The 72089-nt window shown below is 36.5% G+C and overlaps 4 protein-coding genes across 4 annotated transcripts; 1 reads left to right on the top strand and 3 right to left on the bottom strand.

Moving 5' to 3' along the window:
* Positions 1-35477: 35477 nt before the first annotated feature.
* On the bottom strand, positions 35478-36878 carry LOC145822261 (uncharacterized). Its single transcript, XM_082918881.1, has 3 exons — positions 36641-36878; positions 35949-36183; positions 35478-35796 (listed from the first exon to the last, which is right to left on the bottom strand). The coding sequence occupies exons 1-3, from the start codon at positions 36876-36878 to the stop codon at positions 35478-35480; spliced, it is 792 nt and encodes a 263-aa protein (XP_082775007.1).
* Positions 36879-40737: 3859 nt separating this feature from the next.
* Positions 40738-43565, top strand: LOC114317547 (uncharacterized). The gene is made up of 2 exons (XM_028264292.2): positions 40738-41013; positions 41162-43565. The coding sequence occupies exons 1-2, from the start codon at positions 40998-41000 to the stop codon at positions 43243-43245; spliced, it is 2100 nt and encodes a 699-aa protein (XP_028120093.2). The 5' UTR covers positions 40738-40997; the 3' UTR covers positions 43246-43565.
* A 1009-nt stretch (positions 43566-44574) lies between these two features.
* On the bottom strand, positions 44575-48268 carry LOC114317548 (putative inactive disease susceptibility protein LOV1). The gene is made up of 2 exons (XM_028264293.2): positions 45162-48268; positions 44575-45018 (listed from the first exon to the last, which is right to left on the bottom strand). Exons 1-2 carry the CDS (start codon positions 48060-48062, stop codon positions 44914-44916), a joined length of 3006 nt encoding a protein of 1001 aa, XP_028120094.2. The 5' UTR covers positions 48063-48268; the 3' UTR covers positions 44575-44913.
* Positions 48269-50722: 2454 nt separating this feature from the next.
* On the bottom strand, positions 50723-53347 carry LOC114284322 (disease resistance protein RPP13). Its single transcript, XM_028227224.2, has one exon. The coding sequence runs from the start codon at positions 53345-53347 to the stop codon at positions 50723-50725; it is 2625 nt and encodes an 874-aa protein (XP_028083025.2).
* Between the last annotated feature and the right edge of the window lie 18742 nt (positions 53348-72089).

The following is a 72089-nucleotide window of genomic DNA, read 5'->3' as shown; positions in this document are numbered from 1 at the left end:
TGGACTTCTCTTGTCGAGACCTATCTCATGTATGCTCAAAACTTGATTTTGAGCAACTTAAAAGTTGACAGTGTCAAAAACCCTTTCACTTTTCTTTCCTTATACCTGTCATCCACTCTTGCCAATTAATCTTTTCCTTTTTTTTTTTCTTTTTTTGAAACCCATGTAATGGGTTTGTTTGTTTGTTTGTTTTTTTTGTTTTTTTTTTTTCCTTGCCTGTTCTTCCTCCTTCTCTATCTAGGTACGGACCAAACACACAAAGTGCACAATACTTATTCTTTCTTACTTGAAAAATTTAGAAATTCCCTAGATGTTGATTTGTGATTATGTATCAATTTTAAGCAGTAAACAACAATCCCAATCAAACAAACAAGACAAATCGACACAACAATTTTACGTGGAAAAACCACAATTGAATACCTCCAATTGTGATAAAAAATCACGGGCAAAAGTCACAAAACAATCCACTAAAAAGACATAAAGGAATTACACAGGTATACTCTCAATTACCTAGCGAATCCACACCCAAATTGAACCAACCCCTATGTGCCTCTTCCAGCCCCGTCTTCACCTCGAAATTGTCTTGACGATAAGCCACTCCAGAATCCACCAAAGCGTCAGGCTCAAATTCTTTAGAATCCACCGAAGAACAACTCTCTCTTTTGTATAGAATGAACAAATAATCCTTTGATGTATACTCTTTAAACCATGAGTTGAATACTCAATCAAAACATCAAAGAAAAACTAGCAAAATATCCCCAGATATAAACCTTAATATCCAAGAAGAAGATCTAGAAGAGTAATCCTAGATTTGGAGCAACTTGCAAATTTATAGAATCTGAAATCGCGAGGTCCGCTCGAGCGTGGAAATGGATGCTCGAGCGAGGACACTATATGACGTGTTCCAAATCAGGATGTACGCTTGAGCGGGGAAATGTACGCTCGAGCGTGAAAACACGGATCACAGTATATTTGCAGACTCACCAAATTTCTGGAACTCAGCATTCTCCACTTGAGCGGTGAAATGTCCGCTTGAGCGGACATGCAACTTTGAATGAATTTTTGCATTTTGCTTCGAGGGCGCTGCCCCTCGACCCCGCCTGGGCGCTACCTCGGACCCGCCAAGGAGCGCAGTCCCCTCGACCCCCGCAAGCTGACCAGGCAGCTCGATCCCCGTCATAATCAACGAAGTGGCAATCTTGAAAGAATTAATCACAAAACTTCTCTACAAGGCACAATTCGAGTTGGATTCGCATCTAAAAATTCATAGCCTCACTGAAATAAAAAGTGCGAAAACAAGTACAACTGAAAAGAGTTTTGTCAAACGGAATTGCCAAGAATAAAAACCTAGCAATCTTCCCCTTTGGCAATGCCGTGACAAAACACATCTAACAAACAAAATCCTAATCACCCCAACCCATTACAGCCAACAAAAGCCAACTTCTTTCTCAAGTTCATGATCTGCAAAACAGTTATTAGTGCCATAATCTCCGAAACAACTATTAGTGCCACAAGAGTATATAAAAAATCAATAAACATATGACTAGATTATCTTAAAGCGTGAGATAAAAAAAATGAATAAATGGAAATTGGAGATTTTAAGAACATGTAGCAAGAACACATGAAAACTAAGACACATGCACCCGACATATGAATGAATGAAATCACACTACAACACATGTGCATGAAAACATGAACAAACATGAACACTCAATCAACTAAAGCAAGATCATAAACCACACAAGCAATGATATAATGATGTAAATATCAAGAGCATGCAAGAAAGAAATAATAAGCAAACAGTGCATAGCAACATGCAAAACAACTATACCCAATCTCCCTTACCAAACAAATCAAAGTGTTCATGCTAACCAACTCTTGTAATGATAAACCAAACTCCTCCTCACTAAAAACAATAAACAAGAAGAAAACGACAAAAAATAATATGGTGAAGCAAGCAAGGAATTTCAGATTTGTACCTTAAAAGCATATAAGATTATCCAAGAAACGCAATTACTTGAAAACACAAAGTGCACAGTGTATAGAAGATTTCTCATGAAAGAAAGTGTCGCCACATGTGAGAAGCATAGTGTAGACACCCCATTTTTGACCGACCTCAAGACTTGGACGTCATCGTTTGAACACTCGGTGATCATCCTTGTTCGTGTTCATCTTGAGTTCCCGGAGGTCTTGGCTACGCGCCCTGCCTCAGGATCTCTCGACTCGACTGTTTTGTGTCTGGTTTTGCACCAAACACTTGTTGTTTTGCTTCTGAGGGTGGGAAGTAGCTTGTAGGCCATCCCTACACCTCACCGGCCATGGCTTGAGGCCACTGGCCTTGTTTCCTTGCCACTGGCCATTGGTGATGGCCGGTTGGCACTGTTGATGGTCGGTCGGCATTGTGTTTGGTCGGCCGGCCACTATTTCTAATCAATCGGCCACTTTTCCTGGCCGAGACCTTTTCTTGAGGGAGCTTGACCCTTTTGAACCCTTTTTTAGCTTCTTGAGGAAGCTTGAACCTTTTTAGCTTCTCCAAGAAGCTTGACCCTTTTTTTAGCTTCTTGAGGAAGCTTGAACCTTTTTAGCTTCTCCAAGAAGCTTGACCCTTTTGAACCTTTTTTTAGCTTCTTGAGGAAGCTTGAACCTTTTTAGCTTCTCCAAGAAGCTTGACCCTTTTTTTTAGCTTCTCCAAGAAGCTTGAACCTTTTAACTCTTTTTTAGCTTCTCCAAGAAGCTTGACCCTTTTTAGCTTCTCCAAGAAGCTTGACCCTTTTTTTTAGCTTCTTGAAGAAGCTTGAACCTCTTGACCCCTTTGCCTAGCTTCTCCAAGAAGCTTGGCCCTTTTGCTCCAAGCTTCTAAGAGAAGCTTGGCCTTTTTGGTCAAAGCTTCTAAGAGAAGCTTTGCCCCCTTGGTTTCTCTATAAAAAGAGAGCCTCTCCTCCCCTTTAGAGGGTTAGAAAAATCTGATATATATCACATATATATCACTCCCTCTCTAGATCTCCCTCTCTCTCTACATTTGGGTGGGTTAGAGGGTCCAAAAGGGTCTAGTTTTTTGCCATTAGAACTACAACTCTTGGCCTAACACCTCCATCATCAACCTAAGGAGCTTGGAGGCCATTTTCAGAGGCTAATGGATTATTTTTTGGGACCAAGAGGCTGCTGTCCCCTTTGGCTACAAAGGTAACCCATTTTCCCTCTTTATTCCCCGTTTTTGCACACACTTTTAGCCTATCTTGCTTGCTGTTTTGAGCTTCGTGTATAACATAAAAAAAGTTCTATTTTTTTGTGTTTAAGATACTTCATTAAGGTCACTTTTGTGTTTGGGGTCGTTTACCCCCTCTTAGGCCTTGTTTGGCCCTATTTTGTGCTATTTTTGGTGAGCTTCGGGACCACCTTGTTTGGGCATCCTCACCACTGAAATCTTGAGGGATTTCAGTGGTGAGGATGGTGGTTTAAGGTCCTAAGAAGGAGAGGGCCATCCCCTCTCCTTGTTGTCTTCAAAAAGTGCCATTTTAGCCTCATGTGTGAGCACCATTTTTAAGTTCATGTTGGCCATGTCTTAAGTGTTATTTGTGATTATTTTGCCATGATATAGCATTTTTTTTACTTGGTTTAGACACACCATGCTTTCTTTGCATACTTGTCTTGTAATGCCATGAAATTGCCTTAACATGTGCCTAGCATTTAGACCACCATGCTTGCATATTTTGGCTTAGCTTTGTGAAGCTTTTATGCATGTTTTAGTGTGCTTAAGGTTTGTTTTTGGTCATTTGGGTCATCCATGCTTTGCTTTGTATAGCTACCATGCAATCTCCCTTGTAGGCCTTGAGTGTTGACCCCCCTAGCATGTTTTACTTGCTTTGTTTCAGTGGTTTGGAACCACTTATCATGCCATTTCAGTCCTTATAGCATGCTTGCATGCTTGCACTTGATGCTCCTTTAATGCTCTAAGAGGTTGGTATCTTATGCTCCATGTTTGGCCCCATTTAGATGCCATCCAGGTGTGTCTTTGACCTTAATTTGGCATGATTTGGGACTGTTTTGATTCACTTTGATCATTTGCTTCATGTGTCATATGATCATAGTTTAAGTCCTTGGGCTTGGATGCATGCTTTGCTTGCATTGGTAGGTTGATTTGGCATCATCTTCTACATGTTTTTCAAAGCTTATCATGTATGCTATGTGCCAATGTTTGCCCCTTTTAAGTGTGCTTGAAAGTTGCTTCTATATACTTAGGTATTCAACCATGTTTGCATGCATGTTTGTATCCTTAGGTACTTGGCTCATGACATTTTGTTGCATGTTTAAATGGTGTTGCATTTGGCATGCATTTCTTGCTAAGTTTCCTAACAGGTTACATGCCTTGCATGTGTGCATGGTTAAGATTACACTTTGCATGTTTGCTAACTTGCATACTTGTCCTCACATTCATGTTGCATACTTAGCCTCCATGCCTAGGTTGCATTGCATAGAGCATGCATGCTTTGCCTCTTGAATTGAGTATGATAGAGGTTGGGCTTTATGTGTTTAATTGGTTTGCATGTCATTTGAAATCAAAATGCACAACTTGGTTTCTTGGGCCATCACGCATTGAAATGCGCGATTGGTGGTCCGAGGGTCAAGCACCATCCTCCTTTGAGTCATAAACATGATAAGGAGTGTGGTTGGTGCATAAATTTGCTTGAAATACATTGCCATGCCTTGTCTGCCCTCTGCTGCTGTCAAACAGGTTTCAGCAGGAAGAATTGGCCGGCCGGCAGTGTTTGGTGCCGACCGGCAAAACAGGTTTGGCCGAGATCAAAATGTTTAGCCGATGACCATTCTAAATGGCCGGTGATGATCTCACTCAGCCGGTAGTGTCCCACAACACTCAGAGAAGCAACCTTGGAAGTTGTGCAATTTTCAGAGAAGCAGAACAGTCAAAGCAGAGGCAAACTTGTGCATGGCAGTGACTTTCCGAGTGGAGCCGAGCGCGCATTGCATCGGGCCCTCTTCCCGAGGCCGTTTACTGCTTTCATTAGATTAGTTAATTTGTTAATTAATTAATTGGTCTGTAATAATTAATTAGCTTGTAGGTTAATTAATTTGTATTATTCTTTTGGTCCCTCCGAGCGAGGGCGAATTTGTAATAAGTGTGGGTGCGTGTGTGCATGTCTCCCAACCCCCACTTCTTTCTCCCTTTTACTTACCTGCTTTTGATGGTTAGTATTAGGTCATATTTAAATTAGCATACCTTATGCTATGCATGCGTGCATCCATACATTTGTCTTGCATGCACTGGGCTCGGCGCATCACTCTAACTGCATTTGTATTTTAATTTCAAATTGAATACGTGCTACTTGTCCATTTTCATATGTCATTTATAGACTAGCCGAGCCTACTCTAGTGACATTCCGCATGTGTTGCATTAGACATTAAAACATGGACTTGGATCATGCATTGATTACTAACGAGTTCTTTGTTTTGGCATGGAGTACGATGTAAGTATTTATGCTTTAGCATCCTTGCATGCGTGTGAGTGTTGCCATGATAGCATGATTACCATGTGGCTAAATGCTTATGTGATAAACTGTTTGAATGCCTGTGGGTGAAGGTTGGATTGTCTGAGTTGGAAAAACTCGTTGAAATCCGTATTTTAGCCTACTTGCGAGTAGCAAATTTCAAAGTGTTTTTCAAGACAAACGGATATGCAATGCTTATTTCCAAATTAGGCAATCTAGTTTATACTTGTTTGCTGTGCGCATAACGTAGTAATTCTAGGCTAATAATCGAGATAAGAACACACAACGTTTTCAAAATCGGATATCACGGTTAGTAGAGGCCGATCTTCGGATCGGGCGAGAGGGGGTGCTCATAGCTGACCTTCCCCAATCGTACCCAAGTTCCCGAGCCGAGGCAACTTTGGTGATGACGGACATGTGGCCTTTGGCACCGAGTCAGGGTTTCCTAAACTCTCCCATTTTAAAATATTTAGGTGGCGACTCTGTATCTGGCAAAGCAGTCCATGTTTGGCACTTCTTTCAAAAAATCTGTTTCTCAAAACGATTTGCCGGATTTGGACTCTTTGGTTCAGATTAAGAACCGTGACACAAATCGAGTCCGAACTGTAGTGAGGCGCACAGGCGCGTCTACACATAGATCCCATGATAAAAGTGTGTGTGTGGCTCTTGGAGTTCGACAAACACAAGATTCAAATCCTAGTAGTGATTTGATAGCTGGACCTCTGGCAAGAGAATCTAAGCACAACTAAGGAAAATCAAACCACTAGGAATCAAAGGGTATTTGGTGAGTAAAAGTGGAGGTTCCCCCTCAATTAATGAATCTTTTTTTTCTTTTTTTTTTCACATTTTTTTCTTTTCTTTCTTTTGCACATTTTTCTTTCTTTTTCACATTTTTTTTCTTTCTTTTGCACACTCATTGGCGGCTCATACGCTCAAGAGTATGGAAATCGAACCAGAGAAGCATAGATATAATAAGGATAGCCTGGTTGGTGACTCTGAGGTAGCATTTTCCTCATGGCTAGACTACAAAGAATAGAGGGGGAAAGCCGTGGAGATACAAAAGGTGGAAGGTGGTTAAGAGACTCAACATCACCCAAGATATACTAGTATCGGTCAATTCCTCTAGAAAAACAAAAGATACCATGCCAGAAGTCCATAGAGAAAAAAGATCACTAAGACGGAAGACTCCAAAATTTGCTAATCCAAGAGTGTGTACAGAATGAGACATACTAATCAAAGCACACACACTCCAAAATGAGTAATGACCACAAAAAGCACACACATATTAACATGTAATGGATATTTTCATCAATTCCAGTATGCACCAAAGACTATTCCAAAAAATTTCAAGCTTGCAAAACCATACTAAGAAAATCTTTTTATTATTATTATTATTTTTTTTTTCTTACAAAAAGAAAACAAGACAAAAAATGAACAAGCACGCACTTAAAGATACCACACATTAAATGACCCAAAAAAAAAAACACAAACACACACACAAACAAACCAAAAACTAAAATGAATAAACAAATTAACACAAGTCTAGTTTTCTCACCCAAACCGCTTTAGTATGAACAAAGTTGTGAGAATTGCGGTTCTTGAGTGGTGTCTTGACGTTGTGGTTCCCTTCCCTTTCAATGGGAACCCGCATCGACGTGGTTTTCCACTTCCTATTCCTAGGTCTAGGCAAATGCAAACTCGTTTCATATTTGGTCTCAAGCACATCAAAATAGCAAAGTATATTATGACCCTTAACCTCATTACGACTAATGAAGTGTCTCCTATCCCACGAGATGTTGGAATTTCTTCCATCTCTGTGAGACACTCTCCCATGCAACTCATAACAATAAGGGCGAATATGACCATGCATACCACAATGATGACAAATAAAAACAAAGTGTACCTTCTTTTCTTTGGCTTTACCAACTATAAGAAGTTTGAGAAGTCTATCCTCGTGTTAAATTTTTTGTTCTCCCTTTCCTTGAGTTCTTGTATCATGAGATGTGGAAGCACTCTGTTTTTGCTCTTTCTTACCACCAAAGCCAATGCCACTCTTGTCAGAACAAATTTGTTGAGACCCAATGATATTATCTAAAGTCTTTGATCCTTTGTTCCAAAGACCAATGGTAGCTGTAACACCCTCAAAATAATACATAAAACCCATCACTTTAGACATACATTGATATAAAAGAAACCAACCATTTCTATTCATCAGAGTAGTTTTTACAACAGTATTACATGTTAACAACAAAAGCAAATGCCCTATGGGCTTACAACTTTCCAAGGCAACACCTGGTTACACAAAAGAAGAGTACTAACTCTATACAAAATAAGCCCTTGGCTTGATATACATGTAATACAAACAAAATAAACAAAAAGAGTCTTCAACTCTCATCATCATCCAAGCTATGTCCTTGGACGTGGCATACTACCTGTACCTGAAAATAATGTCCCATATAGGGTGAGCCAACGCCCAGTAGAAATATGCTAAACACAGTATGAGCAATAACTAAGATATTAGCAATTGATAAATGTTCAATTTCCATAAACCAATTCATAACCCATTTCCATGTCATGACCACTGTGTTCATGTTTCATTTCATTTTCCATTTCTTATCAATTTCACAATTTGCATCAACGACTCAGAACCTGGCCAACCACTTATATGAGACAGTGACTCATATTAAACATTTCCCATTTTACAATAGATAAACATACTAGTTGTATCAACATCTCAACAGATAAGCATACAAGCTGTATCCATATTTCAATAGATATGCATATTAGCTATATCAACACTTCCAAAGATGAGCATATGAGCTGTATCAACATTTCCATAGATAAGCATATAAGCTATATCAACACGTTAACTGACAAGCATATGAGCTGTATCAGTGGAGTCCATCCCCTATCTCCTCCCAAATAACATCCGGTTTAGAGGTCCATCCCCTATCATCCCCTAAACCGTGGAGTACATCCCCTATCTCTTCCTACACACACAACGTATATATACATAGGTCATATACACAATCAATCAATACATAACGTTAATGTATTCTATCAACCGTCATACTCTATGACATAACCAATTAATTAGTTTTAATTTGCCTAATCATCATGCATTGTCTACAACAATCAAAACTACCCTTCACTGGTAGCCCAAGCAATTATTTCTAAACAGATAATAAAAGCTCCAACAGATAAAATATCAATGTTTTCAAAAGTGAGCGATTAATAAATCCAACTCCACTATTCTACTATATAATGAACCAATTTCATTATTTCCAACTCAATTCCATATAACCACAATTTTTCCAAATTAATCATACCAATTAATTTATACTACCAATTAGGGTTTTCTACCCCATTTCCCAATATTAACCCAATGGTCTATATATCAACAACCAACAACGATATCATTGTTTTGAAACCCACAATACACATTTTAGAATCAAAATAACAAAACCCTCTTTTAACATTTTGAAACCCTAAGTCCCAAAATTACCCAACTTCAACACTTTATCAAAACAACCAAAAATCTATGCTAAAGACCATAAGAGTGAGTAGGAATCCCTACCTCAAATTCGAAGCTCAAGAGAAGAGGATGAAGAAAACCAAAATGCTCCAAACTCCAAGATCCACGGATCAAAACGAAGCCCTCGACGATCAACACAACTTTTACGAAAGCCAAAGGTGATGAAACAACTCTTACTAGATCAAAACCTAGAGAGAGGGCAAGGTTCTAGAGAGAGAGGCTCTCAAATGGCATTTTGGAAAAGTAAGAGAAAGAGTGGGAGTGTAGAAAATGATTCAAAAATGCCCAGCTGCCCTCTGTTATACGACATTCCCACTCGAGCAGAAAACACAACGCTCGAGCGTCAAGAACAAAAAACTAGGTCCGCTCGAGCCCAATAAAACCCGCTCGAGCGCCAAGACACAAGAATAAAGTACATCCGCTCGAGTGCGAAAACCAGTCCACTCGAGCGTAGATTTTCATCTCCCTGAACTTTTCAGAAAAAGAACTACCTGCTCGAGCTCTAACAAGCCCGCTCAAGCGCGACCCGCTCGAGCGCAGTAAACCTGCTCGAGCGTAGAAAACACACCTGCAGGAGTTTTTACAGGGACACGAAATACTGGAAGGGTGTAAACCACGCTCGAGCGCAGAATGACCCGCTCGAGCGGACCATACAAAAACTGGACAATAACAATGGGAGCCAAAGCTCTACCAACCTGTAACAACCAAGCCCAACACAACCCATAACTCAAACAAATGGAATCAAAGGACGACAACAAGGTAGATATAACTACCAGCTCCATGGAACCAAAGTCCGGAATACAACAGATACAGAAAGGGAAAATCAGGATCGTTATAACCTTCCCCCCTTAAAGAATTTCGTCCCCGAAATTAAATACAGGTTTTGCAAAAATAAAATTTTCTCAATTCCCAACATTATTACAATGCGAAATTTAACAACTCGACCCATTACCGGTCTTTCCATCTCTATTCAAGAGGTAATTCACCACATATCTTAATATGTATCAACAACATGCTTTTCCCGAAATTCAATAATTTCTACAATACATTGAATGCATGCAATGTTATAACAAATTTCCATTAACCAAAACATTCACAATGTTTTACAACTTAAGACATATATAATGCTCTTAAAGTTCAACGATATTACAAAATTACCAATGCATGGTTACACATCAACAAACAAGTCCGGATATTTCTCGCGGACTTCCAACTTACGTTCCCAAGTGGCTTCCTCCACTCCACGATGTTTCCACAAAACCTTTACCAAAGGAATGGTCTTGCCACGCAGGACTCGATCCCGCCTATCCAAGACCCGAACCGGTTTCTCTTCATACGAGGCATCCTCATCTACCTCTAAGTCGGTCCAATCTAACACATGGGACAGATCCGGCTCATACTTCCGAAGCATACTCACATGAAACAAGTCATGCACTCCAGACAACTGCGGTGACAAAGCTAAACGATAAGCAACCTCCCCAATCCTCTCAAGGATCTCAAAGGGACCGATAAACCGAGGGGATAACTTCCCACTCTTTCCGAACCTCATCAAACCTCGCCTAGGTGATATTTTCAAGAAGACATGATCACCTACCTCAAACGCCAAAGGCCTCCTTCTACGGTCGGCATAACTCTTTTGGCGACTCTGGGCTGTAACAAGCCTCCTACAGATAAGCTCAACTTTCTCCGTCGTCTCCCTAACCAACTCCGAACCCAACAAAGGTGCATCACCCACCTCGGCCCAACACACTGGAGACCTACACGGTCGGCCATACAAGGCCTCAAACGGTGCCATATCGATGCTAGACTGAAAACTGTTGTTGTAGGCAAACTCCACCAAGGGCAAATGTCTCTCCCATGTCCCACTAAAGTCAAAGACACAACCTCAAAGTATATCCTCAAGGATTTGAATAGTATGCTCAAACTGCCCGTCAGTCTGAGGATGATAAACCGTACTAAAGGTCAACTTAGTGCCCAAGGCACTCTGCAAACTCTGCCACAACCTAACAGTAAAACGAGGATCTCTATCTGAGACGATCGTCACTGGGACCCCGTGCAATCTCACTATGTCCCGAATATACAAGTCGGCGAGATGATCTACCGAATCTCTCACGCGCATAGGAATGAAGTGCGCTGACTTAGTCAACCGGTCTACAACCACCCAAATAGCATCATTACCCCGCTGAGTCCTCGGAAGACCTACAACGAAGTCCATGGCGACATGCTCCCACTTCCACTCGGCAATAGGCAAGGGTTGTAACAAACCCGGTGGCCTCTGATGCTCGGCCTTCACTTGCTGACAAGTAAGGCACTTCGATACGAAAACAGCCATATCTCTCTTCATACCCCGCCACCAAAACTGGCAACCCAAATCCCGATACATCTTAGTACCTCCCAGATGCACCGCAAGGCGTGAATGATGGAACTCTCGGAGTACTTCCTCTCGACAAGACTCCGGCACAAACAAACAGTCTCGGTATCTCACACTCTGGTCGGGATACACTGTCAAACCCTTCTCAACCTTCCCACTGGGGATCTTCTCTCGGAAGGATTCTACCTCAAGGTCACCTCTCTGTGCCTCTAACACTCAGGTCACAAGTGTAGGCTGCGCAACAACAGAAAACAAGGCCGTAGCCTCAATAGATTCGCCCAGAAGCAAATCAAACTCGCCAAGTGCACCCAACATCTCCCATTCCCGGATGGCTATACAAGCTACATCACTAATGGGTTTCCTACTAAGGGCATCGGCCACAACATTGGCCTTTTCCGGGTGATAGTGTAACTCAAAATCATAGTCCTCAATGAACTGAATCCATCTCCTCTGCCTCAAATTCAAGTCTCTCTGTGTAAACAGATACCTCAAACTCTTGTGGTCCGAGAACACCTCGAACCTCTCACGATAAAGGTAGTGCCTCAAAATCTTCAAGGCGAAGATCACTGCTGCTAACTCTAGGTCGTGTGTAGGGTAATTCTTCTCGTGTATTTTCAACTGACGTGAGCCATAAGCTACCACTTTCCCCTCTTGCATCAACACACAACCCAAACCCTCTCGTGAGGCATCACAATAAACCGCATAACCCAACCCTCTCTCCGGAATAATCAAAACCGGAGCGGTAGTCAATCTAACTTTCAACTCCTGAAACGACTTTTCGCAAGTCTCACTCCACACAAACTTGACCCCTTTCCGCGTCAATCTAGTCAATGGTGAAGCTAGCCTGGAGAAATCTTTCACAAACCGACGGTAATACCCAGCTAATCCCAGAAAATTGCAGATCTCAAACACACTCTTAGGCTGTGCCCAATCTTGCACTACCTCTACCTTGGATGTATCAACAGACACCCCTTCCCCGGATACCACATGGCCTAAGAATTTGACCTCTCCTAACCAGAACTCACACGTCCCAAACTTGGCATACAGCCTATGAGCTCTAAGCAATTCAAGCACCACTCTCAAGTGTTCCTCGTGCTCCTCCTCAGAAGGCGAATAGATAAGAATGTCGTCCACGAAAATGACCACAAATCGATCTAAGAATTCCCGGAAGATCCGGTTCATCAAGTCCATAAAGATTGCTAGTGCATTGGTAAGCCCGAATGGCATCACCAGAAACTCATAATGGCCATACTGCGTACGGAATGCCGTCTTAGGAATATCCTCCTCCCTAACCCTCAACTGGTGGTAACCCGATCTCAAGTCTATCTTAGAGAAACAACGGGAACCCTTCAACTGGTCAAACATTAGCCGTAGCCCGATTCAACTTTCGGTAGTCGATACACAATCTCAAGGCACCATCTTTCTTTTTAACAAAGAGGGCCAGTGCTCCCCACGGCGAAACACTAGGGTGAACAAAACCCTTATCTAGCAATTCCTGGAGCTGAATTTTTAACTCACTCAACTCGGCTGGGGCAAAACGATAAGGTGCTATAGAAATCGGCGCTGTGCCGGGCACTAAATCAATAGAGAACTCTATCTCTCGGTGAGGTGGCAAACTGACGAGACCCTCGGGAAAAACATCCGAATACTCGCAAACCACCCTTGGTAATACAATCTGGGTCTCATCACACTCACCACTCATAAAGCTAGCAAGTATACCACTAAGCTTACTCCGCCCTCGCGGATCATACATCGGTGGCAACACACTACCAACCCGATCCCCCAAGAAATGGAAGCACTCCCCGCTCAAGGTACATACTGTGACCATCTGGCGGTAACAATCGATAATAGCCCTGTATGATGATAGCCAGTTCATACCCAAAATAACATCAAAACCCTTCATGGGCATGACAACAAAAGGAAAATGAAGCCTATGGTCGACGACCTCTGTATCATAACCTCTACATCCGTGTTTCAAAATCAATTCACCCCCAACAGGTGATACAACACAAATAAGAGATGCTAACAGTGCCAACTCCAACTCCAACACAGATGCGAATGTAGCAGATACAAAAGAATGAGATGCACCCGTATCAATCAATACACTAGCAACCGAGTTGCAAAACAGAAAGGTACCTCTCACTATTGATAGAGTCGGTACTAGGTCCTGCGCGGTAACAGCATACACGCGCCCTGTGGGCCCCTGATCCACCTGCTCACCTCTAGAAGCAAAAGACTGCTACACTAACTGGGATGACGAAGCTCCTGGATTGGCCCTCGAGGCCTGCACAGACTGAGTTGGCTGATAACTCTGCGTCTGCCTAGAACCAGATGCTCCTGAAGTAGCACTCAACTGTGGGCAATACCTCTTCAGGTGCCCAAGCTGACCACACTGATAGCAAGACAAAGGCTGGCCCCTACCCTGACTCTAGCCCTGAGGTCTAACTGAAGAAGAAGCAGCTCGCTGACCCCCTCCCTTCTGCGGGCAAATCGAAGACTTGTGACCCAGCTAGCCACACGCAAAACAAGTCAAGCCTCCCTGACTACCTCTCCCAGAGCCCGCACTCGGCACTAGAAAGGTCGATCTAGCCAAACCACCCTGAGACTGCTGAGGGTTAGAACCCTTCTGTCTCCTGCCGTCACCCTGACCATCTTGGCTCCTTTTGGAGCCTCTCTGCCCTTCATCCTCCTCCTGTATCATAATCTCCATATGAGCTGCAGCATCAACTAAACGTCTGTACTCTCGGATAAAGGACCCCCCAACTTTCAGCTTGAGTCCACGCCTCAACTTCCGCTCAAACTCAAAGCAACAGCATTCCTCGGACGCCACAAGTTCAGGTGCAAACCTGAACAGACTAGTAAAAGTAGCCTCAAACTCGGCCACTGACAAGCCTTGCTGTTTAAGCTGGCAAACCTGCTCCCTCAGCTTCTCCCTGGCAGCTGAAGATAAAAACTTCTCCTGGAAGGTATTCACAAAAGCCTCTCATGCACCCCCAACGCTGCCCTTCTCGTATTTCCATCATTGACCCGCATCTCCCTTCAGTTAGAAGGATGCCAAGGTCACCTTTAGAGCCCCGTCCTCGATGCCAAGCATCTCGAACGTCTTCTCCATCTGTTCCAACCACTCGTCAGCCTTAAGTGGCTCCTTCGGATCCCCAACAAACTCGTTCGGATTGGACCGGAAGAATTTCCTCTTCAAGAAGGAAGGCCCTGTCTTAGCTGTGTGGGCCTGTTCCTGATTCCCAGCTCTGAGAATACCCAAAGCTCCTGCTATCTCTCGGCCCAAGGCACTCATAGCCTGCTGACCCGCTAGTTCGGCCGCATTGGCCTGACCAACTCCCTCCTGCTGTGCCGGAATGTCATCCGGTAAAGGCATCTCCTGCCTACCACGCCTGCCACGCCTACCACGTCCTCGTCCTGACATCCTAATAAAGGTAACCAAGACCATTAGCACATTCACAAATGTGCCGCAGCTATAACACTCACGTCCTAATGCATGGACAACTGTAATTCACTCCACGTAAGCACATAATCACATAAGCAATTATGAATTTCATTTCCGGATAATGATAGTCCCGAGGCGTTACTAGAGTTCCGATTAGAAACAGCATTGATCAAGTGCTTTTCCAACAAGACTCCAGAAACCCAAGGATCCAATCAACATCCTAGAAACTACATTCCATACCCACATAGTCACATAAACATGTTATCATATAAGCACATAACACTACATCTAAGTCTCTATCAAGCGAGACAAACCCATTGTGATCCTAATCACTTCTCACGTACCCAAAGTATTCGAACCCGGTAGCTCTGATACCAAGTTGTAACGCCCTCAAAATAATACATAAAACCCATTACTTTAGACATGCATTGATATAAAAGAAACCAACCATTTCTATTCATCAGAGTAGTTCTTACAACAGTATTACATGTTAACAACAAAAGTAAATGCCTTATGGGCTTACAGCTTTCCAAGTCAACACCTGGTTACACAAAAGAAGAGTACTAACTCTATACAAAATAAGCCCTTGGCTTAATATACATGTAATACAAACAAACTAAACAAAAAGAGTCTTCAACTCTCATCATCATCCAAGCTATGTCCTTGGAGGTGGCATGCTACCTGTACCTGAAAATAATGTCCCATATATGGTGAGCCAACGCCCAATAGAAATATGCTATACACAGTATGAGCAATAACTAAGACATTAGCAATTGATAAATGTTCAATTTCCATAAACCAATTCATAACCCATTTCCATTTCATGACCAATGTGTTCATGTTTCATTTTATTTTCCATTTCTTATCAATTTCACAATTTGCATCAACGGCTTACAACCTGGCCAACCACTTATATGAGACAATGACTCATATTAAACGTTTCCCATTTTACAATAGATAAACATACTAGTTGTATCAACATCTCAACAGATAAGCATACAAGTTGTATCCACACTTCAACAAATATGCATATTAGCTAAATCAACACTTCCAAAGATGAGCATATGAGCTGTATCAACACTTCCATAGATAAGCATATAAGCTATATCAACACGTTAACTGACAAGCATATGAGCTGTATCAGTGGAGTCCATCCCCTATCTCCTCCCAAACAACATCTGGTTTAGAGGTCCATCCCCTATCTTCCCCTAAACCGTGGAGTACATCCCCTATCTCCTCCAACACACACAATGTATATACACATAGGTCATATACACAATCAATCAATACATAACGTTAATGTATTCTATCAACCGTCATACTCTATGACATAACCAATTGATTAGTTTTAATTTGCCTAATCATCATGCATTGTCTACAACAATCAAAACTACTCTTCACCGGTAGCCCAAGCAATTATTTCTAAACAGATAATAAAAGCTCCAACAGATAAAATATCAATGTTTTCAAAAGTGACGATTAATAAATCCAACTCCACTATTCTACTATATAATGAACCAATTTCATTATTTCCAACTCAATTCCATATAACCACAATTTTCTCAAATTAATCATACCAATTAATTTATACTACCAATTAGGGTTTTCTACCCCATTTCTCAATATTGACCCAATGGTCTATATATCAACAACCAACAACGATATCATTATTTTGAAACCCACAATACACATTTTAGAATCAAAATAACAAAACCCTCTTTTAACATTTTGAAACCCTAAGTCCCAAAATTACCCAACTTCAACACTTTATCAAAACAACCAAAAATCTATGTCAAAGACCATAAGAGTGAGTAGGAATCCCTACCTCAAATTCAGAACCCAAGAGAAGAGGATGAAGAAAACCAAAATGCTCCAAACTCCAAGATCCACGGATCAAAACGAAGCCCTCGACGATCAACACAACTTTTACGAAGGTCAAAGGTGATGAAACAACTCTTACTAGATCAAAACCTAGAGAGAGGGCAAGGTTCTAGAGAGAGAGGCTCTCAAATGGCGTTTTGGAAAAGTAAGAGAGAGAATGGGAGTGTAGAAAATGATTCAAAAATGCCCAGCTGCCCTCTGTTATACAACATTCCCGCTCGAGCAGAAAACACAATGCTCGAGCGTCAAGAACAAAAAACTAGGTCCGCTCGAGCGCAAGAAAGCCCGCTCGAGCGCCAAAACACAAGAATAAAGTACATCCGCTCGAGCGCGAAAACCAGTCCGCTCGAGCGTAGATTTTTATCTCCCAGAACTTTTCAGAAAAAGAACTACCCGCTCGAGCTCCAACAAGCCCGCTCGAGCGCGACCCGCTCGAGCGCAGTAAACCCGCTCGAGCTTAGAAAACACACCTGCAGGAGTTTTTACAGGGACGCGAAATACTGAAAGGGTGTAAACCACGCTCGAGCGCAAAATGACCCACTCGAGCGGACCATACAAAAACTGGGCAACAACAATGGGAGCCAAAGCTCTACCAACATGTAACAACCAAGCCCAACACAACCCATAACTCAAACAAATGGAATCAAAGGACGACAACAAGGTAGATACAACTACCAGCTCGATGGAACCAAAGTCCGGAATACAACAGATACAGAAAGGAAAAATCGGGATCGCTATAGTAGCCATAGCACACTTGAGTTCTTCCTCTTTCTTGATGATTAGCTCCTCCAAGGCAACTTGAGACATCTCGAGACTTTCAATCTTTTCTTCATATGTTGCAAAGATTTGTTGTAGCTCATCCCTCTCTGTCTCACAAGTCAAGAGTTTCGCACAAAGGACTTGTCGATCATTAGATATCTTTATGGCATCAATCCTAGCCTTGGAAATCTCCTTCTTTAGTTTGACATTCTCACTCTCACATGCTTTGAGTTTCATAGTGAGTTTGTCATTCAATTAGGATAAGTTAAGAGATTCCTTATACAACTTTTCATAAGCTTGCTCAAGCTCTTCATCATCATTCCCCGAGGATTCATCATCAGTGACATTCTCAATCAGCCTCTTCGGATACTCTGTTCATCCTTCAAATTCAAAAGCCGCCATGAAAGTAAGGAACTGTTTATGTCCCTCTTCACCTTGATCTTCATTGTCACTTTCATCTTTATCAGATTTTGATTCATCATCCCAAGTGATAACGAGGGCTTTCTTCTTCCTCAAACGAGTGGGGCATTCTTGAGCAAAGTGACCAAATCCTTGGCATTCATAACATTGGACTCTTTCAGAGTTGCTTTGTATCTTTCATTTCTTCTTCTTAGCTATAGAATTAATTTTGAGTTTATCTTTGCCTTTGGATTTATGAGTATGAGTAGATTCCAAAAGATTAGGATTCTTTTTCAGAAAAGATTTTTTAAATTGTTTTACAAAAGCATTTATAATCTTGGAATCTATTTCACAATCCTCATCAAAATCCTGTCCAGCTCTATGAGCACTACTAAAAGCATCATCTTTTTGTTTCTTTTTGAAATTCCTATGTGCCTCATAAGTTTGGAGATTTCCAACCAAATGATTTAACTTGAGGTTGTCAACATCTTGAGCCTCCTCAATAGCCGTAACTTTTGGTTGGAACCGATCGGGCAAGGACCTCAAAATTTTCTTACAATCTTGGATTCCAGTATTTTTTTCACCTAAATTGAAGCTGGAATTTACAATGTCACTAAACTTCGCATAAAATTCAGCAAAGGTCTCACTATCTTTCAATGAAAGGCTTTCGAAACTAAACGTGAGCTTTTGAAGTTTTGAGCGTTTAACCGAAGGAGTGCCCTCATGACTAGTTTGTAAATTCCAAGCTTCTTTTGCAACTTCACAATTGCAAATTCGACTAAACTCTTCAAGTGTGACAGCGCAAAAGAGTGAATTGATAGCTTTACTATTCCAGCTACTATTTTGATAATCAATTGTGTCCCACTTATCGATTGGTTTGGGAAAAGTTACTCCATCAACGGTAATCGTCAGCTCAGTCCACCCATACATGACAGATTGCCAAACTTTTTCATTAATAGATTTTAAAAACGATCTCATCCGAGCTTTCCAAAACGAATAATTGGATCCGTCAAGCAGGGGTGGTCGAACCATAGAATTTACCTCGCGAATTGAATCTATTATCACAAATCAAATAAGATCTCGCTCAAAAGTTTTAAAAAACAAAAGAGCGACCCGCTCTAATACCAATTGAAAAATCTAGAAATCCCTTAGATGTTGATTTGTGATTATGTATCAATTTTAAGCAGTATATAACAATCCCAATCAAACAAACAAGAAAAATCGACACAACGATTTTACGTGGAAAAACCACAATTGGACACCTCCAATTGTGATAAAAAATCACGGGCAAAAGCCATAAAACAATCCACTAAAAAGACATAAAGGAATTACACAGGTATATTCTCAATTACCTAATGAATCTACGCCCAAATTGAACCAACCCCTATGTGCCTCTTCCAGCCCCTTCTTCACCTCAGAATTGTCTTGATGATGAGCCACTCCAGAATCCACCAAAGCGTCAGGCTCGAATTCTTCAGAATCCACCGAAGAACAACTCTCTCTTTTGTATAGAATGAACAAATAATCCTTTGATGTATACTCTTTAAACCATGAGTTGAATACTCAATCAAAACATCAAAGAAAAATTAGCAAAATATCCCCAGATATAAACCTTAATATCCAAGAAGAAGATCTGGAGGAGTAATCCTAGATTTGGAGCAACTTGCAAATTTATAGAATCTGAAATCGCAAGGTCCGCTCGAGCGTGGGAATGGACGCTCGAGCAGGGACACTATATGACGTGTTCCAAGCCAGGATGTACGCTCAAGCGGGGGAATGTTCGCTTGAGCGGAAATGCAACTTTGAATGCATTTTTACATTTTGTTTCGGGGGCGCTCCCCTTGACCCTGCCCGGGCACTGCCCCAAACCCGCCAAGGGGCGCTGTCCCCTCGACCCCCGCAAGCTGACCGAGCAGCTCGATCCCCCTCATAATCAGCGAAGTGGCAATCTTGAAAGAATTAACATCACAAAACTTCTCTACAAGGCACAATTCGGGTTGGATTCGCATCTAAAAACTCATAGTCTCACCGAAATAAAAAGTGCGAAAACAAGTACAACTGAAAGGAGTTTTGTCAAACGGGATTGCCAAGAATAAAAACTTGACATTACTCATCACTGGCAGCACCCGACGCCATTCATTTTCGTTTTCCTGTTATGTTTATGTTAAATTTGGTACAAAATCACACAAACTTATCATGCATACCCTTATCCAATTACATAATCAAGCGAATGTCCTATAGTCCAATATTTTTTTTTGAAAAACCATTGCTCTGATACCATTTTATCACGATCCAAACCCGGTACCCGAAGGTTTGGCGTCGCGACAAGATAATAACTGAAGTCATAACAAATTAATAGTGCAACAGAGTAAAATAAAATGGTACCCAAAACTTTATTTAATAATAACAGAACATATACATTGGAGCTTTTATTTTGTTTCATTGCCCAAGCCTAGATTATGATTATAAAGTGTCTTGTGCCTACCCCACGCGTTGGTCGTATCATGTCACCTGAATGTGGTAAACAACTATAAGTACGTGACAGAGTTGGAAATATTATACCGAGAGCATGAGGGTATAAAAATCACCATGGATAATTATTGGGCTAAACAAAGTTTGATATTAAAATACAGAATATAAAATACAAACCATTTTGAATAGCAAACATATAATACATAGATCATATAAACAAAATAATCATAATCATGGTACAGAACAGAATAGAACAGAACAGAGGTCACTAGAGTGACAATCAGAACAGATGTCAATGGATCCATGACAAACAGAGGACCATAAAATGGCCAAACAAAGGCCAATGGTTATGTAAGTCCCCCAAGACATGAGACTCCCATGATGATACTTACAAAACATAATTGTTTATAAAATCATTGTCAAATAATTTCTAAAAGCTAAACAAACATATCCATGAGTTTCAATTTAAGCAAATGAAGTCCAGAAATAAGTTACATAAAATAATTTATGGTAATACAAAACATACCTAAAATATATTATAATGACCAAGGTATAATATAACTCACCTTAATATTAACCCTTACCCTTTTCTTACTAATTTTTTTCTTTATGCTGCCTTCCGAGTCTCCTTTTTCTTCTTCTCTTTTATTTTTTTGTTCTCGCTGCCTACCCGTAACTCCCTTTTATACCCGAGCTTAGTAGGGGACTCACCTTGTCATTAATTTCCTATGTGATGATTCACTACCTCTAGGACTTAGACTTAACAGGTGGTTTGGCCACCGTTCACCATATTTCTCTTTTGCCCATTTTTTGGTCACAATTTCGTAATAGTATGGTTTTAGCCCTTAGATAATATATTATTTGCATGTTGATAAATTAATGCCAAATTAAATTACACCTTAGCATGTATAATTACGTACTTAAATATATTTTCTTCTTATGATTATTTATTTATTTAACTTGTGATGTCATTTTACTTTGACCCAATTTTTAAAATAATTATATATCATTATTATCACATCCAACTATAATTATATATATAGTTATGCGGTATTTAATTACACATTTAGGGTTTAAAATAATTCAATCGTCAATTTCACCTTATTGAGAATTTCACAATTAAATTAGAATAGAATTAATTAAATATAAAATATTATACATGGCAGGGTCGTCACAATTCTTCTTCTTTTTTCGGAAATATTCTAGACATTCCAGTGAGTCTTCGACGATATTCTTGATATCCAACGAATATTCTAGACATTCCAACGACTTCCAGTGACGTTCAGAATATTCCAGCAATACTCCAGCGAATTTTCAATGATATTCCAACGACTTCCCGATGATGTTAAACATTTTGATGAGTTTTCGATAACCGTCTGACAGAAGTTTGACGATGGTAGGATGTTAGAGTGTCTTTAATTTTTTTTTTATTTAAAATAGGATTTGTTTGGTAATAATTAAAAATATATAGGACTAATTGGTGCAAGCATTTTATTTTGGGACTAAATGAATTTTGAAATTTGTGTATGAGACTTATCAGTAAGTTCTCTTTTAACAATTTGGACTATTTATTTTATCAGGCCCTATATGTATATCATCCATAAAAAAAATAAGGGCAATCCGATATTTATAACTCCTTTATTTTATAGAATTTGTACATAAAAAAATTAAAGGTCAATGTGTTTTAAAAATAAACCATCTATTTTATTTTATTTTTGGTTACAAATTTCATGAAATGAAGAGATTATGAATATCGGATCAACTTGATTTTTTTTTTTTTTAGAATGATATACATACAGAGTCCAATGCCGGCCCTGGGCATGGGCCAACAAGGCCATGGCCTAAGACCCCTTAAAATAGACCTAAAAAAGAGACCCCTTTTATTATGGTTTAATGTAATATATTAGGTATATTTTAAGTTAAAAAAAATTAAAGAAGGCCTAAACTAATTTAAAATAAACTGACCCATTAAAAAATTGAAGGACCCATTCAAAAAATTAACATTGTTATCCAAGGGTCCTCTCCTATTATAGTTTATTGTAATATATTAGGTATGTTTTAAAACCAAAAAAAAAAAAAATTAAGAAAGGCCCATACTAACTTAAAATAAATTGACCCATTAAAAAATTAAAAGGCCCATTTAAAATAATTAGCATTGTTATCTATTGAAAATGATTTTACAAAAAAACTAGATTATGCAAATATGATTGAGTTATTTACTTCTAAAAATACAGGAAGAGCGAGGAACAAGCAATACTTATTAATTGTTGTAATGTAATACTAAGTATTTTTTTTTTATGATTTTGACACAAATCTTTTGTCTTTTATCTTCATTTTTTTTTTCATTTTTTTTATTCAATGAAAAAAAAAATGTGAAGGGCCCCAAAAATTTATTAGTTAATTATTGACTTTGAGCTTCAGAAATCTCAAGACCAAACCTAACAGAGTCCGATAAAATAAACGATTCAAATTGTCAAAACAAAACCTGCAATAAGCCCCCACAAGCCTCGACAGCTTTCTCAAGTCCAGATTAGGACTGAAGACAGGCTTTAGCCAAGACAAAACTCATTATATGCTAAAAGATTGAGAAATGCTTAAGTAGCATTTGGTAACATTCACTTCTTTAGTTTATGTTTATAAAAATTTTATAAATTAATTTTTATTTATTTTTAGAAAAATATAAATTACAAACGCGTTTGGTTTGAATAAAATATTTGAAACTTTTTAAAAATAAAAACTAAAAAATATGTTTGTTTAAGTCTAAAATATTTATATTTATTATTTATTATTTATGACAATAGGATCATACACATTATAATTGAAAAAGAATAATTTAAAAAAAATTAATTGAAAAAAAATTTGTTAGTCAAATTTTTAAATTTCTCTTTAAAAACCAACGAAAACTCATTTTTTTGAGTTTATGTTTTTTCCTCAAATTTACAAACTGAGACAACCATTTACAAACTAAAAAAATTATCAAATAAATTTTTATAATAATATTTTAAATTTTTATAAATATAAATTGAAAACTGAAAATGAAATAATTACCAAATAGAATTAACATATTTTAATTTTTCACTTTGAATTTTTGAATTTCTATTAGTTAGACACGTGATTCAAACCTCACTAAAAAATTGTCAAGCTTATATCTAACCTCGCGTATTTGTTATTGGACTTTGCTGCGAAACCCCAGTGGGGAGACCTCCAGTGACCCCTCAGTGCCACATGGGGCTTTGTCATTGGTTGAAAGCCAAAAAAAAAAAAAGTTTTTGGACCAATCACAAGAGACCCCAGCACCCCACTGGGGGTCTCATGCATTTTCCTTTGCTATTTCATACTCTAATTCAAAGGGTGGCTTCACAATGAAAGTGTCCTACATTTTTTTTGGGTTTTTTTAGTTATTTTTTAGGGCAAATTACATATATCCCCTCGAGGTTTAGCAAAATTACAGATACCCTCTTGAGGTTTGAGAAATTACAGATACCCCCTGGAGGTACTATTTGCCTAACAAATTAGGGGGCAAATTGTTATAAAAATATAAACCTCATGGAGCAATTTGTTATGAAAATCTAAACCTCAAGGGGATATCTGTAATTTCTGAAACCTCAGGAGAGTATCTATAATTTAATTAAATCTCGAGGGAGGTATATGTAATTTGCCCTATTTTTTAATATTGAAGAAAAGTTTGGATTAGTATTAGGTTTTATATGGATTTTTTTTTATTCTAAATAAAATATAATAAAGAAAATAGAATATATGGGTCCGGTTGGTTGGATGAATTTAATCACATGCCAACAGGCCCATCCCAAAGCCCAACTATTCATGATTTGAATTTACATCAACCTCTTTAAATTTTTAGTCAAATTAAAATTTAAAAAGTTATTTTACTATTTTAGTGCCCACGGCATCAAACTCTCTATTCTAACTCAATCATCTCTATTCTAACTCAATTCTATTAAAATATTATTTTCTTATTGTATTTGTTATTCTTTTTTATTATTATTAAATTGATAAGTTGTCAGCCAACAATTCTTTAAGGGAAAAAAAAAAGAGAGAGATTTTTGGTGAAAAGCCCCTCTCATTGAGATTATTTTGTGTGAAGCTCACGGAATAAAACAATGGCCCCAAAAGCCCCTCAATTAAAAAAATATCATGAATTGACTGAAATGCCCTTCCATATAAGTGGGGAAATATGAAACAATTCCACCATTTCTCTCCCCTCACTCTGTTTCATCAATTGAAAACCCTCTAAATATTATCATTCGAAAACCCTGGCATCGATTGAAAACCCTTCTCTGAGTCTCATTACTCTCGCTCTCTAGAGCTACTTTATCTTTCTACCCCTGCAACGTTACAGGTTTGTCGCTTGCGCTTGAATCGAACTCCGTATTACGCTTTACTCTCTCTCTCTTGGGCACACATTTTGCAGGTAATTTTTTTCCCTTTTTGCTAGTTTTTCGATATTATGAAGTCTGTCTGGGTTTGTTTTCATTTTGGGAGTGGTGAATGAGATTATGTTGGCATGGTATGGGGTGGGTATGGGGTCGGATTGTAAGGTTGCTAAGGATTTTTGTTAAAGATGGCCGCCACTTATCGTCGTTTCGTCTTTACCCTTTGGTAATGTGTGTGTTTTTTTTTTTTTTTGATAATGTGTGTGTTGAATCACTGTTGCTGACAAATTGTTTATTCGAAATTATTGACATATAAGATTTTGTTTGATTTATAACAAAATGTTATTCTAACAAAATACAGAGGTCAGTGATTTTAATACACTTGTTTTTTCTTTTTCTTTTTTCATTGTTGCATTAGGGTGAGTAGATTTTGGAATTTTGGGTTACACTAAGGATCATCTGTTCTAAAAATTTTATCACTATCTTAAAATACTTTAAATTACTAAATCATGTGAGAATGTTAAGATTTAAAAATTTTGAAAACTAATTTAGGTATTTCAGAATGGTGTATGCAGTTTTGCTTCAATTTCGTTGCTTTGATTTCTGTAGTGTTTTGGTCCTATAATTTCAATGCTTTCAATTTGACTTGTTTCATGAATTTTTCAGGGTAAAATTTTACTTCCAACCAAAGTAAAATTTTACTTTAACTCTAGCCTTTGCTCATTACATAAATGTGCATATCAATTTGTATATATATATATATATATATATGTGAATGTGATTGTAGTTTCGTCATTTCTCTGATTTCGATTTGAATGTGAATTTTACATGTTAATTTCAAAACTATGTTGTGTATAGTCAAAATTGAGACAAGATTTTCTTGATTCTTCGTTCTATAAATTTTGTATGTGTTTTTTGTTTATTTCCTAGGATATATTGTTCAGAGTAAAATTTTACTTCCAATCAGAGTAAAATTTTACTTTCAATAAAAGTAAAGTTTTACTACCAAATAGAGTAAAATTTTACTGTCTTATTACAATGCTTGTGCATTTTCTTTAGTGCTTATTTGTTTTGTCACTTTGTGGTTTAAAGTAAAATGTTACACTATTGATATAGAGAAACTTTTTAGTGTTTTAAAATGGTTGTTACAAGAAGCAAATGTGGTGATGATGATGATGATTTTGAAGTTCCACCAACGGCTATACAAAAGAAGAAAGTCCAAAAAAAAGAAAAAACAAAAGTAGTAAAGAAGTTCAATCCAATGAAGGTTGTAATGAAAGCAATCCAATGCCTTCAACAACAAAACCTTCAAAGTTGAATATTGCACATGGAGTATGAGAGAGGGAGAACTATGTGAAATAATATAGGTCAAATGTTGTTTCATTGATAAACCTAATGCGAGACACAAGGTTCACTGAAAGACACATTACTGCCCTCAAGAGAACACCTTTTGGGATGTTGTTTAAGTCTTTTTGGAAGAAAGAAAATGTGGTGTTAAAGAAGTTCAAGAAAGTTGACTATAATGTCATGGATGTGATCAAATCTTATGACTTTCATGCAAAGGGATTTAAGCTTGGAAGAGGGGAACGTGTGACATACGGGAGAGTGACGTAACTTTGATTTTTGGGATAAAATTAGGAATAAAAAAAGTAGACGTCTCATATGGAAAGAAACAAGAATCATCTTTTGTGCAGAGAAGGTTTCGTAATATGTCAAGAATATCTGTAAAGAGTTTGCGAGAGGCATTAGGAGATGCATTGGAAGGCACAACGACAGTTGATATTGAGGATGTTGCATGAATAATGTGTTTATTTGTTGTGGCAACTTTGTTATTACAAACAACTGGTCTAACAGTTGGATGGGCTTTTGTCGCCCTTGTAGAAGATTTGGAAATGATGAACTCATATGCATGGCCGACTGCAGTTGCATCCACGTTGACTACTTCAATCCATTCTTCATTAGGAAGTCCTGAAAATGTAACTGGATGTGTGCTTCTTCTTTTGGTAAGTAAATTGAACTACTTAAAATATTACGCAATATATCTTTAGAGAATTAACTAATTTCGATTTTTTATTTTATAGTACTGGTTATGCGAGCATACTACCCTCATTCAATCTCAAGAATAAAATATGTGTCCAAGGCTCCTTCGATGGGACTTATCAACGTTGAGGAAAAAGCTAATGAAGAGGTCATCGCAAACACTAAAGCCCGAAGAGGTATCATCTTTCCAAACTCAGCCTTACTGGTTCACTTTGCTTAAAATTATACTTACATAATAAAATCTTGCTCTTGAACAAAGTAAAAGTTTATTTACAATCAGCGTAAACTTTTACTTTGAAACAGAATAAAATTTTACTTACTCTTGAACAGAGTAAAAGTTTACTTAAAATCAGAGTAAAATTTTACTTACTCTTGAACAAAGTAAAAGTTTACATACAATCAGAGTAAACTTTTATTTACAATCAAAGTAAAATTTTACTTTGAAACAGAGTAAAATTTTACTTACTCTTGAACAGAGTAAAAGTTTATTTAAAATCAGAGTAAAAGTTTACTTACAATCAGAGTAAAATTTTACTTACTCTTGAATAGAGTAAAAGTTTACTTTAAATTAGAGTAAAAGTTTACTTACAATCAGAGTAAACTTTTACTTACAATTAGAGTAAAATTTTACTTACTCTTAAACAGAGTAAAAGTTTACTTAAAATTAGAGTAAAAATTTACTTACAATCAGAGTAAACTTTTACTTTAAAACAGAGTAAAATTTTACTCTGGTGGTTAAAGTTTGCTTCATTACTGACTTCTTTTCTTTTTCTATTTTTCAAATGCAGGTAAATCACGATGAACTGAAGCCCATTTCCAGAGAAGAAATGGAACTTATTCACAATGATAAGGAAGAAGATGCATTGGACATAGAGGAAAATTTGGAGACTACAGAAGATGAAGATCACGTAACTGAAGCTTTAGGAGGTGATCAACCTTTGAAGGACTTCATTGATCTTGGGAAATTAGAACGAGTTCAAAAAGAAAACAAGAGGCTGAAAAGTGAGAATATGGCATTGGTTGAAGAACTGAAGAAAATGAGGGAAACAATACAAAAAATACAAGAAGAACAAAAGGCAAAAACAAAAGAAATGATGGAAAATATGAGCAACACAGAGAAAGAAATGGAGAAACTGAGAAAGGAGTTTGAAGTACTCGAATTTGAAAATAAACAATTGGTTGAACAGATTGAAGAAAATGTAATTTATGCCGCTACCCAAGCTTTTGCTTCTAAAGAAATGCCACATGCTAAAGGAGTAGAACAAGAACAAAACTTTAGGATTCAAACTACATTGAAAGAAACACCTATAGTCATAGAGCCATTGCAAACATCCATGGTCAAGAAAATCAAAATCAAGGCGAGGAAGAAAAAAGAGACGTCTGATTTTGAATGTGAGCCAAGAGAGGCAAAAAAAAAAAGACCACAAAACAAACAATTGAAGTGATATCAAATAAAGTGATTTGTGTTGACAACTTGCCTCTAAGCCAACCAAAGCCAGTTGAAAGGGTTTTATTTCCAGATAAGGCTACAATATACAAATTGCTTGATGAGAATGATAAGTGTTTACTGAGCAAGATTTACAATTTGGAAACCACAGAGTAAGACCATTTTAATTTTATCAAACAACAAATTTTTACTGTTATCAAACTGCAACATGTTAATCAACATTTTTTTTTACCTTATGACTAGTGCAATCATATGGCCCGACACAGGAAATGGAGTTTATGTTACATTGCATGATGTGGATGCAATTCTAAGAGATAGTGATACTGTAAATAATGTAAGTGGCCATACAATTTTCAATGACTAGTGTTCACTTCAATAACTAAAAATAGTTCATTTTATTAACATATATTTAATTGATTTTTGTTTTTGTAGGTCATTGACAGCTTTATAGAAATACTTCAGATTGAGCAACAAGCAAAGAAGCCAGAAAAGAATAAGTCATTCTTTTTCTCAAGCCTTTGTTGGGTAAGCCATCAATTTGTGTTTAGTTTGAATTGATAAAATTTTACTGTTGTAACATTGTACTATATTTTAGAGTTAATTTTTACTATTTGGTTTGCCAAAGATTGACAACTCATACAGTGTGTCACCAACACAACTTGAGACATGACACTCTTATATGATTAAATGCAGTCACTAATGAAATGGGGTTATGGAGATTTGAGAAATCATTTAATTGACGAAATGCTTGAGCAAGATTTGAGTGGATACAGATACCTTCACTTTTGCATGAACTCCAATGGAAACAAGAAGGAAGAAAAACCCTACCACTAGACACTTCTTGTATTTAACACTGAATTTGATGAGTGGAGACATTACAATTCTTTAAGGCCAAGAAACAACAGAGAAGATCCTTACCTTAAAGATGCAAAAAAGATTGTAAGTGTTTTGCATCATATTAACAGTAATTTTTTACTGTGTTTTATTCTTGTATTTAATCGTGACCAAACAATTATGCAATGATGTTAGATAACATATATGGAGAACAAGTTGGCCAACAAAACGAAGAGAGGTAGAAGAAGGTTTGCAAACTTGGTTTCAGTGAAAGATAATCCATAACAACGCCCAACATTGTAAGTATTTCATGCTACTACTACATGCTTGAATTAGTAGTTTTTAAATTTGATTAAATTTAACAAGATCTTGATTTTTATTAACAGTGTTGATTGCGGAATTATTGTATGTTATATCATGCACCAAATCATAAGAGATGAGCCTATTGCAAATTCTATGGAAGATGATGAAATTAACAATTTTTGAGCGTCAATAGTGTATCAATTTTTGAATGATTATTGAAAAGCATGAACTGAGGAACAATTCAACCTCAAAAAAAAAAAAAATGGGCAAGAGCTAAGACCTCAAGGATGACAATGTGGACAACTTTTGGGGAACAAATGTGAATGATGTATGTAATTTCGGTTTTTGTAAATGACAGAATGGTGAAAAAGTAATTGTAAGTGAAAGAATACTAAAAGAGTATTAGATAGTACATGCTATGTCAATTGTTCTAGTAAATTTTACTGTGGTTTGGTGATTAATACATTATTATAGTAGGATATTGTTTTGACTAGTGTAGACGCACCCCGAGGGCCTTATGCTACAATTCGGACTCAAATTGTCACGGTTCTGAATCTAATCCCGCAAAGTGCAATGCGAGACCGATAAATCACCAAAGAGTCCAAATCCGGCAAATCGTTTTGAAAAACTGATTTTTAAGAAAGAAGTGCCAAACATGGACTGCTTTGCCAGATACAGAATCGCCACCTAAATATTTTATTTTTGGAAAAATTTAGGAAACCCTGACTCGCGCCTAAGGCCACGTGTCCGTCATCACCAAAGTTGTCTCGACTCGGGAACTTGGGTACGGTTGGGGAAGGTCATCTATGAGCACCCCCGCTCGCCCGATCAAAGATCGGCCACTACTAAACATGATATCTAGTTTTTGAAAACACATGTGTTCTTATTCCGGTTAATTAACTAGAATTACTATGTGACGCGCACAGCAAAACAAGTATAGACTAGATCGCCTAATTTGGAACAAAGCATCGCATATCCGTTTGTTTGGAAAATGGTTTGAAGTTTGCTACTCGTAAGTAGGCTAAAATGCGGATTTCAATGAATTGTTTCAATTCAAGTAATCCAACCTTCACCCACAGGCATTCAGGCAGTTAAACACATAAGCAGTTAGCCTCATGGTAAGCATGCTATCATGGCAATAAATGACACACATGTAGTATGTTAAAGCATAACAGCTTACCTAGTACTCCGAGCCAAAACAAGAGCTAGTTAGTAATTAATGCATGATCCTAGTTCATGTTAAGATGGCTAATGTAACGCATACAAAATGCAACTAGAATAGGCCCGGCTATCCTAAAATGGCATATAAGATGCAGCAATTGATACATGTATTCAACTTGGAATTGAAATATGATGCAATTAGTATGATGCGCCGAGCCCGGTGCATGCAAGATAGATGAATGGATGCAAACATGCAGGCATAAGTATGCTAATTGAAACATGCCCTAAAACTAACCATCGTAAGCGGTTAAGTAAAAGGGAGAAAGACGTGGGGTTGGAAGACATTCACGCACGCACGCACACTTATTACAAAATTCGCCCTCTCGACGGAGGGTCCGAATGAATAATACATGCCAACTAATTAACTAACTAACAAGCTAATTAATTATTACATAATCGAATGAATAACTAGTTACAACTAATTATTACAAAACTTAATTAATTAACAACTTAACTAATTAAATTACAAAACCAAATGCTAACTAACAAGTAAAGCATTAAAATAAGCTGCTCCAGCAAGTTGAAGAAGGTGATCATGCATGCTCGGTTCCCGTCCCGGTAAGCTCTCCGGTTGCTCTTTAGAGGCTCTGTCTGCAGGGTGTCCTTGAGACCTTTCTGCTGGAACTTACCAAAATTAGTCTGGGGAATGCATCAGTGGCCTGCCGGCCATGGAGAGATGCTGCCGACCACCTACCGGCCAAAGATGGCACACTGCCGGCCATCAACAATGCACTGTCGGCCACTGATGTGCTGTGACACCAAGCTGCAGCAGAGCACAAAATAGAGAAAAATAAAGGGTCTCCCAAGGGTATGTATGCACTATGCCACTCCACATCACCTCGAAACATCAAGGGAGAGGCATAGTCGGATCCAAGACCATCAATCACACATCTCGATGCATGATGGCCAAAGATCCAACTTGTGCAAATTAATGCAAAATGAATGCACAAATAAAACACATAAGTGCCTAGAACTCTATCATGGATAATCAAGAGCGTCAGCGACCGAGAATTGAGACACGTCTCATCACTTAAAGTATGAAACGTCTCTCGTTTCTCGTGCTCAGATTAACACTTAATCCAAACAACAATGCAATGCAAGGATGGCATACACAATGCTAACTCGAACATGCAATCATGCAATATGACTTAAGCATGCCAAATGCAATGTAATAAGCATGCAACAACATGTAATGGAACTAGCATGCGACAACATGCAAAGGTAGAGCAAGCATACAACAATATGCAAGACGAGCATGCAACAACATGCAGGGATGGTCTTAAACCAATATGGGCAGACCTCAACTATGCCCAAATTAGTGGCCATAAGGTGCTGAATTGATGGTACAAAATGCTAGACAAGCATGCATGCCAATGGGCCCAAGAATTAAAGCATAAAGATGCAACTCTTAAGCACACTTGAGGAGTGAAAAGCATGCAAGTATGACAATACTACATGCTCTGAAATGATGTTAGGAATGATGCCAAATCACACACATAACACAAGCATGGCATGCATGAAGCTCAAAAGCTAAGAACTAGCAAAGGGACTTAAGCCATGGCCATACAAAGCAAGCCCCAAAGGGCTAAGGGAACCTAAAACAGTCCCAAGGCAGGTCCAAACAAGACTAAAAATAAGCTCGAAGCTAGCCAACACAAGCTAGAACACAAGGCCAAAACATGGAGCATGCAAGGCTACAAAAGAGGCAATGCACTACACCTATTGAAACCAAACATGGCATGACTTGGACAGCATGAAAAAGAGTTACATCATGGTATAACAAGACAAAAAATGCACTGATATGATGAGCCAAAGGCTTAGGCTTAATGGCATGCACAAAAGTCCATCCTTGAGGCATAAAGAGCTAAGCCTCCAAGGCATTATAGGCATGTCAAATGCAAGTGTATGACTACATTTTATGGACTAAAATAACATTTAGAATGATGGCAAAGCATGCAAACATCACATGTATGGCATGGTGGGGGCCTCAAAACCCAAGGCTAGCCTAAGCATTTGTACTATAGCTATATAAAGCATGAGTGATATGGCCATAGAAGCTCAAAACAGTCTAAGAACAACCCAAAATAAGAACAAAATCATGCTGGAGCAAAGCCAAAATATGCTAGGATGATGAGTCAAGACATCATGTATATAAAGCTAGTAAGCAAGATTTGTTCTACAAGTATATGGAGCATGCAAAATACGACCAAACCAGCAAAAGATAGAGTTATGACATGTCAAATGATGACCAAATACATGCTGAAATGGACTGAACATAAGCTAGGATGACATGCTAAAACAAGCATATAAAGCTAGTTTATGAGATTTACACTACAAGTGTATTGCACATGCATGGAGTGACAAAACCAATCCAAAACAGATCTAAGGCATGGTAAAACATCACCAAAAACCTACTGAAATGGACTCAACACAAGCTAGGCAAACATGCTACTTTGATGAGCTACAAATGGGATTACACTACACTTACAAGATGCACGCAAAAGGTGACCAAACCATCCATGGATAGAGCCAGGGAAGGTCCTAAAAGTCACAAAAAAGGGCCTGAACCAAGCCTCAAAAGTACAGAGAGGCATGCTCCTTTGGAAGGCCAAAAATGCAAGCAAACAAAAATCAAAATAGAAGGGGCCACCCCCTCTGATTTGAGGCCTCAAAACCACATGCCTACCACTGAAAATCCACTAGATTTAGTGGTTAGAAGGCCAAACCAAGGCTAGCTCAGAGGCCTTAAGGCATGGCTCAAAACAAGGCCAAACAAGGCCAACAAGAGGGTTGAAGACAATCAACAGCCAAAAGACCTTAAACAAACTTCAAAAGAACTTAAATACAAGACTTTTTTCAGTTGAAAGAAAGGCCTAAAACAATATGCAAGGATGGCCAAAATGAGGTACAAAAAAGTGCTAAAAATGGGAGAAACTCACCCTTGAAGATCAACTTTGAAATCAGCAACTTCAGGGGGTAAAACCTCACTTTCAGAGCTCAATAAGTCCTCCCAAGAACCTCAACCCAAAGATGGTGGTGTATCTCTACGTGTTGTAATGTAAAAGTGTAAGGAAAATGGACTTCAAGGCACAAATGAACAACAATATATATATATATATAGAGAGAGAGAGAGAGAGAGATATTTCTTCTCAAAATGTTGAACCTCTGCTAAGGAGAGAGGCTCTCTCCCTATATAGAAAAAAAGCAATACAAAGCTTCTTCAAGAAACTTGGCAAGAGCTTCATCCCTCCATACACGTGTATGGAGAGCAAATAAAAGGATTCCAGCTGGCTCAAAAGATCTGGAGTGAAACCTGCTAAGACAGACAGTGGCTCATTGATGGCCGGCAGGCTCAATCAATGGCCGGCAGCAGCAAAGTGAAGGCCGGCAGGGCCAAAAGGTGGCCGGCAGTGCACCAAGAAACACATTCTGAAAGGACCAAGTCATGGTCCAAGAATGGGGCAAAAAGGATACAGGGTTTGGAAAGCTCGAACCTGTGACGTTTCGCCGCAAAAGTCGAATACTCGACGAGCAATCGAACTTGTGTCCGAATGTACCTGCAAGCACAACCGAGTCTTGAGGACGGTAAAAAATGGGGTGTCTACAACTAGGAATGAATGTTGTTATCGATAGAATACAATGATACAAGTTATACTTGTGTATCTTTGATGATATATGTAGTTGTGTTATTAGATTATTTTTGCACAAAGATTGCATGATGATCATCAGGGGAGTTTGTGTATTGTGGTAAATTTTGGTGCAGGTTGGAAATGTTTTTCTAAGGGGCTAACATACTGTCTGAAATAAAGTAAAATTTTACTCTGAAATAAAATAAAATTTTACTCTGGATAAAAGTAAAATTTTACTTTGCATAAAGTAAAATTTTACTTTACTCTGAAATATGAGTAAATTGTTACACTCTGAATCTAAAGTAAAATTTTACTCTACATAAGAGTAAAATTTTACTCTGAAATAAGAGTAAAATGTTACAAAAAGAATCTAAAAGTAAAATTTTACTCTGTATAAAAGTAAAATTTTACTCTAAAATAAGAATAAAATGTTACACTTTGAATCTAAAAGTAAAATGTTACGCCCTGAATCTAAAAGTAAAATTTTACTCTGTATAAAAGTAAAATTTTACTCTGAAAAATAAGTAAAATGTTACACTCTGAATTTAAAAGTAAAATTTTATTCTGTATAAAAGTAAAATTTTACTCTGAAAAACAAGTAAAATGTTGAATCTGAATCTAAAAGTAAATATTACTCTGCATAAAAGTAAAATTTTACCCTCTATAAAAGTAAAATTAGAGGGTAAAATTTTACTTTGAAATAAGGTAAAATTTTAATCTAAAAGTAACATTTTACTCTGAAATAAAGTAAAATTTTACTGTGAAACCATAGGCTCATCACACCCATAAACAACCATTTAACAACGTAGTAAATTTTTACTTTGAAAGGCAGTAAAGTTTTATTTTCATGTGAATGAAGGCAATGTTTTACTCCGAAAAAAGTAAAGTTTTACTCTACAATAAAATAAAAGTTTACTCTGAAATAACGAAAAATTTTACTTTGAAAGCACAGGCTGAGCACAACCATTTCAAACCTTCACACCTACTGAACAAACTTCATTATAAGTTCATTTACATGAAACTTATTCAACCACATTAAAAAATATATATTAAAATGTCAAACTCAACCACAAAGAAAATCAGAAACTTGAACAGACAACCATTCAAGAACATAGTAAAAATGTCTTTTATTGCAATGTCTCCTTACAAATATCGTCTAAAAGACTATACTGTTATTGCTACGGATTATGTATTGCAGAAGAACTGCATTATTTTCATACTTCTATTACAAAATCAACAATATCTTTCATGGCAATGTCTCCTTGCAAGTCTTCCTATTATGACCGTACTTCTCGCATCTACCACATTGTACTCGTCTTATCTTCTCACCCCTAGATGGAATCATATTCTTCCTTGGCTTACCAGATGGCTTCTTACAAATTGGAAGAAGGACAACAAGATCATCCATGGCTACAAGAGGTTTCTCAACAGTGGGTATTGGATAAAGGGACTCAACATAGCAAGCTCTGAACTTGCTAGTGTAATAAAATGGTTCCACATGTGCATACAAATCACCTCCGCTCTTTTTGGATAACGGTCGCCACGTGAGCACAAAGAAATCCATTCTATTGCCATTGGTAACATTAGCAAGTTCTATTCAAGAGGTCAACACTAACCAACCAAGTTCTTCCACTTTTAAGAGCATTTACTAATGTTGAATCCATCTCCGGACAAAAAAAAAGTAATCCATTTCTTAGCTTGTTCTCTCATTTTCAACATCAAATCCATGATCTTCATCCTAATTGAATCAATTATCTTCGTAGTGGGCAAATGACGAGCTTGACGGATCCATGAATTGAAAGACTCTGCCACATTCAAGTGCATTGCACCGTATTTTTGTCCTTTAAAATATGCATTAGTCCACTTGTCATAGGGCAAATTGGATAGAAACCTATAAACGATCCCTTTTCCCTCATCTTGTAATTCTTTCAAGCACTGATTAAAGCATCCCACTGCCGGAGCATAAGCACATGAAGAAAACAAAAAAACTATTCTACTCCTGAAAGTATTGTTGAAACTTGGACCGAAGAACCTATCCGTCAAATTGGCCTTTAAGTGTTGAAGACAAAAATAATGGTAACTAGTAGGTAAAACCTTGGGTAAAGCCTCCAAAAGTCCAGCATTCCGATCAGATATGAAGGTAATTGGTCTTTCATCCGATAATATATTCGACAAATGCATAAAAAACCATTCCTAACTGTCTGTAGTTTCCGTATCGACAATTGCCATTGCAAGAGGGAAAAAACTTGAAAAATAACATTTTACAATTAGTAAGTATATTAAACGAAAATGACAAATATAGTAGATTTTTACTCTGAATAACAGTAACATGTTAATATGAAAATAAGTAACATGTTACTCTGAGAATAAGTAACGTGTTACTTTTGAATAAACTATTGTAATATCTACCTTGATCATCATCCTTCGTTGTAGCTGTTAACAAGGCGCCCTTATATTTCCCCTTCAAAAAAGTTCCATCAATAAACAATAGAGGACGGCAATGCCTAAACCCTTGAATGGAAGCATTAAATGCAACAAAAAACCTCTTGAACCGTCCACTTTGATGGTTATAGTCAAGACACAAATGGCTACCAGGATTTGTGCTCATCACAATATCCATATACCATCGAAACTCATCATAAGACATAGAGAAACCTCCAAAAGTAGTAGTCCTAGCTTTCTCAACTCCCAACCAAGCGTGATTGTACGTAATGGTGAGCCCCTATTGGTCTGTAAATTGACGCACAACATCAATTGGACAAGTTTGGGGATTCCCATGAACTTCATTAACAATCAAACTTGCAACCAAATTTGAACTCATCCTTGAGTTTTTAGAAGTACGAACTGCAGCTCCACAAGTATGTTCATCATGTAGAGTCCTAATGTAGAAAAAATTATTAGCACTTTCTAGAGATTCATGTACTCACCATAAACAAGCTTTGGACTCCCGTATTGAACACACAGCAGTGACCCGACACTTCTCATTCTTCACATACACAAACTCAAATCCTATCTCAATGGCATATTTACATAATGCAGTCCAGAAATCCTTTGCACCTCCAATAAATCTTTGACCTATATGAGTAATTCCATTCACCCATCCACAAGACAACAAAGTCCTTTCTTCATGTTGACAGAACATAGAAAGTAAATCCATTTCATCATCAGTAATGTTGGATCCACTAGCGTCCCCTAATTCTCTAACTCCATGTTTTTCATTTGAAATGCCCATTTCAGTAATAGTCACATCAACCCGGTCAACACCAAGGGGATAAACGAGAGACAACATATTCTGAAAATCAGAATCATCATCAATCATGCATTGCGAATGTCCAAGTAAACAGTACGATAACAGTATGGAACCACTACTATCAAACTTCTTCAATTTACAACTTAAGAAATCAGTTAAATCCTTCAACATGCAATTTGACACAACCTTGAACACAATGATACGATCACCATACTTGCATAACAACATAAGAGGTGGAACCATTTTACAAATCTACAATCAATTAACAGCAAAAATTTACTGTCAATCAAAGTAAAATTTTATTGTCACTATCGAAGTAAAATTTTACTATCACTATCAAAGTAAAATTTTACTGTCACTACAAGTCCAAAAGTCAAGATTATTTTGATCTAATACCCATTCCTCCTATGGTCATCTCTACCAAAGCTTTCCTAATACAAATCATTTTTAGACATTCCAATTTGGCTTCTTTGAACATCTTAGAATAGGACTTCCTTGGGATTAATGGACGAGTCTTTATGAAGTTCTCTAGGTCTAAAAATAATTCATGCCCACCTAATTCCAACACAAACCGTGATCATGAATTATTAATAACTTGTGTATAAATATACATATATATAAACCTACACAAACACATTGAAATGGTATTTTTTGCAGACAATGAACTTGTTTGGTGCAATTTTTTGCTAGTTAAAAATTGATAACTAAAATGCATAAGCTAAAAGAACATATCTCTTCTATCTTCTCAATAATCAAAATTTTTGCTTATCTAAGCTATTTTTACCTAAGCAAAAGTTACAACAAACATGATCAACGTCAGCGGAGGCAGTGTTTGTGGCGGCTGAAGTGTTTGGCAATGACTACCTCTTGACAGTAAAATTTTATTGTCATTCTAACACCAGAGTAAAATTTTACTCTCATTCTAAACAGAGCACATACCAGAGTAAAATTTTACTCTAATTCTCTCAAACAAAAAATAGAATAATAGAACTAGAGTAAAATTTTACTCTCATTCCCTCAAACAAAAAACAAAGCAATAGAACCAAGGTAAAATTTTATTCTGATTCTGTCAAACGAAATCAGATCAAACACAACAAAAATAAATCAAAAAAAAAACAAAAAAAATTAATCAACAAATCAACATACCTAATTGAGAAAAAAAAACCTCTAAAACTCGATCAACAATCACAAATCTCAATGAAACTCTCGTTTAATTGAGAATGTTGATCGTCGGCGGCAAAATCGTCTATTGTTGACCAAGTACGAGATCTTCGGCTGCAAGATCTTCAGATTTGGAGATCGTATTCATCAATTTCGTTCCTGATTTCGCAAATTGTAGCAAATCGTCTATAGCTCAGATTTCAAATATTTCAAATGTATGATACGTATATATAGAAGGGCAATATTGTCATAAAAAAAATAAAAATTATAAAAAGTCCTTATTAAGGTAGACATTCCTACTCAGGAGCTTTTTAAAACAAAATTGATTGGGTTATCCTTTACCCTAATAAAAAGGCCCAAAAGGGAGGTTTCACCAAAAATTCCCAAAAAAAATTGTCTTTGATCGGGCGGACATCCGGTAACACCAAATTCGCTTATTGTAGCGATGAACAGTGGCTCACTTCATCAGAGGAGGAGCTGTAGCGTTGGCAAAATGACAGACGGGTATAGCAAGACTGATGGATCACATTTTTACAACTTTTGATGCCATTGTAGAGAGGCTGATGCTGATGCTCTTAGAGCACCAATTGTTAAAATTGTATCTTAAAAGGTATGTTCACTAATAAAAAAGGGATAAAAGTAAAATTTAATTTTATTCGTGGAGTGTTTATAATTAGTGAACAAATGAGTTCTTCAATAAATACATTGGAATGTATTATGTAGGGATAAGACTTATTTAAATGTGTTATATGTAAAAAAAATAAAAATAAAACAGAATAAGTGAGACCCATCACTGACATATTTCAATCTCACCTAGTTTCATTTATAATATATATGGGATTGTTTGTTGTATTTTAAATGAATTGATTACAACTTATTTTATTTTATATCTCACCTAGTTTCATTTATATATATGTGGGATTGTTTGTTGTATTTTAAATGAATTGATTACAACTTATTTTATTTTATTAATTTATATCAAATTATTTGATGCGATTTTTTCTTACAACTTATTATTAAGCAGAAATAAATTTAATAAACTTATTTAGCAGTTTGTACTAAACAGACCCATAACACTCACAAAAAACCACTGGTCCAGTCTTACCTGTCTATGACCGAACACACAACAACCGTATAGAAGCCCAATGACTATGGCCTAATTTTGTCTCCAACAATAACAAGGCTTTCAGCCCATGTTTAAGGGTTGGTTTTCTTGAGGGACTCAATTGGCTCGGTTCGGAAAAAGGCTCGGGTCTATTAATATTTTCCACTGCTCCATCTTCTTATTGTTTTGTTGGATATATATATTAACCCATAATTCTTACGCAAAAAGAAAAGGTTCAACTCCTAATTTTTATGTATCCAGTATCAAATAACCGTGGTGTTACACATATCAAGTAGTATATTAATTTGTTAAAAAAAGAGTAATTTATTAACATATGTTATGACGTTATCAATTTAAAATTATGACCTAACTCATTATATAAATTATAAAAATTCAAAACCTCTAATTAATGTATATAGCATTATTTATCAAATAAATAAATATAAATAAATTTTTGTTAACTAATATGCCAAATGCACTTGCTTAGCACTAATTTTGAAAGTACTTCTAAGCATTGTTAAAAAATAAAATAAAACAATTGAACAATATATATGTTGTTTTGTTTTGAAGATGAAAATCAAGATTCATCCCATGTTAAAGAGCAATGGTAGAGGGCCCAAATTCTGTGGCTCAAATGTGGCTCAAATGCTCAAAACGACGTCGTTTTGAGTACAAAACAACATCAAAATGGCCAAAACGACGTCGTTTTGGCCATTTGAGCCACATTTGAGCCACAGAATTAGGGCCCCCAAACATTTTTCCATGTTAAAATAGTTTTAAAAAATTATACGTACTTTTTTATTTTATGCAGAATGTATAGTTTTTTTTATTAAAAAAAAAAAACTATTTAACCTCTATCTTATGTTAACAAAATCCTAATAAGATCAACAATAATAATCTTTTACAATAAAAGTTTAAGTTTAAAAGTAAAATAAAATAACATTAAAATACTATAAATTATATAAAATGACTTTAATCCAAACTTTAAACATAAACAGTTGACCAAACAGGCTGCTATACTATTAAACCCTTGACTGACTGAGCTCTGTCGTCCATTGGTGATGGCCAGACAATTGTATAATTTTCCATATAATGAGTCCCACTTTTCTGGGAAGGCAACCTCCTTCTCCGTCCCTTTTCCGTTGTTGATTTTTCTGGAAGTTGGATTTGATCATTTCCCTCTCTTGTTTCGGTGTGTGGGTGTCCCTGTGTGCATGATTTAGTACTGATCTTCAATCTTCAGACCAACCATGGTGATCATTACTGGTATGTTGATGACCACAATTAATTTACTGGTTCTAACTCTGATTTTTTCCTCTTCCCCTTTCACAACTACGGATTTAACATCTGGGTTTACGATTTCACCATCATCGATTATATAGAGCACTAATTAACCACTGATTGTTTCACGCAGTTGCAAGTGCGTTAATCTATGCGAACAAGATGAGCTTTTTCGAAGCTTTTACAGACAATATGAAGAACGTGTGGACTGAATGGGAGCTTCGAGGTCTAATTCTGCTCAGCCTCATCTTGCAAATACTACTGATACTGTTAGGCAAACGCCGAAAGTACATCGCCAGAACTTGGATCAGAGTCACTCTCTGGTCTGCCTATTTAATGGCCGATTGGGTCGCAACAGTGGCTCTCGGTGTCATCTCCAACAGTGGTCGACAAAATCCAATCCCCGTCAAGGACAAGGACAAGGACACATTACTCGACAAGAAGCATCTGATGTCGTTCTGGGCACCTTTTCTTCTGCTTCACCTCGGCGGTCCCGACACCATCACCGCCTACGCCATGGAAGATAATCAGCTCTGGTTGCGGCACCTGCTTGGACTGGTGGTTCAGAGCGGAGTCGCAATCTACATCCTTTTCATGGCTTGGCCTCCTGCTCATTCATGGCTTCCAATTTTGAGTCTACCCATGTTTTTGGCTGGTCTGATTAAGTATGGAGAACGGACTTGGGCTCTGAGATCAGCAAATACGGAACAACTCCGTGAATCGTTGCTCACACTCCCCGATCCCGGCCCCAATTACGCGAAATTCATGGAGGAATTCACTATAAAGAAGGCCGAGGGGTTCCATGTGAAAGCCGTTGAGGTGATTGAAGAAGCCCCAGTTCCCATTGATCATTCGCATGCTGTTACAGGCCATGAATTAGTACTCAAAGCATATGATCTATTTCAGAGATTCAAACGCCTATTCGTAGATCTCATCCTTAGTTTTCAGGATCGAGACGCGAGTAAAGCCTTCTTTCAGGAACTCTCTGACTCTCCCGAAACTGCTTTCCATGTGATTGAGGTTGAGCTCGGATTCGCTTTCGATGTTCTCTACACCAAGGCACCTGTGGTTTACACACTCGTAGGCTGCATTCTGAGATTTATATGTTTCTCTTCTACTTTTGTTGTGTTGGTTGCGTTTGTATTGTTGTGTCGGACAGAGACGCATAAGTATCAGTTAATCGATGTGATCATCACTTACTTGTTGCTCATTGTGGCAATTTTGCTGGAAATGTATGCTGTCGTTGTTATGATCCGCTCAGACTGGACAGATCATTGGTTGAGTGAACACAAGAGAACTCGGGACTTTTTCCTGATGCCTTGCCTGAAAAAACCCAAGAAACATTGGTGGTCTAATTCCATGGCGCAGTACAATTTACTAAGCTTTTGCCTCGGGGATAAGCCAGCAACGTGCCCTGGGATCCAAAAGCTACTTCGGATTTATGATTTTCGAGAGAAACACCGTTACAAGACGTACAGTGATGCGTCCCCGAAGCTGAAAGCCATTATCTTCAATCATTTATTGGAGATTATGAGAAGCAGCAACGACGACCCATTGGCTTTATGTACACACAGAGGTAGTTTTGTTCTCAAGCAATACGATTTACCCAAATTTGAGTGGAGTACCAAGGTAGAATTTGACCAAAGCATTCTTATCTGGCACATTGCTACGGACCTGTGCTATTACATGGAAGATGGTGGTGTCAATACAGCGAACAAAGAGGAGAGCAAGCAAATTTCGGACTATATGTTATACCTTCTGGTAATGTGTCCAGCTTTGTTGCCAATAGGAATTGGGATGATCAGGTTTCGAGACACTTGTGCGGAAGCCAGGTTGTTCTTTGAAGAAAGAAGTTCCATAACTGGTGATGGATTTAAATTTAAAGCCAATGCTTGTGAGAAGTTGTTGCAAGTGAACACTGAAGTATTACCAATTAAAGTGAAGGGGGACAGGAGCAAATCTGTGTTGTTTGATGCTTGCAGGCTTGCAAAGTCTTTGCGAGCCATGAAGGAACAAAAATGGGGTATTATGAGTCTTGTGTGGGTGGAGATGCTAGCTTATGCGGCTACTCACTGTAGAGGAAATCACCATATTCAGCAGCTCAGGAAAGGCGGTGAGCTTCTCACTCATGTCTGGCTTCTGATGGCGCATCTGGGTATTACAGAACAGTTCCAAATATATCAGGGCCATGCTAGAGCTAAGCTGAATGACGAGTAGGAAAGGGCACGGTGCTGAATTGTTGTTAGGTGTTTTGCACTGTAAGGTCCTTTTATGCTTTCTCTTAGAAACGAATGATGTGAGAGGTTAGCATACTATCTTGAGAAATGTCTTGACCATGGGAATGTCAACTTCATCAAACAATGTGGGTGTTTAAGAAGTGGGTTTTTATGTAGATTTTTTTAGTTATAAAATATTATTGGATAAAAAAATTTTGGTATTTGGGAAGATAGTTGAGTTTTTTTGTAGTTGGATGTGATGTTTGTAAGAGAAAAAATGAAATGATTATGGAATTAGATGTGATATTTTGTTTGGATTTATTTTTTTTTTGGTTTTGCAAAAATTTTTTCTTTTAGTGGAAAAAATAAAAAAAAACCCAAAACCAAATCTTGCCAAACACCACCACATGCTACATCACACTCTTGATTGAGAGTAAAAATGCAGTATAATGATGATACATCATCATTGACATTGGAGCTTTCAAGCTGATGTCTAGTTGGGAAGATATTGGACAATTGTCATTTTCTCAATCATCCATGTGTTTGTGAGTAGATCTTTAGTCCTTTCCACCTTTTGAAACCTTGGAAAGCTTAATATTGGATTTACCTGTCATTCATTCCAGTCAAACTTAGTGAACTCCAATATGTTTTTCATTTGGTGTGTATGTGAATCAAATTGTCTGTAATAGCTTGCTTGTGATCAAGCTGCAGCAGGATTTCATTGTGCGTCTTTTAAGCCTTCTTTACTCAGCTGTGTTTTATATCGTGCTGTCCAGTAAGCTTATTTTGTAATGTGAAATTGATGAGTTATGTGTTTTAGGGGATGACACTGTTTAACACTATTTAATTGTTGTTGGGACTGGTGGAATCAACCCGAGTGTCTCATCTTTTGTTGCAGACCAATTTGATGAAACTGATAGGAAGAAGAAGAAGAGTTCCTTCTTCCATTAGTTCTACTTGTCAATCAATGTGGGTGCTCTTATTGCTTCCTCTGTTTTGTGTCTAGTCTTCTTGACATCTCAAATTTCAAAGGATAAATTTCACTTTATGTGCACATTGAAAACCTTTCTAGAACAATACAGAAAACAGAGATGAACACAAGAAAGGTGAATAAGCTTCTGTAACTTCCTCTCTCAATTCATTGCATAGTATATATACACTCTAACAACCACCACACACCAATAACAATAACTCAATTATGGAAAATTATTAGATAATCCGGAAGAACCATGTGGCATTGTCTACATGATGCTTCAACCCAAGAGAAATTACAACACATGCTAAAAGGGTTATCCAACACATACTAAATGTGCCATTATTCTGAACGCAATTTAATGACAACCAATTATGTTTCATTCCCTTTGACAGTCTTAATTAAGTTTAATTTAAGACATTTTAACATAAAGGAAGAAGTACAAAGTCAAAAGACAGGAAAGCATAGACAAGCAGCTCTCAGCTCACCCACAATTGATACATCCATATATATATATATATATATATATTCTAGAGCTGATGGTGAGAATGAAAGCAGAAACATAAACAAGAAACAAAACAGAGAAAAACTAAGGCACGACAAAAAGCAAAGACACTGGAAAAAGAAGATGGCAAGGCTAACTCCTCCCCAAGCTAATTCCAATTGAAACCGGGGCAGATGAAGGTCTTCAGTTAATTAGTAAGCCTGTGAACTTGTTTCGGAATGCCCAGCCTGCCCATTCATGAGTAGCGCATTCCCATTCATGTGACAAACATTATCTTCTTCTTCTTCCTCCTCCCACTGCAACCAAAACAAATCAATTTTAGAGAGCTCAGGTACTAGTACACATGAGAATGCATTCACAATTTAAAAATAGTCATTTAACAAGCTGCATTTTAACAATCAACAAACAAACAGAAGACAAAGCAGAAAATGTAACTCACAGGCAAAGGAGTGAAAGGCAAATTATTTTCGGTAAGGGTGGTATGATCCGATTTTTGCTCTTGAACCTCAGTTACAAATCTTTTCGGCATGTTTGTCAAGATTACTTCTTCGAGGGTGCTCAGTTGCAGCAGAGTTGGAGGCAAGGTCCTGAGGTTATCACAGCATCTGATATTTAATTCTTTGAGGTTCTGCATTGCCCCTTCCTTTACATCCCATTCCTTCAAGCTCTTCAGCATCCACAGTTTCAAGACTCTAAGCTTACTGAATCCTCTGAGAGGGCAAACAATTTTTTCACCTAGGAACGAATTGGCTAAAAGCCTGAGAACAGTTAGATTCTGCAGCTGCCCCAAAGTTGGCATTGGATCTTCAGTCAGTTGTGAGACTGACAATGTGAGAACTTTGAGTCCCGGAGGGAATTCATGTTTAGCTGGCAGCTTCTGTAAATTACCCAGCAAATTCAGGTGGGAAAGCTTCCCTAGGGCCGACAATGGCTTCAAATCAAGTTTGGAAGGACGCCCCCTTTCGTCCTTGGATCGCAACCTCAGAGATTGAAGATTTGTCAAGTTTGAAATCCATTCAGTCAAGTCTAAGCTGGACTTCAAATTAAACGAAATGCCTAATTCTCTTAGATCATGTAGCTTGCTCAAGCCATTCTTAACCGAACTCTTGTCATCTACAAACAATCCCCATAAAGTCAGGAGCCCTGGCAGAGGACTGTGTTGTTGCTCAGGCATGTCAAGACGGATCTCATTGAGATTGAGATGTCGCAGATGTTCCAATTTCCAAATGGAATTGGGCAGGCTATTGATATATGTGCGCTTGAGATCCAGCGTCTCGAGGTAGGGAAGGTCACCAACAGAAGGAGGGAGGTTGTCCAAGAAAGTCCATCTCAACCCCAAGTACCTCAAATGAAAGAGATCCCCGAGCTTATCCGGTAAACTTGGTTTATACACGCCTTCCAAGTCAAGCACCCTGAGTAAGCCATACCCTCGGTTACCAGTGATTTTGCTGACAAAATTGGCAACTTGAATTGCAGGGATGTCTTTCCTTTGAATGTTAAATGATATGTAAGACCTCAAATATTGAAGTTCAGAGTCATTGAAAGCACAATTCTTGAGATTCAGGTACTCGACAATCCTGCGAAGTCCAAATCGGCCTCCTGTTTCTTCCATGTTGCAATCAGAGTTGCTGCGGTGGACATGGAAAAGGCTGATATCTTCAGCTTTAGGGAGCAAGTAATCATGCAGGGCACTCGGTAAATGACACCTTCTCGGGCTCCCATCGGACCTGAATTTCGATATCTGAATCAAGTTCCGGTTAACCAAATCATCAAAGTATTCCCCTGCCACATCCTGCTCCGTGGTCATTAATGGGGTTGGGGATCGCTTCACAAATCCCTCAGCAAGCCACAACCGAACCAACCTCCTAACCGGGATGTCGAATTCTTTAGGAAAAAGCACCAGATAGAGAAGGCAAAGCTTGGAGTGAACAGGTAGGTCATTGTAGCACAATGACAAGATGTCAAAACCATGCCCATCGATATGGTCCAACACTCTTGACCATTCATCATAGGATATTTTTTTGGTGGATAACAAACCACCAAGCAGGACGATCTTCAATGGCAGACGTTCACATATTTCCAGAATCCTTCGTTGTAATTCCAAAATATCTGAGTCTGACTCTGTTGTAGGTATTTCAGAGAGCCGTGCCTTCTTCAGGAACATTTTCCAGCTTTCCTCACGACTTAGCCTCTCCATGCAATGCGGCGGGTTATCTGAACCCCCCGCGGACAAAGCTACTCGTTCGTCACAAGTAATGAGGATGATCTTGGTACCATTTCCTGTGTTTGGATTTGGAAACGCATCTTTGAGTTTCTCCCAAGCATCACAAGTCCGGACACCGTCCATGACAACAAAAAACTTCTTCTCCGCCAGCTTATTTGCCAGAACTTGCTGGGGATTCAGAACCACACCTTGGTCTTGCTTCTTGGAACTATCTACCTGTTTTAACAAGCTTAACAACACATCTCTTTCTGTATAATCCTTGGATACAGAGACCCAAGCTCGGCCTCCTTTGAAATAGCTCTTGATTTCCTTGCTCTTGTAAATCGCTTGAGCAAGCGTAGTCTTGCCCGAACCCACTTCTCCAACAATCGAGAGTATGTTGTTGTTGTTGGTATCAGAGGTTAGTCTTTTCACCAACGCATCTACACGCTCTGGGAATCCAACAATTCCCAAATCTTCTTCTTCTTCTTCTTGATTAGAAAAACTAGAAGTAAGTGTAGGCCGCCTCAGATGCTCTCCAAAGCTCGACCCAAGACTCGAAGTTTTCACAGGCTTGGCCTCGCAAATCTCATCCTCTTCTTCTTCTTGTTCTTCTTCTCCTTCTTCTTCTTCTTCTTCATGATGATGAAAACTGTTTCCTTGAAAGCTAGAATCAGAAAAATGGTATTTGAAACTGGCATCGCGAACCATACCGGGCTTCCTTTTGTTGAGCTCGTCGATTTCAGTCTCGATACTAGCCATCTTCCAGCGAAGCTTTTTGCTAGCCTTGAGATTGTTGAAGAAGAAAAACAGACAAGCATAATTGTTGAAGACATCCCCAATTGAACTCGAATTGCACATCCTCGTCTTCCACCTATGAGATGCTATGCGAAGGGCAAAGGTTTCGATGTTGTCCTCGACACAATAGAGAATGCGAAGATAATCATCGGCCCACTTCTTCGCCGATTTGTCGGGACCTTCGTTTTCTTCGGCGTCGATCAAGAAGCCTCGCATTCGCCGGAGCTTGATTCGGATCTCCTCTACCTTGTCGATCACTTTGTCAAATACTACTGGTTCTTCGATCAGCATGTCAGTGAGTTTTTGAATGACCACCGAAACTACCGCATCGACCGCCATTGGAGAAACTTAGATTGCTCAGGGAAGCAAAACCACTCCTCACCTACTCTTCTCTCTGTAACGAAGATGCATTAGAGAAAGTTACAATGAAGTTTCATGGGGGTTGTCTCGAAGATCACAGATTTTTCATTCGGTCTGGTCTGGTCGGGTCGGAACTAAGATTTGGAATGGAGCCCCACACGTCACAATGGCCAACGTGTTCGATCATCTGCACCTTTGCAAGTCATCTGATTAAACACTAATAAATCAATTTTAAATTTTTAAATTTTTTCAATTTAAATTCTATTTCTTATTTAAATTACTTGCCTATTTTTATTAAATAAATTAATAAATATATATATATATTAATCATTAAATTCATTTAAAAAAATTATTGTAAATATTTTATCTATACTTACGTCGAGTTTAATAGTTAAAATACTTAAAATAAATAGACATTTTACATAACGAAAATAAATAAATCATTTGAATTTAAAAAAAAATTAAATTTACATTGACAAATAAAATTTTATTTGAATTTAAAAAAAAAATTAAATTTAAATTGACAAATAAAATTTTATAATTTATTTTGTTACCGGGTCAAATTCTAAATTTCTTTTTTTTTAATAATAATTTTTCCAATATATTAATATATTTCTTCGTTTTTGTGCGTTTTTGGTTCAGCCCACCATCTACGACTTTTTCGTTTGCGTCTTTTCCTATCTTCTCAATAACTACACTAAATTTAATTAAGGCTAAGGCCTCGTTTGAGTACCGGCTGTTTTAGTTAAAAAAGTAAAAAATAAATTAAAAATTGTTATATTATTTTTTTATATTTTTATATATTTTTTTGTAAAAAATTAAGAAGTTATTAAAATAGTCTGTTCTCAAACGAGGCCTAAATTACATAAACAGTTCCTATAGTTTGAGACTCGTACTACTTTAGTTCTTGATTTTTTAATTTAGACACATTTGATCTGAATTTTAAATTTTATTCTAAATAAGAATAATTAAAAATATTATTATTTAATTTTAAGGGTAAAATCATCAATTTAATAAAATACAAACTAATTTGACAAAAATAAATGTCAAAAAATTATTTTTAATTTTTTTGAATTTTTTTTTATCCACCAATGATAAAATTATGTTAAATTGATAAAAATTAATAAAAATTACATGATTAATTTTTTAAAATTAATTTTACATGATCATTATCCAAACACATAATAAAAATTAATTTAGTAAAAAAATAAATAAATATCTAAAAGATTTATTAATTTTACATAATTTTATTTTTAGTCGGTAGAAATAATTTTAAAAATTCAAAAATATTTGTTTGACATTTGTTTTTGTCAAATTAGTTTATACTTTATCAAATTGACGATTTTATCCTTAAAAAAATCTAATGATATCTTCAATTATCCTTATTTAAAACAAGATTCAAAATTCAGGATCAAATGTACCACAATTAAAAAGTCAGAGACTAAAATGACATATATCCCAAACTATAGAAACTATTAGTGTAATTCACCCTTCAATTAATACTATATTAATCGAATTTCTATATCAAACCATAATATTATTTGATGGGATGCTTTATTTAACATCAATCTATATTGCATGGCTCATTATATTTCATGGTCATGGACCGTGTATAGTTTAGATCTGGAATAGTTTTGTCCAGTTCTGTTTATTAGGTTCAGTTTTGAGTCTCTTTTTAATAATTCGAACCGTTTATATTTTAAGGTCTATTAAGTATATTATTTTAGTAAAAAATCACATCAATTGGATAACGGATACTATATATTCGGATTACTTTTGTCTACAAAAAAAATAGATGGTCAAAAAATTAACAGTTTATAAAAAAGTGATCCGAATAGTATACAGTCTCTGTTATCCGATCAACGTAATTTTTTACAAGAATAATATACCCAACAAATCCTAAAATGTAAACGGTTTGAATTATCGAAAATGAGCAAAAAAATGAACCCAATGAGCCGGATTAGACCGTCCAATTCAGATGATAGACTAGAGGCAAGCCACTGCCATATTTCATTTCTTCACATCCATGCATCCTCTTTTCTAAGTCTTAATTATATGAATTCATTTTAATAATTCAAACCGGCTACTTGATAAGTTTTACAGTAAAAATTATTTATATAAAAAAAAATTAAGAATAGTTATTTAATTGTTGTAATTTAGGCTTGGAAGGAACGTGGAACATGGAGGAGCCATTGCATTCTGATCCCAAGGCAAGCACCATACCATCTCTGTAATCAATAAAGCAAAAGAAATTCAAGAAAGAGGGGTCACTGTCACTGTCGCAGAGTAAAGAACTGAATATTGATCACCAAATTTTCATGATGTGCTACGCTTTTTAACTGATGTGCTCTGCCCCATCCTAATTCAATCATTATAGTATGCAATGATTCTCACTTTTTCATATCTACGACACTATCAAAGTGTAATTTTTCATGAATTCTTCATCTGTGACAGAGACAGAGATGTTTGCTTAAGCAAAACTGAAACAACAACGAACTTGAGAGCAAAAGTGATTCTCCAAACCTATAACCAGGCATGTTCTTTGTGCTTGTATAAGTCACTTGTTCAATACAACAACAACCCAGAGTCTTAATTATCAATAAAATCAAAATAACTAAAAAGAAACACAAAGTAACAAACTATGCCTTTACAAGAGCATCATCAATTCGAAGGGTAAACTCAGTTGGGTTTTTTATTTGTTGAAGAAGGTTCTCTCTCAATCTTTCTGCGGGCTTAAATATTTCAACTTCACGCAGAGTGGCCATGCTCGAATGGAACTGTGGCACCGTCACCAATTTTGCACAATCTCTAATGACCAAACGCCGAATGCTTCGCATCGCTCCTGTCCTCACATTCCAAGCTTCTGTCTCTACCCCCACCAAGCACAGAACTTGTAGCTGAAGAAAACAACCGACATTGCAATTGATCTCCGGCCCTAAAACAGAACAATTTAACAGTTTCAGAATCCTAAGGTTCGGAAGCTTCTCCAGCGTTTGGATACAGTCAGGGGCCGAGAGATACGTCTCTTTCAAGGTTATCTTGGAGAGGGTCAGTGGGAATGCATTCGAGTCTGGAAATTCACAAGGGTTCACAATCTTGAGCGACTGAAGATGATATAAATGGTCGAGACTTTCTAGAAAATTCGATGTAGCATTCTTGTTAAAGCTGCATATACTTAGTTTTGTGACATTTGGGAACTTGGCCTTCACCATTAGACGCTTCAAGACTGCATCAGGGCGGACACCAGAGAGAGTTTGGAGGTTCCAAAGGGCTTTGTCATTATCCGGGTCAGGTAAACTAGCGGAGGACCCGAAATACACGTGCCTCAAGTCTTTCATCTTCCAAATTTCATTGGGAACGATATGAGGCAAAGAAGAGTCTCTCAAATCAAGGGTTTGTAGTTTGAAGAGGTTGCATATGGAGCTCGGAATTTGCGTTAGGTTCGGAGCGTTAACTCTCAAGTATTGCAGGTAAAGTAGCTTCTTCACACCCCTGGGAATCCTGTCCACTTTAATGGATCCCAAGTTCAACACCCTTAGCAAGGCCAAACTGTTGTAAAGTAATCTCCAGAGTCTGATAGAGTTAATGTGACCGAGGGAGCCTGGTGCGTAGCACTGCAGAGAGCACAGTTGCTGATAATTGTTGCGGCTCTCTGACAATGCTTCCATTAGGGAGAAACCGTTGTGGTCGTGGTGGAGGGCAAGCCTTAGTGGTTCCGACCCTGCACGGTTACTGTGGTCTGCATTCACATTTACAAGGAAAAGCTTCTGATCCTCGGCAACTGATATGCAGAGCTCGCGCAAAAGTTTGAGGATACGACAAGTTTTAACTCCACCATCGGTCCTCCTAGCAACCACTTGAATCAAACTTTGGCCGATGAGCTCGTTTAAGTATTCCTCTCCCGCATCCTCCATCCTCTGGGTTCCCTTCACTACTTGCACAAACCCTTCTGCGATCCACAACTGAATCAATTGCCTTACTGGAATCTCGTAATCTTCGGGGAACATGCCGAAATAGAGAAGACATGTTTTGAGGTGCTGTGGTAAATTGTGGTAACTGAGAGCAATGTCCCTGCCTCTCTTACCCTGAATCAACAGATGTTTACTGGTGTTATCGGCCAACATTGACCACATCTCGACCGTCTTCTCCTGCCTCGCCAAGATTCCCCCCAACAGGACAATTGCAAGAGGTAATCCATCGCATTTCTTGGCCATTTGTTTTCCAATCTCCACTAAATCTTGAGGGCAGAGATTTCCTATGAGCGCCTTCCTGCGTAAGAGCTCCCAGCTATCTTCACTGTCGAGTAAACCCAGTCTGTGGGGTGGCCTCGGGCTGGCATGCGACGCGACCTCTTCCAACCGACTAGTGAGTAATATTCTGCTTCCATTCAAGTCATCTGGGAAGGCCGGTTTCACCTCGTCCCATACTTGTTTATGCCACACGTTATCCATGATTATCAGATATCTCCTTCCCCTCAGGCGCCCAGAAACCACCTCCTTCAATTCTTCTTCGCTTGCATCCTCTTCGTACGCTTCTTGATCGTGGTTGAAACTAGTACCAATAACAACATACTTCAAAATACATCGCAACAAGTCGGCGGTTTTGTATTCTTGAGGCACAGGAACCCACGCCCGATAAGCAAAATGAGCTCTAATCAATCCATGGTTGTAAATCTTCTTGGCCAGAGTAGTTTTTCCCAGACCTTCCATCCCTACAATTGAAACAACATTCTGTCGTAAATCCCCATCTTTCATCAACCGATTCACCAATGCCTCTGCCTCACCGTCAAAGCCGACAACATGATCAGGTTCCTCGACGGTCATACCAAAGCCCCCACTGTGTGAGCTGCCTGATCCTCCACCATCTCTTTCTTTGCCTTTGGCATCACGAATTTTTTTGAGTCGTTCGTTCATGCTGACCATCCTTGCCGTGGCATCACAAAGCTTACGTTTGTCGCCGAAACAGTGGAAAAGCTTTCCCACTTTCCTCCATCTCCTCCTTGGCCGAACGCTGTTAAAGATAAGTTCATTGATTAATTTGATTGTGTCCTCTGCAGCATAAGTTACGTCCCTGATTTGATTCTCTAACACCGCAACTTCCTGCTGGTTCAGATGAACTTCAGAGTAATTGAGGAAACTACTCACTTTCTTGAGCTCAGCCTGAAAGGACCTTACTTGGTCCTTCACTTCAAGTGGCAAATCTGCTTCTTTTTCTAGTTGCCGGACCAATTTCTCTATGGCTGAAGAAGTAACCCTCTCAGCCATTTCTTCTCTTTTGCAGCAAACTCTTTTAATTTCAAGAGAGACTTCTCAGCACTGGTTTTTAAAGAGAGACTTCGTTGTCTTGGCTGGAAGAAAAAGGCAAATAGAAACAGTCAAGAAGTGGGGGAGGTAAAAATGAGACTTTTAATGGTAATGAATACTTCCTAGAAACTACTGGTTGTGCAATTGTCATACAAGTTCATCAGTTTGCTACAAAGACTTTTATCATAAAATGCTTTTGTCAGTAGTAGAAGACAACTCTTCCTAATTATTGCTGCAAAAGATCACTGTCTCCCACCCAGTACAGCCAACCAATAGACAAAATAGACCCGGTCCCATATCACGAGTCGCGATGATCAAAGTTGAACGAAGTGGCTTTTTCTTTTAACAAACAACCATCACTAATAGCACTAATGCATTAAAAAAGTAAAAAAAAAAAAAAAAAAACACAACTCCAAGACCAAAACATCACATCATTAATGACGGGACCCAAGCATTTTTCTTTAACAAAATAGTATTAAAGACAGTTTGGGAATCTCTAGTATGTGTTCGTGTTGATGGTAAGTGGACCACTTCAAACCAGGGTCTGACTACTGTACATGAAAATGGTTTCTGTGTACCATACTTTAAAGAGTGATGGTCTAATCCAACATGTATGGGTCACCGGGAGTCACCGGTAAAACCGGTGATGTGATGTGACTTTTTTTTTTGTTTTTTTTACTAACAGAGTGGATACAATGTTTCATAGTAAATTACACAAATAAATAAAAAAAAAAGACTAATCTTTTTTAAATTTTAAAAATTTTATTAAATTTGACATAATTATATTAAAGTTTAATTTAAATGAAAGTTAGTTAATTTTTTAATAATAATTTATTAATTGTATGAATAAAAAATTAATGTTAATTATTTAATATTGAAATATATACAATATATTCGTATTTATTCTTGTATTTACACGAAAATTATATAATATACATTTTATTTTTGAATGTATATCATATGTCTAGTTATAACCTTTGTGGTCTTTGATTATAATTTGTTGTGTTAATTATGCCTTAATTATAACCTCTTGTAATTTTAATTTTGATTATGATTGAAGAGCTTTTTAGTTATATGACTTAAATGATATTTGGTTATTATGATTCATTATGATATTGATTATGATTTATTATGATTATTATTTTAATTATGATCGAAAAAGTCTTTGATTATATCTGAAGTGATATTTGGTTATGACCCATTACATTTTATTTTAATTATAATTTAAAGTAGTTTAATTATGACATTTGTGTCATCACTTGAATATGGTACATGCTCCAAAAAAGACATGTATTGTAAAATGACCTTGTATTTACATATTATTTGCATTAATTATGATTTTTTAAATTTTATTAAACGAGAAATCAGTGTAATTATATCAAACTTATGAGATTAATTGTATTTAGTAGTAAATTCACTTGCAACAAATGGTAAGTATAGTCATGTTAAGTAATAAACTTCTTTATTAAGGGTGAGCATGATTCAATTTAGTTTGTTTAATAAATCAATGACCAAAAGTTTACCTATAGATTTAGGAAATTTAGAATCAAACTATAAAAATACTTGTTAAAAAAAATTATAAAAATCTTAAAACCAAATCAAACTAAATGAGTAATTTTACAATATAATCGCAAAATATTACTTATAAAGTTACTCAAACATTAAGTAATGTGCTATCATTTTTATTTTTTTTTAATATCCGAATGTTCGGGCCAGCTTACATGTACATCTACTAATCTTAGGGCTCTAAAGTTAACAGTTGGGCAAACCTTTAGCGGTTCCAAAGTTAGGAATGGCCTTCGTGGAGTTCAAACTTACGACCTCTTTGGTGGTAAGTTTTTTGATTGTCTTCTCCACCCACTAAACCAAACCCCCTTGGGGTTGTAATATGCTATCATTTTATAAATAAAAGTACTTTACATGATTGTTTAAGCATAATTCTACTATTATTCAATTAAACATAGCTTACTACTTAATAAGAGTCCACTTACTACTCCATCAAATTATTAAATAAAATTTTTGGATATGTTAGGCATTTTTAAAATATCTGAATTTATAAAAATTACTAAACAGTTTTCATGTATCCTATTCAATGAGACTTCACTTACTACTTAATCAGATTTGACTTACTATTCAATTAAATCCTAATTACTAATCAACGAGACTCCACAAACTACTCAATTAAACTTGACTTACTACTTAATGAGACTCCACTTACTGTTCAATTAGACTTGACTTATTACTCAATTAAACTCCACTTACCACTCAATGAGCTTCTACTCACTAATTCACTAGACTTCACTTTCTACTCAATGAATTTCTACTTATTACTTCATTAGACTTCATTTACTATTCAATTAAACCGTACTTACTATTAATGTGCTTTTGCTTGTTATTTCATTAGACTTTACTTATTACTTAATTAAATTTCACTTACTACTCAATAATCTTCCACTTATTACTTCACTACACTTCACTTACTACTTAATGAGTTTTCACTTACTACTTTATTAGACTTTACTTACTACTCAATTAAATTTTATTTTTTGGCTACTCCATAAAATTTGATTTATTATTCAATTAAATTCCACTTACTATTCCATCAAATTTTACTTACTATTCAATCAAACACCAATTGATATTTAATGAGATTTCATTTACTACTCAATGACACTCTAGTTATTACTCTATCACACTTGACTTACTATTCAATCAAACACCTCTTACTACTCAACGAGACTTAACTTACTACTCAATCAAACACTGCCTACTATCCTATGAGACTCTACTTACTACTAATTTAAATCACACATACTATCTAATGAGATTCTACTTACTATTTTATTAGACTTTACTTACTATTCAATTAAACATTACTTACTAGTCAATGAGACTTAGCTTAATATTCGTTGATAATCCATCTACTATTCCATCAGACGTGATTTACAACTCAATCAAACAAAACTACTACTCAATAAGATTTCATTACTATTGAGTGGTAAATAGAATTAAAACAAATTGTAAGTAAAGTCACAATGAATGGTCAGTAATAAATACAAATTTGAGTTTTAAAATAGTAAACAAAATATATAAGTTTATTAGACTGGACTTAGTACTCAATAAGACATCACTTCATTTGACTTCATTTTCTACTTAATTAAATCTTACTTGTTACTTAATGATTCGACTTGACTTATTACTACATTATACATCACTTACTATTTAATGAAACTCTATTTACTACTTCATTAAACTTTACTTTACTACTAAATTACACTCTACTTACTAGTTAACGAGACTCTACTTACTACTCATTGATACTCTACTTACTACTCCATCAAACTTACTTACAACTGAGTAGGGATGGCAATCCCCAACCCCGATTATAATGGGTTTTCCCAAAAAATTACCCACTATAGGCCCGAGGATGGTATTGAAAATTGAATCCCCGATGATTTTCGGGCTGGAAACGGGGATAGGTCCCTCAGCTCTGGCTCCAGGCCCGTCCTGAATAAACCCCGAACATCCCCGTATATGTAATATATTTCTAAATCATAGATGTCTTGGTCATCATGTTCAGTGCCTCTATCTTCATCTTCAGCTTCATCAGTCTTCCATTAAAGTGCACACCTTCAACTCTTGGCTTCTTATCATTAATCTCATCTCTTCCATAAGTGGGAGCATATCTAATTGGGTTGCACCAAGCCCAGAAATCACAACCCCCCAAACCCGCCTTTTCACAAACATAGTATAACCTACCTTTTGAAGGCTTCTCCGACTCCACGATTCTAATGGTTGCTTTTTTCCCACAACGACATTTCTTGCTCAAGAACCTCATCATTTGTCCTTCTCCACCGCCAATGCTTGAAGATGACATTTTTGCTGGGTAGACTGACCTGCAACTCAACATACAAAGCAAGGAGGCAGTATAAAAACAATCTTCTTGGGCAAGTTTTTATTTGTAACTCTAGGGGCATTTTGGTCTTTTAATTGTGAGGGAACATCTTCACTTCATGCCCAACTACACCACACTCGCGTGTACTGTACAGCCTATTACAATAGATGGAAAGCCTAACTGTGCACATTACTCCATCAACCATAGGGGGGTTATGTGGTGATATTTGAATGTCAAAGCGGTAATCCGTACATGGCCAAAACCATATGGCCAAAACCATAGGGGGTAAAGTAAAGTTTTCCCTTTGATTTAAAAGTTTAGGATTTTGAATGATTTGTTTGTGTTAGGAATTGATTTTGTTGTGTTTTTAATTTTATAAGTTTTAATTCATTAATTATTAATGTTTGAGCATTTTAGAAATGGGGAGGAAAAAATAAATATTTACAAAATGGGTAGGAAAAAAAAAAAAAAAGCTCTAAAATAAACTTTTAAAGAAAAAAGTCCAATTCGCAAACCGCCCGCAACTACCCGCACATCCGTGAACTCTATGTGCACAAACCGCAACCCCCACTGCGAGTGGTTGCGGGTTGTATTTTTTCCAATCCGCATACATGCGGACGGGTCCAAACCAATTCGCAAACCGCTCAAAACCGAACTGCGACCACCCCTATTATATAGGCTAACTTGCCACTCATTACATGATTATCATCAAAACACATAATAAAAAGGGAAATGTCATCCCGCACTAACTTAGCCTGTGTGGTTTGATAAGGTGAGTAAGTTGGGTTGGACTGGTTTGGTGATAAAATTTACTAACCAGTTAGGTTGTGTGGAGGTGTGCCAAAAAACTAGGCATCCCGCACTAACTCAGCCTGTGTGGTTTGATAAGGTGAGTGAGTTGGGTTGGACTGGTTGGATGATAAAATTGACTAATCAGTTAGGCTGCTAGTTAAAATTTGTTAATTCCATATAATTTTGCACGAGTCCCTCCTATATTTTTATTTCAATTAGCAGGAACTCGTACAAAATTATATGAAATTAACAAATTTTAACCAATAGCCTAACTGATCAGTCAATTTTATTACCCAACCAATCTAGCTCAGGCTAAATTGGTGCGTGATGTCTAATTTTTTGGCACACCCCTACACATAACCACTCATCCAAAAAAAAAAAAAAAAAAAAACCAACACCAACAAATAGAGAAGAAAAAAAAAAAAAAAAAAGAGAAGAGAGAGGAATTGTCGAGGCCCTTAGCATCGCCGTAATAAAAATTAATTTGGTAAAATAAATAAATGCATAAAAGATTATCAATTTTACATAATTTTATCTCTGGGGGTAGAAATAGTTTTTAAAAATTCAAAAATATTTTTTTTCACGTTTATTTTTGTCAAATTAGTTTATATTTTATCAAATTGACGACTTTGCCTTGAAATTGAACAATGATATCTTCAATTGTCTTTATTTGGAACAAGATTCAAAATTTATGATCAAATGTGTCACAATTGAAAAGTCAGGAATCAAAGTGACATGAGTTCCAAATTATAGGGATTGTTAGTGTAATTCACCCACTCTTTTATATTACCAATTTACTAGCATATTACCCGTACTATGAACAAATATAATAAATAATCAGACATTAATTTTTAAATTAAGATAATAATATAAAATTTATTTAAAATATGTAGTAAAAATGATTTATAATCAATTAAATTTTATTCATTTCTATTAGAGTCACACATAAGAGAAGGTTTTTATTCTTATGTCATTAATTGTGATATAATTTCTTAATAAAAAATTACATGCCATAATTTAATTGGTAAAAATTAAAGAAAAAGTTGCAAAAATTATATTTACGATAAAATATAAATATATTTCTTTTTATAAATTTCGTAATTTTAATTTAACATATGATAGTAATAAATTACATTTGTTACTATACTAATTTTTTCTTATTTTGCAAAGCCTAAAAATTTGTCTACTCAAAATTGTAAATTATCTTATATCATAACTCTTTGTTAAAAATAGATTAGGATTGACTTTGTGGTATTCGACTAAACATTAAAAGTGAGTTAGAAGCTAATCAAACTCAATATTTATGCTAACGTGACATTCACCTAATCATTAAAAATTATCTTTATCGGTCGTGACCGGTATGAGCTAGTTTGGGAGTTCTAATATTAAATTTAAATTAAAAGTTGAGCCTAGAAAATATATTTCAAGTTGATTTTTTTTTTTTCAACAATTCTTGGTTTGAGCCTATAATACATTATATTTTAACAACTCAATATCATAAAAAAATAAATAAATATAAATTAATATAAATAAAAATAAAATCTTAATGTTTACGATGTTTTTTATCAATCGATAAAAAATATTTATAAGTATTAAGAGAATTACATTTAAACAAATTTTAACATAAAAGTTTTACTTTAAAACTTTAACGCTCTGTTTGGTTGGGGGATTTGGAAAGAGATTTGAAAAAAGAAAGAACAGAAGTTGATGAAATGTGAATAAAAAATATTTACATTTCACTTAATTTCACACACATTCTCTTTTTTCTTTTCCAAATATTTTCCCAAATCCTTCAACCAAACATACCATAAAATCGGAATTGAGGATGCTGCTGCGCGGGCTGCATAGCAGCAACTGCTGTACAGCAAAGTGGGCCCATTTTGGGGCCCATTTCAATAATCCGAATCGTTCATATTTTAGAATATATCTAGTAAAACATGCTTGTAAAAAATCAAGTTAATCGAATATCGTTTACTCATTCATCCACTCACATTTGTATTCATTTTAATACTTTAAATCACAATTATTTTTTATTTTTATAGATACAAACGTGAGTGGATAAATGGGTAAACGATATTCAATTAACTTGATGTTTTACAAACATGTTCTACTTGATGTATTCTAAACTATAAACAGCTCAAATTATCAAAATGGGTCCCTTAATGGGCCCATTTTGCTACACTGCAGTTGCTACTGCGCAACCCGGGAAGCAACATCCGCAATTCCCATAAAACCTACACATTTCTTTGACTCTATCTCTAATATTTGAGATAGAAATTAAAATAAATTTCAATCATTATTATATGAAGAGACATGTGTGATAAGAGTTTTGTAGTACACAACTTTAAAAAGCAATATTAATTCAAAATTTTCAAAAAATATATATATAAAAAAATTTGAAAAAGTAATGTACCCAAGTTTATGTTATGTTTGATTTATAGATTTAAGTAGGAATTTAAAATGATAAAAAAAAGAAGAAGAAGAAGAAGAGAGGGATATCCAAAACCATGAACCAAACACATCATCAATATTTGAAAAGAGTTTTGAATCATTTATTATATTGATATACACTATCTAAAAAAAAAAAAAAAGTATGAAATCCTACTTTTTTTTTAGATAGTGAATATAAAATCCTATCTTAGGCAATTGAAGCATAGCTTGGTGCTTGAAGGAAACAAAATTATACGTCTAAGAATATATTAAAAAAAAAGGGAACAAAATTATAGGAATCGCGAGTTAATGATCTTATAAAAATCTTTTGGTGAGATAAGTTAATTGGTTATGAAATTTTTTAAGATAGAACAATCAATAATTTTTTTAATTTTTTTATTTAATTACTAAAATTTGAAATTTTCAAATGAAACTTTGGTAGTTTCATTGCCTTTATTAATGAAATGTCTCTGTACTATAATATAGATAGTATATAGATTGGAATGCCGATGCATATAAAATATTAAACATCAAGAGAAAAAATCTATGAAAGATGTCAATTGATTCCTATATTTTAGTGGTAAAAAAATTTAAATTTTAAAATTGATTAAAAATTTAAAATTTAATTTTTTTTTTCAAAATACAAAATTTAAAATTTAAATTTTTAAATAGAGTAATTTTTTTTTCAAAATTCAAAATTTTAAATTTTAAATGGAATGATTAACTTTCCTTTTGAAATGTGTAAATCGAGGCATAATAAGAATTCTTTTTTTAAAAAAAAAATGATTCAATAAAAGTTAGGTAATAGAAGATTTTTTAATTATTTAAAAAATAAGAAATCTAAAAAATTAATATGAGGGTTTTGAGTTACAAGACTCTTTTCATTAAAAATTTCATTTTCCTTAATATATATATAGATATGGTACGATATCATTTACTTGCATTAATTTCTTAATAATTAGTTCTAAACAAAGAAACCAAATATAAGTCTCCATGCAGCCGGTAATACAAAATAATGGTAATAAGTGGTATTATATACTGTAACATTTCTCAACAAACAGCCACAAAGCAACAAAACATTACAGAAAACTTTCAGCAGTAATTTTACCGAAGCCTAGAATTTTCACTCATTAAAAAGCTTGAAATACTAGTTTTATTTTTTATTTTTTTAAAATTTCTTAATAAGTTCATATCATAGAGATTGTATAACTATTTCAAGTTTTGTTAATCAATACGCTTAGGGCATGTTTGATTGTGTGGATTAGAATATGAGATTGGGATTATTAATCCGTGGGCCTAATTATCTTATGTTTGTTTCAACATTTTGGTTTAGGATTATTAATCCAATGGATAATTAATCCAATAAATTTGTAGGATTATTAATAATGGGATAGGAGTGGGATTATTAATATAATGGATATTAATCCAATTGGATAGTGAATATCACACTAATTTAATAGGATTATTAATACTTCACTATTAGTTTTGTGAATCAAACATGACCTTAAAATACTAGCTATCAAATCCTTGAAATTATTAGTTTGGAGATTCTTTTGGTGAAAATTCATCATTTCCCACAAGTTGTGGGAATACAAACAATAATATTATAAATTCATATTTAACTACTCAGAAATTATACAGAATTATCATCTTATGATTCAAATTTATTTTACACATAAACATCACATTACACAAATTCAATTTCAATCACACAATTTCTTTCGAGATAAATTAAGGATCCATATACATCTGAGTCCATAGACTTATTCATAGATAAAAGTAGATTATTACACTGATCATGCTTTCTAAATATTGGTTTGTAAATTACACATGCACTTTATTTATTGACACTCATTTATCTTTTTCCAAATCACTTTTCTTTCTCATTTCTTGGCCACAAGTCCCTATTCAACTACGGTGGCTCGAGCAATCTTTGAGTCAAGTGAAAGAAACATATATGTCTTTGCTAAAAAATTGCCTCGTAATAACCTTTCTTCCCCATTTCTTGTCACCTTCCCTGTTCAATTTCAGCGACTTGGCAATCTTTGGCCCAAGTGAGAGAAAAGCCTTTGCCTTTACTCGAGTAAATTGCAAAGCAACTTGGGCGAAATTGCAAAGGTGCTCATTCATTTGGATTCAAGACTTGCAAGTCGTGTGATAACATAAAATAATAAGATGATAGAAATAAATGATGATTATAGCTTTTGTCTTTGGAATTAATCAACCATGTCACCATTTCAAGAAGAGTTCCAAAGCTGGCATCGAACCAGCAAATTTGGTGCACAAAGAAAGAATAGTCTCATAATCAATTCGTGATCAATGCAAAATAACTCCAGGGAAAGTTACAAAAAAAAAAAAATAATCTTAGGATTTGATCCTTATAATAAAATAAACTTTAAATTTTTTATTTTATCAATTTAAACACTAATCTTTTAATTTATTTTGAGTCTAAATCATTTGTCTATTTTTGTTAGATAAAATTGACTAAAAAAAAATGATATTTTAGTTATTAAACTCCACAGAAAAAGGTATTTTAATGTACAAGAAAAATTGTGTTCAAAAAAATGTACAAGAAAAATATTTATAAAGTTTAATGTATGATGGGCAAGATTGTGTGGCTTTTGCCATATGAAAAAGTTTATACATAATACACAAAAATCATCTACAGAATTTTAATTGAATTACATTTTTACTTGTTTTTTTTTCTTTTTTTTTTCATGTAACAGTTATATTATGTCATCGATATCGTTGTCCAATAATTTCTTATCATATTATCTTTTATATATATATGGCAAGGTAATTATGCTTAAAACATAAGAGAAACCTTCCACACATATAATTTATTGTGTGTGTCAATTTCCGACCACATTGTCAATCAAGCACTCAGCAGGAGAAAATTGTCAGAATAGATTGCCCGAATGACCTGTCACAAAAAAAAAAGAGATTCCGGCGGTGATTCGTCCACCTAGGGACACTCCAACGATCAAGTCAATTATCTCTCAAAGATAGCAAAAGTGCTTAACTCACTATTCAGAGCATGAAAAGCATACCTTAGACCCATGAGGGTGTCTCTTTTTTATAGCCAACACAAACCTAATCCCAATAGAAGCCTAACTTCAATGAACTTAGGATTACTATTAATCTTGGACTCCTAGTAGGATTGTGATAAACTTTCTAAGAGTCTTATCTTTACCCAAACTGAAGTCATCTCTCATTCTAGAACTTTTGTCCCTTTTCTGCTTATCCCGGATTCCGGTATCTTCGCAGATAACCTCGGCCTAGCCGCGATAATCTTGGCGTCATGACCAGGACACGTCATACCTCGGCTGGCGCTTCGGTGACACCTCGGCCACGTGTTGTTATTCAAAAATTATATCCCCACATTTATTATTTGTTATTGATATGATATTACGGTTACACTATATTTTTACTCAAATGACACATATTGGAATGGTTATTGTCCAAGTAGGAGAGTTTTTAATTGCCCAAAAAAAAAAAACCTACTAGAATACAGTGAAGGACATATATCAAACCCAATTTATGTGCACATATCATATCTTGACTGTAAATGATAAGTATAATTTAAAATTGTTTTTTTTTTTTTTTGAGTGGTACAATACTCAATCCTGATCTGATCTTTGACCCAAAATGTCATGACCTGAACCCGTCTTTATAGGCTAGAATCATAACTGGTCAATAATCATGAGATTACGTACGATCCCAGACTAAAATCAAGTCATATTTAATAATAGGGAGCTAGAAGCGAAAGCAAAATAATAAATTTTGTCCAATGAGCTATGCATATATGGCAAAATAAAAACCCTTTACATATATATAATAACTCACACCCAACAGAACATAAAAGATTATACATGTCTAGGGCCATTTAGAAACTGGCAAGCCAAAAACCAAGATTTATACACATACATGATCTTACATGATCATCAAAAGTAAACAAAAGAAAATCAAAACAAAAGCCTCATACGTGAGACAACCTTGGCTGACTCCAAAATCTCAGTAATCTTTTACAGTCTCACTAAGGCTGGGGCTGGACATCCCGCTACTCACCTACATACATATATATAAACGGAATGAGCAAAAACCTAGTGAATAATACCAGAGTAAAGAGGTTAATGAATGAAATTCGTATATAAATAATCACACTTGTACTTAATACATATAAAACACAATTCTCATTCATAACAAACTTAATCAAATCATAATTGAATGACCTCGGGTCTAATCTATTATACTCAGAATATATTGAAGGGACGAAAAGACCTTGAGTCCAACATATTCATATACAAAACGACCTTCGATCCAATACATTCATATTCAAAACGACCTTCGGTCCAAAACATTCATTCATAATCTGACCTCAAGTCTAATGGATCCATACGCAAATGATCATCTGGTCTGTCAAGACACATGTACAAACGACCCTAGGTCCATCATTTCCAAATTCATATTCATGTAATCATGATCATGTTCACATTCGTATTCACATTTAAAATGACCTATGGTCCAATCAATTCCTTATTCAAAATGACCTTTGGTCCATAGTCATGATCATGTTCACATTCGTATCCATACTCAAAACAACCTTTGGTCCAATCAATTCCTTGTTCAAAATGACCATTGGTCTATTTAACAAACATACAAAACAATTGTAGGTCCAATTCATATATAAGATGACCTTAGGTTTATCTTGTCAAACATTCTAAATGGCCTTAGGCCCGTTCTGTGTCCTTGTCAAATATACCAAACGGCCTTGGGGCCATTTCATATTCTCATCAAACATACCAAACGGCCTTGGGCCCATTTTCTATTCGTACAAAATGACCTTCAGTCTAATGTTATAGTTTCGTGATTAGCAATCACTTTTTCAAGTCTTTTACGAATCAGATAGGTAGAATACTCATTCATAACACAAATTCATGAGTTCGGAAAACTTACCACATAGGTAGTGTTTAGAAAATAACATACATGAAAATATCTTTATTAAGATATTACTCACTGTAGCGATCCAGGGTTTACCCTTGTTGTACAGTGATCCGGACATGTGTCCGTGGATGTTGGTAGTTGTTTATTATCTTGTTTGCATCCTTTTTACTTTGTATATTGAGTTATAGGATGTGTTGGGTAGGTTTGTTATAGGTTGGTTGTATTTGGGAGCCTAGTGCTGCTGCCCAGATTTTTGGACCTTCGCTCGAGCGAGGAGTTGGTCGCTCGATCGAGAGTTGAGTTCGTGTCTGGTGGATCGAGCCAGAGTGGCTTCGCTCGAGCGAGCGATTGCGTCTGGTTCTGGACCTGAGAGTTGCATTTCTTGGCTCGAGCGATTTTTCTTCGCTCGAGCGGTCTGGTTGTTCTTCGCTCGAGCGAGAAGTCTGTCGCTCGAGCGTGCTTCTGGTTGCAGACCTGAGGGTTTGAGTTGTTAGCTCAAGCGAGCATTCTTTCGCTCGAGCGCACTTCTGAGTTTTTGGCTCGAGTGAGAACTTCTTGGCTCGAGCGAGAGTTTTCTGTGTCTGGTCGCTCGAGCGACAAAGTCATCGCTCGAGCGAGCGTGTTTTATATCAGCGGACAGTAGCGTTTTTGAACATCAGTTTTTTCACTTTCTTTTTCTTTCAAACCCTAGATCCGAGACTCTCTCTCTCTAAACTTACACTCTCTCTAAGATTTGATCTCCCTAGAGTGTGAATCTAGCCTAGGGCCTTTGTTAAAAAGATAGAGGGCGTTGAGAGCTTCGACTTAATCTGAAAAAGTTTAGATTTGGAGCACGTTGATCTTCGAGTCTTCATCTCCTTTTTGGCTCAAACTTCGAGGTAGGGATATCCTACTCCTCTCTATGGGTTTTGTCTTTAAATTTTAGTATTTTGAGATGTTGGGGTTGGTTTGGTAATTTGGTGAAAGTTTGGGGCTTTTGTGTTATTTTACAAAAGTTGGGGTTTTATTCATAATAAACCTAGATGCATGTTTGGCATAGAGAAATGGAATAAATGTTGAATCATTGATGAAAATGGGACCTAAGGGTTGAAATGTTAATTATGGAAATGACCTAATTACATTGTTTGATTAATTGGGATAATTAATTGTGAGAAATGAGGAAAAGAAATGTTGATTGAATATCCATTGTGCATTTATTTTCTGTTTAGAAATAACTGCTTTGGGCTATCGGTGGAGGATAGTCGTGATTGTTGTAGACAATGCATGATGATTAGGCAAACGGAGACTAATCAATGGAATGTGTCATGGAATTTGACGGTTGATAGAATACATTAACTGTATGTATTGAGTGATTGTATATAGAACCAATATGTTTGTATACGTTATGTGTAGAGGAGGAGATGGGGGATGTACTCCGCGGTTTAGGGGAAGATGGGGGATGTACCTCTAAACCGGATAGTGTTGGGAGAAGATGGGGGATGAACTCCGTAGATACAGCTCATATGCTTGTCTAGAGAAGTGAAGATAGAGCTCATATGCTTATCTTTGTGAAGTGTGGATATTGTTGTTATGCATATCTGTTGAGAATGTGGGTATAGCTTATATGCTTATCTGTGAATGTGGGATATAGTTTTTATACATATATGTTGGGATGATGATAGAGCTAATATGCTTATCTGTTGAAAAAGGGAAAATGAAAAGTAACTTGGACTCATAAGTCGTATGACATAAATATGTGATTTATGTGAATGTATCAGTGTTGGCCATCTATCAATTGCTAATCTTTTAGTCATTGTTCATGGTTGGTTTAGTGTATTTCTACTGGGCTGTGGCTCACCCTATATGGGAATATCATTTTCAGGTACAGGTAGCATGCCACCTCCAAGGACATAGCTTGGGAGGCTAGAGGCGGACATACTTTTGTCGTTTTAATTTTTGATGTATTACATGTAAATTCAAGCCAAGGGCTTAATGTGTAAATGAGTTAGCACTCTTTTGTTGTAACCAAGTGTTAACTTGGAAAGCTGTAAGCCCGTAGGGCATTTTGCTTTTGTTGTTAACATGTAATACTTTTGTAATGGAACTCTGATAAATGGAAGAATGTGGAACTTTTACATATCAATGCATATCTTTATTGATGGGTTTAATGTTGTTTTTGAGGGCGTTACACTCACAGTGTTCGAAGTGTTGATTCGTCCTCGTGGATGCTCCTACACCATTCATAAACATACACAAATCGGATCACAATACTATTTAATCCGCTCCTTAACTTGTTTAATTCTTTCAGGCTTATTTCTAACCTTTTAACTCATTTAGAATGCACAATGTATACGTAAGAGTGTTCAAATCATGGACTTGCGTGGCTTATCCACAACTTCAAATAATACTTAGAAATTCTTTCAAAAACATAGATTACAAAGTTTATGCTCAAATGATGAAACTCAACATTCAAACCGAATGAATCTTTCATCTCTTTCCTAATCATTTACTTATATCCTAATCATTTACTTATATTGTTTCTTAGCTTATTAATCCTTAATAAGTCATAATTCAAGCTTAAGAATGCTCGGAAAGAGATGGGAACAAAGATATGAACTCAAAACTGTTATACTCAGAGTGGTGTGTGTGTGTGTAAATTAAATGTATAAATTTAATAAACAATAAGATAAAATAATTCAGAAAATAATTATATAAATTATTTCCTGAATTAAATGTTTACAGAAATTAATGTCGACACTTGTGTTGGACACAATCTCTTTAAAGTAGATTTCGTCCTCGCTCTAGTGCTTTAAGTTTTACCGGCATCTACTTCTCATGGTGCAACGACTAGCACTTGATTTTACAGCACTATAAAATCAAGTCTGGTGAATCAAATGATACTATAACTTTCTCTTTCTTTTCCTAAAAATAAATGTAAAAACAGATGCAGGAGCAAAGGAGGATGAACAAAAGAGAAAATGAAAGAAGTCTGGAAAATTTTTGATGCCAGAAATACTGGAATGACATGCTTTATATAAGAGGAAAGATGGTTGTTCCGAATAGGTGCCAACAGATAGGCAACTTTTCGGACAGATTTCAACAGATAGAAAATCTGTTTGGACTGTTATAGATCTGTCCGAGAAAGGATTCAACAGGTTCAAACTTGTTCGGGTGGGTTAGGATCTGTTTGGGTGAAGGAAAAAATTTTGAACCAATTTAATTTGAATTTTGAAACCAAAATTAAAAATAAATAAATAAATTACAAATGTTTTTGGCCCAAAAAGATAAGTATTGGGCCGAACAAGCCCAACCCAACCTCAGACCACACACACACGCCAAAGCCCAAGCCCAGCCCAGCTCAGGTCGCCAGATCGATCGGACGGACAGACGGACGGGCGGCGCACGCATGTAGTTTTTGTTTTGGGTCCAATGGGTCTAGCTCACTTCACCCATAACCTCACCCTTCCACAAACTTGGGTACCCCTTGGGGCTCATTCCAAGTATCCCAAGCTAAGGTATATAAACCCACACAAATCCATAAGCCTTTCCAATGTGGGACAAGTACATTTCACAAATGTGTAAGAAACCCACCTAAAGCCATTTCCACGAACCTGAAAATGCGCATTGAATTCTTATTCATCCGGAAATGGTTTTGAGCAACCAAATATACAGTTTTATTTACTACGCAACATTAAACATGAACCCAATTAGAAACGTTAAAAATAACGCTTGGGTCCCACCTTAATTAATGCTCAAAGTTAGCAAAAAATAAGGTTTTTTCAAAAATTTCAAAAGCCATTTTCCAACAATCCCCCACATGATGGGAATTTACGATAACGGATAAGCAACAAAATGTAAACAAAGAAATAGTACATTAAGAAGATACACTACATTGAGATAGGTAGCTTTTGCTTTGAACCTCCTCTAGTAAAAGCCTATCGAACTTACTAGCTAACCAATGGACACGATGACTTGAACTGTTCAGCTGTTTGTGTAAGCCAAGACAATAGACTATACATAGTGTATCCCCAGACACAGTTTGGTTCTTACGGTTGTGTTCATTTTGGCCTTGAACAACGCTTGGTAATTCATGAGTGCTCTAGAGAATTTAGCCTTCTCAATTCTCACAGAACCAGCCCAGTTCACACTCATATAGGTGACTTCTTATTAAGAGCATCCTGTTATACCCCACTTAGATGTCCAAGCTATAAGAATCATTAAAAGCAAAGCTTATCCTACTAACACTGCAGGTATCACTCTTCTTATCATAGAAATTGGTAGGAATAAACCTCCTGAGTGATCCGTAAAGTCATCCATAATTTGATTGTCCCTTTGAACGTAGATCTTGGGATCTCCAGTCAATTAGGTTGGGTTGCCATTATGACGACTTTTAAGTAATAGGCTTTAATCTCATTCCCCTCGATAAATGGTACAATTGCTCTCTGGCTAGCCCTTTAGTCAATGAATCCGCAATATTCTCCTTTGACTTTACATATTCTATGGAAATTATTCCATGTAAGAGCAAATGCCTAACGGTATTATATTTTCGACGAATGTGTCGAGACTTACCGTTATACATATGATTCTGTGCATGTCCTATTGCTACTTCACTATCACAGTGAATACATATAGCTAGCATAGGTTTAGGCCACATTGGAATGTCTTCTAAGAAATTACGATGTCATTCTGCTTCTTCTCTTGTTTTATCTAATGCGATAAACACAGATTCCATTGTCGACCTTACTATACATGTCTGCTTGGAGGATTTCCAAGAGACTGCAACACCTCCTAGGGTAAAGACGTATCCACTAGTAGATTTTGAGTCTTTAGTATTCAATATCCAATTTGCATTGTTGTACCCCTTGAGTACTGCTGGATATTTGATATAATGTAAGTCATAATTTCGGGTATGTCTTAAATACCTAAGTACCCTACTTATCTCTTTCCAATGATTAGACCCTAGATTACTTGTGTACCTACTCAATTTTCTTACAGCATAGGCTATATCTGGCCTAGTGCAATTCATTAAATACATCAAGCTTCCGATTATCCAAGAGTACTCTAATTGTGATATGCTTGCATCTGTATGCTTTGACAAATGAAGACTAATGTCAACAGGTGTTTTAGCAGGACGGTCGTCATGCTTTCCAAATTTTTCCAGAATCTTCTTAACATAGTGAGACTGAGATAAAGAATATCCTTCAGATGTTTTAGTAATTTTTATTTCTAGAATTACATCTGCTACTTCCAGATCTTTCATGTCAAAGTTTTTGTTCAACATTTTCTTTGTGGATTTAATCATGTCATTATTGGTTCCAATAATGAGCATGTCATCCACATAAAAACAAACTATAACATAGCCTTTGTCTATGCTTTTAACATAAACGCATTTGTCACATTCGTTTATCTTAAAACCATCCGAAAGTATACCGTGATCAAATTTTTCATACCATTGTTTCGGAGTTTGTTTTAATCTATAAAGGGATTTGACAAGTTTACAAACCTTTTTCTTTTGGCCGGGAACTTGAAACCCTTCTGGTTGTTCCATATAGATTTCCTCATCTAACTCGCCATTCAAAAAAGTTGTCTTAACATCCATTTGATGTATTTCCAGATTATACAAAGCTGCAATCTCAATCAATATGCGAATAGATGTTATTATTGTCACTAGTGAATAGGTGTCAAAATAATCAAGGCCTTCTTTCTACCTGTATCCCTTAACAACAAGCCTAGCCTTGTATTTATCTACTGAACCATCTGCCTTCATTTTTCTTTTGAATATCCACTTATATTCAAGAGGTTTACACCCTGGTGGAAGATCCACCAGTTCCTAAGTATGATTTTGCAGTATTGATTCAATTTCACTATTCACAACCTCTCTCCACAATGGAGCTTCAGGACTTGACATTGCTTCCTTGAAGTTTTGAGGCTCATTTTCTAACAGGTGTATCAGAAAATCTGGACCAAATGATTTAGAGATCCTAGCCCTCTTGCTACGTCTAGGTTCATCTACTTCATTATCATTATGGTTTTCACTGCTACCTATAACAGTATCAAAAGTTCTTTTATTTGAACTTTTATCATCAGTTTCCTTGCAAGGAAAAATGTGTTAAAAAAATGACACATTTCATGACTCAATAATAGTGCTTACATGCACATCCGAATTTTTAGATCTATGAACTGAAAACTTGTATGCACTACTATTATTTGCAGAACCAATGAACAGACAATCAACAATTTTTGGTCCTATCTTAGTCATTTTGGGACTAAGGACTGCCACCTTGGCCAAACACCCCCACACTTTGAGATAATTGTAGGTAGGTCATCAATATTTCCATAATTCATAAAGTGTTTGATTGAGTTTCTTGTAGGGTACCCTGTTCAAAATCGCCTCCCCCCACAAGTTCTGAGGTAACCTTGAACTAATCAACATGGCATTCATCATCTCTTTAAGAGTTCAATTTTTTCTCCCAGCAACTCCATTTGACTGAGGAAAATAGGGTGCAGTGGTTTGGTGAATGATACCATGTTCAGAACAAAATTACTCAAATAGTGCATCATACTCACCACCTCTGTCACTTCTCACTATCTTAATAGTTTTGCCAAGTTGATTTTCAACCTCAAGTTTATATTGCTTAAAAGTTTCTAGGGCTTCATCTTTAC

Source organism: Camellia sinensis, chromosome 3 (assembly GCF_055761805.1).
Source record: "Camellia sinensis isolate YWXY chromosome 3, ASM5576180v1, whole genome shotgun sequence".
Lineage (NCBI taxonomy): Eukaryota > Viridiplantae > Streptophyta > Magnoliopsida > Ericales > Theaceae > Camellia > Camellia sinensis.
The sequence above is the reverse complement of the archived record's forward strand: the minus strand, read 5'-3'. Positions and strand labels throughout refer to the sequence as shown.

Excerpts from the sequence above, each read along its gene's own strand:
- LOC114284322 (XM_028227224.2), bottom strand. The coding sequence starts at position 53,347 with ATGGCTGAGAGGGTTACTTCTTCAGCCATAGAGAAATTGGTCCGGCAA.
- LOC145822261 (XM_082918881.1), bottom strand. The coding sequence starts at position 36,878 with ATGTCTTATGATGAGTTTCGATGGTATATGGATATTGTGATGAGCACA. Across the intron at positions 36,184-36,640 it reads AACGAAGGATGATGATCAAG|TGGGATGCTTTAATCAGTGC; the intron begins GTAGATATTACA and ends ATGCTCCGGCAG. Across the intron at positions 35,797-35,948 it reads ATGAAGATCATGGATTTGAT|AATGGATTTCTTTGTGCTCA; the intron begins GTTGAAAATGAG and ends CAATGGCAATAG.
- LOC114317548 (XM_028264293.2), bottom strand. The coding sequence starts at position 48,062 with ATGGCGGTCGATGCGGTAGTTTCGGTGGTCATTCAAAAACTCACTGAC. Across the intron at positions 45,019-45,161 it reads TGCCTTTCACTCCTTTGCCT|TGGGAGGAGGAAGAAGAAGA; the intron begins GTGAGTTACATT and ends TTTTGGTTGCAG.